This window comes from Nicotiana sylvestris, chromosome 11, assembly GCF_000393655.2.
Source record: "Nicotiana sylvestris chromosome 11, ASM39365v2, whole genome shotgun sequence".
Classification (NCBI taxonomy): Eukaryota; Viridiplantae; Streptophyta; class Magnoliopsida; order Solanales; family Solanaceae; genus Nicotiana; species Nicotiana sylvestris.
This window is the reverse complement of record NC_091067.1, coordinates 120,805,207-120,874,871: the sequence shown is the minus strand read 5'-3', so window position 1 is coordinate 120,874,871 and position 69,665 is coordinate 120,805,207. Positions and strand designations below refer to the sequence as shown.

General features: G+C 40.6%; 1 protein-coding gene and 1 long non-coding RNA gene across 4 annotated transcripts; one reads left to right on the top strand and one right to left on the bottom strand.

Annotated features, from left to right (window-relative positions):
* Positions 1 to 24,475: 24,475 nt before the first annotated feature.
* Positions 24,476 to 33,512, bottom strand: LOC104227069 (uncharacterized). Its single transcript, XR_011403981.1, has 3 exons — positions 33,251 to 33,512; positions 32,938 to 33,022; positions 24,476 to 24,679 (listed from the first exon to the last, which is right to left on the bottom strand). It is a non-coding gene; the product is annotated as an uncharacterized lncRNA (long non-coding RNA).
* Positions 33,513 to 37,280: 3,768 nt separating this feature from the next.
* On the top strand, positions 37,281 to 48,689 carry LOC104227070 (protein ROS1A-like). Of its 3 annotated transcripts, none has more exons than XM_070163107.1 (17): positions 37,281 to 37,394; positions 37,466 to 37,556; positions 37,632 to 38,927; positions 39,066 to 39,145; positions 39,243 to 39,327; positions 39,424 to 39,515; positions 39,590 to 39,658; positions 39,783 to 39,819; positions 39,920 to 40,002; positions 46,159 to 46,650; positions 46,959 to 46,995; positions 47,066 to 47,123; positions 47,231 to 47,307; positions 47,392 to 47,457; positions 47,565 to 47,678; positions 47,780 to 47,818; positions 48,329 to 48,689. In XM_070163107.1, exons 3-15 carry the CDS (start codon positions 38,574 to 38,576, stop codon positions 47,628 to 47,630), a joined length of 1,596 nt encoding a protein of 531 aa, XP_070019208.1. In that variant the 5' UTR covers positions 37,281 to 37,394; positions 37,466 to 37,556; positions 37,632 to 38,573; the 3' UTR covers positions 47,631 to 47,678; positions 47,780 to 47,818; positions 48,329 to 48,689. The 3 variants fall into 3 exon arrangements, with proteins under 3 accessions (XP_070019208.1, XP_070019207.1, XP_070019209.1); XM_070163106.1 differs by having other exon boundaries at positions 47,222 to 47,307; XM_070163108.1 differs by lacking the exons at positions 47,565 to 47,678; positions 47,780 to 47,818; positions 48,329 to 48,689 and having other exon boundaries at positions 47,224 to 47,307; positions 47,392 to 47,458.
* Positions 48,690 to 69,665: the final 20,976 nt, after the last annotated feature.

The window sequence follows — 69,665 nt, the reverse complement described above, 5'->3', positions numbered from 1 at the left end:
AAACCGCGGGGCACAACATTGCATTGCCTGGGGCCAGCCATTAGGACTGTTGGGGTTATCCTGCATTGGATGAATCCCTTTTCGGTCTCTGGTAGTAAGCTTTGAAAAATCCTTTTCAAGACAAATTTTAGGAAGAGAAATAAAAGGTAGAAAAAGGAGAAAATCTTTCTGAACCAATTATTTGGTGGGAGAAGAAATTCAGAAGAACTTATCTGGAGGACATGACTGGTCCCCGTGATCATGACGTGCACCATAGATTCCCGACCCAGTCTAGTTGTATCAATCGATTTGCCCGATGGTCTGACTTGCTGGGGATGATAAATGAGTGTCCATTTTGTTGCGAATGTGGTCGCTTTTTTGTTGATCTGTCTTGTCGCCTCATAGTGCCCTTCGAGGGTTTTCACTAATGAGACTCTCTCTTTTCTCTCAGCTCCCGGCGCCTTATGGTGCCTGTGAAGGTTTTCACCAATAAGACTCTCTCATTTTACATTTCTCATCTTACGTCGCCTTTCGGTGCCTGTGAAGGTTTTCACCGATAAGACTCTCTCATTTTACTCCTTCATCAAGGAATCGGGGTGTTGCCGATACGACCCTCTCTTCTGGAAGTTCTTTGACCATCAATTCATTCCCAGTCTTATGATCCTTTTCTTTACTAGGGATCGGTGTATTATTCTCGGCTTTATTTGCCTGACTTGGCATCTCTTGGATATTGATCGGGAGGTCTTTTGGACGTCGATGTTGGTTTTGGTGTGGGGCTAAAGAAAGGCTTATTAAAAAATGAAATAATTTCGACGGGTGATCTGCTACAACTTTTGGAATCAAACCTTTGTCGGAACTTAAAACATAACCTCTGCCCCAGTTTTCTTGCTTGGGGAATTTTATTTTTTACACTTATGTTGAGCTACGTGCGTTACGCACACTGTGCCTATTATGCACACTATGACCGAGCCGTGAGGCGCCTACGTATCCTCTTCGAGGAATCAGGTCAAACGTAGTTCCCACGGTTTTGTATTTCTTATGATTTTATCTTCTTTTTCTTTTCTTTCTCCTTCTTTTCATTTTTTCTTTTTCTTTTCTTTTCTTTTTTTTTCCTTTTTTTCATGTCTTTTCCATTAGTGATTCCAAAAGAGGGGTATGAAAGAATAACTTAAGGCTCAAAGGGGGAAGCAAGGGTTAAAGTGTTTGGATAGAAGAAAAGAATTGTCTCCGTCATCTCATTATCCAATAAATACCAGATACAAACAAACGAACCAAAAATTGCCATAATTAAAGAAATTACGCATAATATCTCTTGACTGCATCAGAATTGATAGCCATGTCGACACATCTCCCCTCGATATCTGTCAAACACAAAGCACCATTGGACAATACTCTGGTCACGATATAAGGCCCTTGCCAATTTGGGGCGAATTTGCCTTTTGCCTCGACCTGATGTGGGAGGATCTTCTTCAATACCTGCTGCCCTACTTCAAACTTCCTAGGGCGCACCTTCTTATTGTATGTTCTTGCCATTATCTTCTGGTACAGCTGACCATGACACACTGCTGCCAATCTTTTCTCGTCTATCAAGCAACTGTTCCAATCGAGCTTTGACCCATTCATCATCATCAATCTCGGCTTCAGCAACAATCCAGAGGGATGGAATTTCGACCTCCGCTGGTATTACGGCTTCAGTTCCGTACACCAACAAATAAGGAGTTGTACCTATAGAAGTCCAGACGGTAGTGCGGTAACCCAACAAAGCAAAGGGTAACCTCTCGTGCCATTGTCTGGACCCTTCCACCATCTTTCACAGTATCTTTTTGATGTTTTTATTGGCTACTTCGACCGCTCCATTCTCCTTGGGACGATATGGGGTGGAATTGCGGTGGGTAATCTTGAATTGTTGGCATACCTCTCTCATCAGGCTGCTATTAAGATTCGTACCGTTATCCGTGATGATTACTTTTGGGATCCCAAATCTGCAAATGATATGGGAGTGCACAAAATCCACCACTGCCTTTTTAGTTACTGACTTGAAGGTTTTAGCCTCAACCCATTTGGTGAAGTAATCAATGGTCACTAGAATGAATCTATGGCCGTTGGATGCTGCTGGTTCGATAGGTCCAATGACATCCATGCCCCATGCTACAAACGGCCAGGGTGCTGACATCGTATGTAACTCTGTTGGCGGAGAATGAATCAGATCTCCATGTATCTGGCACTGATGGCATTTCCTCACGAAAGTGATACAGTCGTGTTCCATGGTGAGCCAATAACACCCTGTTCGAAGGATCTTTCTTGCCAATACATATCCGCTCATGTGTGGCCCACAAACTCCAGCATGTACCTCTGCCATAACCGTCGTTGCTTGACTGGCATCTATGCATCTCAACAATCCCAAATCCGGGGTTCTTTTGTACAATACTCCTCCGCTGAGGAAGAAACCATTCGACAAACGCCGAAGGGCTCTTTTTTGGTCTCCAGAGGCATGTTCTGGATATATCCCCATTCTGAGGTATTCCTTGATATCATGAAACCAGGGTTCGCCATCTGCTTCTTCTTCTATGGCATTGCAGTAAGCGTGCTGATCACGGACCTGGATGTGCAGAGGATCAACATACATCTTGTCAGGGTGGTGCAGCATTGATGCTAAGGTGGCCAAGGCATCCGCAACCTCATTGTGAACTCTCGGGATATGTTTGAACTTCACCGATCGAAATCGCTTGCTCAGATCATGCAAGCATTGTCGATATGGTATGAGCTTTAGATCTCGCGTTTCCCATTCACCCTGAATCTGATGTACCAAGAGGTCCGAGTCTCCCAAGACCAAGACGTCTTGGACATCCATGTCCGCAGCTAAGCGCAGACCCAGAATGCAAGCTTCATACTCGGCCATATTGTTGGTGCAATAGAAGCGTAGTTGAGCCGTAACAGGATAATGGCGTCCTGTTTCAGAAATGAGTACTGCTCCTATTCCAACCCCTTTTGCGTTTGCAGCTCCATCGAAGAAAAGCTTCCAACCCGGTTCCTCAGTTAATTCCATCTCATTTGTATGCATTACCTCTTCGTCGGGAAAGTACGTTCTTAAGGGCTCGTACTTTTCATCAACGGGATTCTCTGCCAAATGGTCAGCCAGCGCCTGGGCTTTCATGGCTGTCCTCGTTACATAGACGATATCAAACTCTGTGAGCAGAATTTGCCATTTTGCCAACCTTCCCGTGGGCATAGGTTTCTGAAAGATATACTTCAATGGGTCCAAACGGGATATGAGATAAGTAGTATACGAAGACAGGTAGTGTTTCAACTTCTGAGCTACCCAAGTTAGGGCGCAACATGTTTTCTCGAGTTGAGTGTACTTGACCTCATGTACTGTGAATTTCTTGCTAAGATAGTAGATGGCTTGCTCCTTCCTTCCTGTGTCATCATGTTGCCCCAATACACAACCAAATGAATTTTCCAAGACCGTCAGGTAAAGAATTAGGGGCTTCCCGGGCTTAGGCGGGACCAATACGGGTGGATTAGACAGATACCCTTTGATTTGGTCGAAAGCCTCCTGACACTCTGCCGTCCAACCTACCGCAGCATCCTTTCTCAGCAGCCGAAATATGGGCTCACAAGTTGCTGTGAGTTGAGCGATGAACCTGCTGATGTAATTGAGTCTACCCAGCAAACTCATTACCTCTGTTTTGTTCCTTGGCGGTGGCAAATCTCGGATGGATTCAATTTTGGATGGGTCTAACTCAATCCCCCGTCGACTGACGATGAATCCTAGCAGCTTTCCTGATGGAACCCCGAATGCGCATTTGGCCGGGTTGAGCTTGATATCATACCTTCGGAGTCTTTGGAAAAATCTCCTTAGGTCTGATATATGGTCCTCCTGACTCCAAGACTTTATGATCACATCATCAACGTACACCTCGATTTCTTTGTGTATCATATCGTGAAACACAGCAGTCATTGCTCGCATGTACGTTGCCCCGACGTTCTTCAATCCGAACGGCATTACCCGATAGCGGTAAGTTCCCCATGGCGTAATAAATGCTGTCTTTTCCGCATCCTCCTCATCCATTAGGATCTGCTGATAACCCGCATAGCAATCCACAAAGGATCCGATCTCGCGCCCAGCACAATTATCGATCAAGATATGGATGTTGGGCAATGGAAAATTGTCCTTGGGACTTGCTTTGTTGAGGTTACGGTAGTCGACGCACACCCTGATTTTCCCATCCTTCTTTGGAACTGGTACCACATTGGCCAACCACTCGGGATATCGAGTGACCCGAATGACCTTCGCCTGCAACTGCTTGATCACTTCTTCTTTGATCTTTACACTCATTTCTGTTTTAAACTTCCTTAGCTTTTGCTTGACCGGAGGGTATGTCGGGTCAGTGGGTAATTTGTGAACCACTAAATTGGTGCTTAATCCAGGCATATCGTCATATGACCATGCAAAAATATCTTTGAATTCCATGAGGGTTTTGATCAATTCTTCCCTGACATTCGGCTCAATGTGGATGCTGATTTTGGTTTCTTGGACGTTATCAGCGTCTCCTAGATTTACAGCCTCAGTGTCATTTAGGTTAGGCTTGGGTTTTTCTTCAAATTGGCATAGTTCTCGATTTATCTCTTCGAAGGCCTTATCTTCGTCATATTCAAATTCATCGTCGCAAACGACCTCTTGCATCATTGAGTCGGATTCAGATTGATTTATTAGACTAGGTCGAAGATCCGCTGTGCATGCCATGTCATTAGAACCAGTAAAAAGAGAACTGTTTAGAAAGAAAAAGAACAAGACAAAATTAAAATGGGCAAAAGAAGAGAGCTTTATTAAACTTGCGGGATAAAAGGGTTCACACTTTTACAAAACAAAAGTAAAATTTGGATTACACCCTGGAATAATCCGAACAAACAAACAAACAAAACATAAATCAAAGCCTACTACCAAGACTCCCCTCGGACAGGAAGAGGAGTAACTGTCCAATTGTTGGTCTTGGCCTCAGGCCCCACAAACTGTATCTCTGTTCTGCTGGAACCTTCTCCAGCTTCTACCACACTGACATCAGCGAATAGCCTCTCAAAACTCTGATTCAGGTCCTCATTTATACCGATCAATGGTCCTAGAATCTTTGAGACCGGTGACCCCTTGGCACTTGCTTTGACAAAAGACCTTGAGAGACGTGGCACCGGCTTAGGCAGAAACCAGACCCTCTTCTTCATTTTTCGTGCTTGCTTCCTATCTGTTGCGGTTGGTTTGAACCCCAATCCGAAAGTTTCCAGATTTTTAGGCAAGGTGACAGGTTGGACAATCCCCTGAAGCTCGACTCCTAGGCTCTTTCCCGGCACAAATCCATTACCCAGCATTTCTGAGACCATCATGACTGTCGCGGCAGCTACCCTAGGGTGTGGGATGATCTCTCCTTCAGAGATTTTGTTGGCCGACCCTGTATCGAAAATCTGGTAGACCCAAGGACCTTTGTCGTCAGCCGTCTCTATGAAAGGTACAATGGCGCCACCCATGGTGCACGCCGGGTCCTCGCCGTGTAGCACGACCTCTTGTCTCTCCCACTCGAACTTCACCATCTGATGTAGGGTGGAGGGCACTGCTTTGGCTGCATGAATCCATGGTCATCCTAACAGCAGGTTATAAGACACTGTGGCATCTAACACCTGGAACTCCATGGTAAACAGGACTGGACCGATGGTCAATTCAAGTACAACATCCCCCACAGTGGCTGTTCCGTTTCAGTCGAACCCTCGGACACAGATGCTATTCTTGCGGATTCTTCCGCGGTCGATCTTTAACTGGTCCAGAGTGGATAATGGGCAAATATTGGCACTTGAACCGTTATCCACCAATACTCAAGTTACCACCGAGTCTTCACATTTGACAGCTAGGTATAGAGCTTTATTATGCTCCGTACCTTCCACCGGCAGATCATCATCTGAGAATGTCACCCTGTTCACCTCGAAAATCTTGTTGGCAATGGTCTCTAGGTGGTTTACAGAAATCTCATTGGGTACATAAGCTTCGTTTAATATCTTCATCAGGGCCCGCCGATGCTCCTCTGAATGGATCAGCAATGATAGCAGTGAGATCTGGGCCGGTGTTTTTCTCAGCTGTTCGACCACGGAGTAGTCCTGCACTTTCATCTTCCTCAGGAACTTCTCAGCCTCTTCTTCGGACACGGGTTTCTTGGTTGTAGCCGGGTTGGTTCTTCTTAGCTCCACTGGAGCAAAACAACAACCTGATCGAGTCAGCCCTTGCGCTTCACAACTAACTTCTTCCACCTGTTTTCCTTTGTACATCACCACCGCCTTTTCATATTTCCAAGGCACAACCTTGCTATCAATCATCGGCAGCTGGACCACAGGCTTTATGGTCACCCGTTCTCTACATACCCCTTTCAACACGACCGCCGGTGTGGGCGGGATCCCTGGTATTACCAACTTGCTTGGCTCGGGTTTGCTTGTTATGGCGGACGGGCTCTTTCCCAATATCACTACCGGCTTGACGCCTTCTCCCTGCGACTGTACACTCGTTCCTCCACTGGTTGAGACTTCTTTCGGGGCGGCTTGGATCATCATCACTGTTTGTGAGGGTTTTCTCAATTCTCCTCCCTCACACACCAACTCAATCATGTGAGTTTCGTGGTGCGCTGGCAGTGGGTTTTGGTTGATGTTAGGAGCTTCTGGTGTCTGGACCTCGATCTTATTGGTGTCGATAAGATCCTGTATGGCATGCCTTAACTTCCAACACTTCTCGGTGTCATGCCCGAGCATCCCTGAGCAGTATTCACAACTTATTGATCGATCCAAATTCTGAGGTGGGGGATTTGGTTCTCGAGTCTGGATAGGACTAACCAAACCCAATTGCCTCAGCTTGTGGAACAAAGCGGTGTAGGTTTCTCCCAACTCTGTGAAAGTTCTCTGTTTCCGCAACCTGTCATTCCTAGCATCTGGATTTCCCCGAAAGCCTGCCCCTGGAGGGTTTCTATACGCCCTCGGTGGAGGATAGGTGTTTTGGGGTGGTGCATATATGTTCTGGGGAGCCAGCGCGTGCTATTGCGGGCGAACCAGAGGCGGAGTGCATGCCTGGGCTTGGTGTACGGAACAATGTGGTTCTCGAGGTGGATAGAAATTTTGTGGTGGGTTGTATGGGTAGTTGGACCTGTGAGGTCTGGGTTGGTTGTAGTGTGGCTTGCCAGCCCTGGACCAACTTCTTGCCTCGATCGTGGCAACCTCTTCTTTCTTTTTTCTCAGCGCACCTCCCGTGCCGCTCTGAATAGCCTAGGTTGTGGCCTTGAATGCCGAGTAGTTCAAGATTTTGTCAGACCTCAGACCCTCTTCTATCATGACCCCTATCTTGACCACCTCGTTGAAAGATTTTCCAACCGTTGTCACCAAGTGACCAAAGTAGGTTGGATCCAATGTTTGCAAGAAATAGTCCACCATCTCTCCCTCTCTCATGGGAGGATCGACTCTAGCTGCTTGTTCTCTCCAGCGGAACCCGAACTCGCGAAAACTTTCCCCGGGTTTCTTCCCAGTTCTTAATAATGTGAGACGGTCAGGGACTATCTCGAGATTGTACTGGAAATGACCTGCAAAAGCCTGCGCCAGATCATCCCAAGTATACCACCTACTGGAATCCTGCCTGGTATACCATTCTAGTGCAGATCCGCTCAGACTTTGGCCGAAATAAGCTATCAGCAGCTCATCCTTGCCGCCTGCCCCTCTCATTTTGCTACAGAATCCCCGCAAATGTGCCATGGGATCACCGTGCCCTTCATATAAATCAAACTTAGGCATCTTGAACCCAGCCGGGAGTTGGACGTCTGGGAAAGGGCACAGATCTTTGTATGCTACGCTGACTTGATTGCCCAGCCCGTGCAAGTTCCTGAAGGACTGCTCCAGGCTTTTGAACTTTCTCAATACTTCATCCTGTTCAGGGGCCTTAGCCGGCTTCTCAATCTCTGCCGGCACTTCCAAATGTGGATTGTAAGCCTGTGGTTCGGGGGCATGAAACGTAGGCTCGGGGGGATAGTATTGTGTATCGTGAGCCTGAAACAATGGCTCACTGGTCGTTCTTTGCAAAGGGGCTGATGTGGGTCCCACAAAAGTGGGAATACTGGGCGTTGGGAGAGGTTGATGGGGTGGTGGAGCTTGGGAATCATGAGGGCTTCTTTCTTGATGATAACAGGGATTTGGGAGGCTTGTGGAAGGGCCAGAGTGAGGGTATTCCGGCATGTGCCCCAGTGTTTCAGGGCTCTTTTGTGCTTTGGCTAGGGCTAGCTGCATTGCATTCATCTCTAGTCCCATCCTTTCGATCTTTTCCATCGCTTCTTTTAACAACTGGCTCATCGGCCTTTCTTCCTCATTACTATTCTCTGAAGTAGTCATGCTTGTTGCTACCGGTCCTTTGGATCTGGTTTGGTAAGAGTGTGTTGCCAGAATTCTTTAACAACTAACTGTCTGGAATCAGACAACAACAAACTTTGTTAGCGTTAGAGTTTAACAGATTTGATCACAACACGTAAAGGATGCAATGCTCCTAGGCAGTTAACCGTTTCTACATGCTTTGCTTCAAACAACATGCGTCATCCCGGCTTGCTCATTTGTCCTTTTTATTTGTATTTCTTTTCTTTCTTTATTAAAAGCGGTCGAATCTTATGGGGATTGCCTACGTATCACGTCCCCGCGCGAATCAGACCAGGCGTAGTTCTGCCATAAAGTAAAGACACATAGAAATTCTTTTGGAGTTACTTAATTTCATTATCAAAATTTGCTATTACACATTACTTCAAACAATAATAGCAACAGTACAGACTCCACAATTTTTAACTTGGTTTGACTAATCGAAAACAACATATGGGAAAGCAACAATGCCAAATAAACAGGACTCGATCAAAGACTAAATTTCCAACTTAGGGGCCCACGAGGCATCTTTCGGCCCTTTCGCGGCCCTAGGTGTAAGGTCTCTTTGTAAGCTCTTCAACTCGTTCATAATCCGGTGGACGCAGCCCATGATGGAAACAAGGAGGGTCTTCCGAGGTGTTTGTTCACATGTCAGGCATTTCATGTAGATGTAATGCCCGATTTCGTCAATCCTTGCTCGAATGCTATCCCTTTCAATGAACAACTGCCTGATTTGTCGGTTCTTCAATCCCAGTGCCTGAGCATTGTCGGCAAGTCGATTCTGGAACAACTCCATTTGTCTTTCCATGCAGGCCATTGCATCGTAACACTGTCTTCTGTCGGCCTGGGCATCTCGTGCTTGTTTGATGATCCGCTCATGCAGAGTGGAGTTCGTCTCTCTTAATATCCCGATGCTCATTTCATAATCCCTTATGACCTGTTGCAGACGCTGCCTTCGGGCTATTGTACCTTTTTCCCATTTGACCCTCATCCTTGCGATGCAAGTTTCCGATTGTTCTAATTTTTCTTGGCTCTGGATGACCTGATTTCTCAAACTTGCTATCAATCTTTCGTCGGAGCGACGCCTCTGTCGGTCAATGTTATTCTTACTGGCTTGGCAAAGGCGGGCCTTCAAGGTCTGGTTCTCCTGGGCTAGCTTGTTTCTTTCCGCCTGTTCCGAAGCGACTTGCACATTATTTTCAAATACAAGTCTTTCAACCTGACGCTTTAGCTTCCCGATTTCAGCTCGGTAACCTTCCTCTTTTGCGAGCCAGCCCCATTGTTCTTGTGATGACTCAACAAAATCTTGGAGGTGAGGCCGTTTGGTGGGCCGCTCCGCAATGTTCTTCTTATTATGCCAAGCAAGATAAGCTGGTGAGACTTCACCTCTGGATACATCATCTACCCGAGTATTTACCGTCAGGTACTGGCATTCTCCCCATATGCAACGAACTGTCTTTTCAGGAAATTGGTCGTCACTGCTGACCTCGACTGCATAAGTGCTGAGATCTTCGTCCGGGTGTACTACTTGACACCTTCCTAACTGCCTCATCACCCTGTAAGGGGCATAAGGTTGAATACCTCTGAGTCCTATCAAGAGGAAGTGAGGACCAGTGGCGGGCATGTATACGATTTCTTCCACAGGTTATAACCTTCGATGCATTCTTCAACCCCTCCTGGTGATCGGAAACCTGAAACCCTCAGGTTATAACCCTCGATGCAGCCCCCATTTGTAGATATGTAGCACATATACTGAGTATGGTGACACAGGTGTTCGATCATCCACATCTGTAATAACAAGTTGCACCCCTCGAAGAAGTCTGTCCCGGCCTTACAAGCCGTGAGGGCTCGGTATATTTCTAACACTACCATAGGAGCAAGGATGCTTTTATCGTTGGTAATAAGGACCTTAACGATTCCAGCCACCTTCAGATCGATATTTCTATCTTTTCGGGGAAACACCACAAGGCCCAAAAATGCCACCATAAAAGCGAATCGCCTATGCTCATTCCACTTTACCAGATTTCCCCTACTGCAAACACCACTTTCTGGATCATTGAATCCTCCTATGTTCCCGTACCTCTGGTATATGAATTTTAGGGTAGAAAAACCTCTATCCAGTTCAGTGTATGGGACTCCCTTGCTTATCTTCAACAGATCCATGAATTTGTGTGAATTCACAACTCTTGGAGCGATCAGGTATTTGTGTCTCAAACCTTCAGTGACGTCCATGTAACCCGCCATTTCTTCTAAGGTTGGGGTGAGTTTGAAATCCGAGAAACGGAATACGTTGTGGGCCGGGTCCCAAAATGTAACCAAAACCTTTATGATGTCGCATCGGGGCCTGACGTTCAACAAATTAACCAGACCTCCCGGGTGCAGTTTGATCTTGTCTTGCTCTGACTTTTCCAGATCCTCCCACCATAATCGCACCTCCAGAGGGATCTTGCTCCTAACCGTTACTGGAAAACTTGGACTTATGCTCATTCTACATGTTTATTGGGGTGATTAAGCAAAGATCCAGACTCATTGGACTCAAATACCAAATTGACACACCCTTCTTCCTAAAACAACGAAATTTGTTTGTTTCTGAAAAGCGTGATGTCACCTTGACTATTTAAAACTTTTGTTCCTTTGGATTGTACCTATATTTTGATAAATAAGTTGAGCCCGATGGGGGTTGCCTACGTATCTCGTACCCCGCGAGAATCAAACTGACGTAGTTCGGGCATAATCCGAATTTTGGAGACACGCTATTTTTCCTCTTCTATTTGAAAATAAAACAAAGACTCTTATTTTTCTCTTACTTCCTAAAACAAATTAATAAGACACACATTTTCTCTTCTTTTTTTTTTTTCAAAATTCTGGCAGAATTTTAACTGTTTTCTAGGTATTGGGTTTTTCAAAAATAAATAATTAACTCCCTAACCGTTATTCTTTTTTTCACAACATTCCAATATTCAGAAGCCGGTCAGCATGCAAGCCTTGAAACAAGTAAATGCATAAAGCAAACAGGATGTAGCAGGATGGTCTTTATTCTCAGGTTACTTGTCCTAGACGGACCCAACCCTGTGTTGAGTCCCCTAAGTCAAATGCACATGATGCAAATAAGCGTTCCTACTAGGGATCCGGCATGAAGTCATGTTATACTAAGCTGTAAAACCTTAGGTGTTTGTTCTAGACCTGGCTTACTCGAGCGGACAACTCGATCCGAGTATGGGAGCTGTGTACCGGTAACCAAAAGGCCATCCGATTTTGCAACTCCTCCGAATCTTCGTTCTATTTTGGTATATGACACTAACAGAAAGAAGCCACGACCAGTGTGCACTCCTCAAGAGAGAGAAGAGATGGGTTTCGGCACAGTTTATATGTGCAGTTCAAATAATATCAAAGCAGTAAAAGCAGCATTTAGCACATTAGGCTCAAACACGTAAAAATCAGATAATAAATAAAGCCAAATAATAACAATTATTTCAAGCTCGAATTCTTAACCCTGAACCAGTGGTTCTGGGTTTGGAAGTCCCCAGCAGAGTCGCCAGAGCTGTCACACCTCCTTTTTCCGTACCCGAGGGGGTACAAGGGAGTTTTTTCCAATTAAAGGACAATCGGAATGAGATTGGTTTATTAATTTCAGAGTCGCCACTTGGGAGATTTAGGGTGTCCCAAGTCACCAATTTTAATCCCGAATCGAGGAAAAGAATGACTCTATATTACAGTCTACGTACCAGAAATCTGGATAAGGAATTCTGTTAACCCGGGAGAAGGTGTTAGGCATTCCCGAGTTTCGTGGTTCTAGCACGGTCGCTCAACTGTTATATTCGGCTTGATTATCTGATTTTTATACAAATTGAACACATGGCAAATTTTAACTTTTAACCGCTTTTGTCGTTTATTATTTTTACAAGAATTGCAACGTCGTGAAAACATATCTCGAACCGCGTTACATCAATGTACCCATGGTTATTGATATATCTCGACTCGGTTGAGATTTGGATTTGGGTCACATAAATGTGCACCCGAATTAAGGAAAATAAATTGTTAAAGGCGCGCCTAAAGCAACTAGCGTCTTGTTATTTTGGGGAAGGTCGTAAAAATTCGTTAAACGGCACATCCCGAATTCTAAATACTTTAATATATACATACATTTAGAGGGCCCCGCAGCTTTGTACATTTTTGTTTGTCGAGGCTCGTCTCATTCTTATTTTTTTATTTATTTTTTTTTAAAAGGAATTTGCGACGTCATGGACATGCATCTCGAACCATGTCACAATCAATGTACCCGTGATTAGAAACACATCTCGAATCCGTCGAGATTTGGATTTGGGTCACATAAATGTGCACCCGAATTTAAGAAGGTAAAATTATTAAACACGCACTTAAAGAGGCTATCGCGTTATTATTCCGGGAGGTTCGTGAAATTTGCTAAACGACCCACCTTGGAAACTAAATGCTTCGATATATTCATTTAACGAGGGCCCCGCAGCTTGTGCATTTTTCTTTATCTTGTCGAGGCTCATCTCGTCCTTATTTTTAAAGGATTTCCTATAGCAACTACGTTTCTTGTCGCGTTTGTCTCTACTAATTGAAAACAAAGATAGTCCTAGTTAATTACATGCTTGCAGGCTTATTTATAACAGGATTCAAAATGCTTTTACAGAATAAGAAAACGTGATTACGCATATGGACAGTTGATCGAACATTATGGCCCAAATCCAGCTCATGCGGGATGGGCCAGACCTGGGCCACTATTTTTCCGATGCGGGCCTGCTTGGTCTGTTTTGACCTGGGCTCGACCTTCATGAGGTTGAGACCCTGAACTGGTTCTTTGTTCTAAAATGAGTTTATCAGTTATATGAGACCATTTATCAGAAGGGAAGGAACTTAACTAGTAGTGGATAGTTTTCATGCTTGGCCTACATTAAAGAATATGCTACACAATTAAACTAAGTCTAAGATACAACCTATTGCATTGGGAATGTTTTCACCTAACAACATACATATATAAACTAACATTCAACTAATCTACATTGATATATACCAGGCATGCAGGCTACTTCTATTATCCAAACAGGAATGTAAACTATCATGTATTACATGAGGTTTAACATAACAGTCTATAAAAAAAATCTTCAGATCTTCTTTTTTGTATTCATGCTCAACCTTCAAGTTACATTGACAATGTTCTAATCGTGTACCTGGTATAGCCAAGCAAAAGAAGAAAGGAATGATCAGCTGAGTAGTATGCAACAAACACAGCAACAGCAGATACACAGCAACAACACAGCAACAACAACCAGCCAACAATGATGAAGCTCACGAGCAGTCGAGCCACAAACAAACAATCCCAGAAACAGAGTAATGAACCAACAGAAACAGCAGAGTATTCAATGCAACCACACCAGCAATTCAACAATCACAAGCAGCTCAACATGCAACCAACATTAATCGGCCAAAAAAACTAGACCAACATGAACTCTTATGTAATTTTCAGACAGTGTTTGGTTACGATATTCTGAGACTTTATGTTTCTTGTTTTTTCCTGAAGACTAAAAATGTCCAGCCTTTAAGAAAATCCTTTCCACAGGCTCCAAAAATCTCTCAAAAAAAATCCCCCCTTCTCAATGGAAGGTCTGCCTCTTTTATAGCCTGAATTCAGCACTTTACAGCCTGTGTGACAACTCAAAATTCCCCCTCCCTGCTGTTTTTTTCCACTCAGCTATTTTAAATAAACAGACTCCCATGACATCCCTGACAGCCCCCTTTTAACATTTATTAAACTAAAACAGGCCATGGGCAGCAAGAATATAATCTGACAGCATGTGCTGTCAGACTATTTAATCCGAAAGGGCTTTATGCACATGTTGTGCACAAGTGCACATGTTGTGCACAAGTGCACATGCCCTCCAATTCTAACTGCAACTAAACAAAATCAATCCCTTTATATTTCTGATTCAAATACATCAATTGTAAATAGCTATAGTCGATCTTCAATTTTGATTCAAGCAATGTTCAACGAGACAAATCAAGTTGTTACCATTCAAACAGCTAAAACTATTTAACGACATGTATCGAATCGACTATACTAATTACAACATACACAATCAGTCGCTCATATAAACAACACGTACAAGGTCCCGAATGACTTCAAATATCTTTTGTTCAATTACTGGGAACCTATATGAGTTAACTTATTTGACGATTAATCTAATTGAACATGTTTATCACAGGATACGTTCAAAGCATATACAGAAAACAATCGACCAAATAAAGGGTCTTTGACAGAGATGGAAGAAATCCGAATGAAAAATAACAAAAATAACAAACAAACACAACGAAACATGCTGACAACTTAATTAGCAGTTGAATAAAACAAAAAGGAAAAGAAAAACTTACCGAAAAATGTCCAAACAGAATTGACCCAAATCTGACTCAACTTTGACCCCTTGAGGCCGAACAAACTTTAATCAGGGTGTTCTCACACGAGAACACCTTGATTAAGGTCTATTAGACCTCAAACCCTGTTAAGACTGGCCGGTTTCCAAGGCTATTCATGTTCTAGGGTTTGGATCTTCAGATCTGGTTTTTTAGGAGTTGTGGGTGGATTCGGACCAAACCAAGCCTGGTTTGGTCACGATGGAGGTCAGGGGAGTGTCTGGTACGAAGATGGTGAGGTTTGGTATAAGTCAGAGTTCGACTCAAATCTTCAAATAAAGATTCGAGACGAAGGAAGGTGATTCGAGGCTAGGGGGTAACAGATCCATGTTCAGGAGAGTGAGGTGGTCCTAGGGTGTTCAGGAGGTGGTCATCGGCGTTCATGCCGCCGGGTTCTGGTGAAAGGGAAACTAGGGCGGCTGCTAGGGTTTCGGGGGTTCAGGGCTTGGTGAAGGAGATGAGTGAATGGGGGGTTCGGATAGGGGGCGTGGGGTGTGAGGGAAGGTTTATATACGAAGTAGAGGATTGGATCCGGGCCATTAGATCAGATGATCTCAACGGCTTGGATCTGTTGGTGAGGGGTGAGACGAGGTCGTTTGGCATTAAAACGGGGTCGTTTGGATTTAAGTGAGGGGTTGGGTTGGACCGGCTAAATAGGTTGGGTTACGGGTGCGGATGTGGATCGTTGGATGGGTGTGGTTGAACGGCTCAGATCAGACGCCTGATGCGGTATCGTTTCGGGAGGTGCCTGGGCAGCTCATGTTTGGACTGGACTTGTGTGACGGTTTGGGCCTATTTTTGTTTTATTTCTTGGGCCCAAACCGATTTTCATCACTTCTTTTCTTTTGTTTTCCCTAATTTTTTAAAAAATAAAATAAAAATGAAAAAATGAAATTAAAATAAACACAATGTAACACTTCAATACAATTATCACACCAAATTAAAATGTTTCAGTAAGTTAAATCACAACCTAGAACGAACGATGCATATATATTTTTTTTGAATTTTCTTTCAACGACCGAATTACGGTTTGATTACCATGACAGACATAAGTTCTATTTTGATTGATAAGATCAAATGCAACATGGACCGAACCACAAATGACTAACAACACATGCCACGAAAAATCGAAAAAAATTGTACAGCGGAATCATTTGTCACTATTTTTGTTTTCTTTTGGAGCGATTGTCCGTGAAGCAAAAATCACGTGCTTATAGTGTTTATTAGTTATATGCTAATACACTTAGCGTTACAATTTTATAATCAGTTCCACAAATAAGCCATGAACATTCATGTTACCTTCTCAGGAAAAAGAAAAACTATGAAGATTTTCCATGACTTCATGTTTCAAGTTAGTTCTTGTCAAAGTTTATTGAAAGATGGTAACATTGTAGCCTTCCAGTTAAATATATGCTAAAATTGTTGAGTGCCCAAAAGATTAAAGATGACCAAGTCTCTCTCTCTCTCTGTATGTGTGTATTTACCTAATTTCTCCATATGAGCTCTTTCCTACATGCTAACAATTAAACATCACAGTTTCTATCGCCGGATAGATTGTCAAATCTAATAGTGAATATAGCTTAGCTCAGAATTCACATTTTTTTTATCAAAAAAGACAATGAGCTCATATTCACATTTCTTGATAACAATAAAAAAAATACAATGATCACATAATGCCTCCAAACTATTAAAATCTCAGCTTTCTCACTAATCTTTTTATAAACTAAACAAAACTTCGCTTGTTAGAGAAATCTCAGAGGAAGCATATCAATACTCTTTCCTCTTATACATAAGAAAGACTTATTTTTTAGATTATCCATAAAAAAGGTTTACATATTAGTACATAAAAAATATCATTGAACATTGCTGGTTTAAACCCCTATGCGTGGTCCCAAATACCACCAAAATTTCAACTGATATTAAATTTTGAACCCATAATCTCAACTCAATGGACAACCAATTGTCACCCTCTGTATTTGTTAGTTTTCCTTATTGGGAAAATCCATATTGAATAGGAAGGTGCAGAGAACTTCAATTAATGGATGATCTCCAGAATAGCAGCAAAGTGGCTACCAAAGCAATAAAGAGCCTAAACGTTAGATAGTCGAAGGAAATCCCAATTTCTTTTCTAGGTATTTTTGAATTTCACAAAACTAACATAAAATTACAATTTAATTTCAAGCAACAAATCAGCAAGAACCCAAAAATAAAACAATCACAGTCACATGTAATGAAAAAAGATAGAACAATAAACTAACCTTTCAACCATATGATTATGTCAATTGAACAACTACTGAACTACAAAACCCCAAACAAAACCCTAATTTTCTGTTACAACGAAGAAGCAGAAGCCAAAGGAATTCTGAGCGAAGATCAGCGGTGACTGTGAACCATGTGATTATGTCAATTTAGCAACTAATGAACCACAAAAATCCAAGCCAAACACCAATTCTTTCTTACAGCGAAGAAGAAGGTTGTGGAATTCTCACCGAAGAGAGGAAAAAGCATAGCAAATTTAATTTTGTACTTTGAAATTAGATACAAATTAGATAGAGAAAAACAAAGAAGATGGTTAGATAGAGATAGAGAGTGACTTATCTGTCATACTGAAGTACCGCAGATAAATCAGTAATGTGCCAGCTGTCATATTGATCACACGCGTTAGCTTTCAGTCAAATTTAGGAGCAATATGAAATGACCACAATACCCTTTAGCAGCAAGCAGACATGACGACCTTCAGCTGCTTCTCTCGCTCTTCTATATATTATTAGTAAACTAGTGTAGAATGGCCCGTGCTAAGCCCGAGCCCAAACTTATGTTGTTTTATAAAAAGAGTGCATAAATTTTTATGATATGTATAAGTTTTTTGTTATTAGAGATATAGTTTGAGAAACTCAATTCGAGGGGGTCTTCTATATGGATTCAAACGCTATTATCCTGGAATTCTCTCTGCATAAATGAATTTTACTTAATTATAATAGTTCACTTGAGCCATTACATTTCAACTTCCAAAAGCAGATTTGTTAGCTTAAGTAACTTGTGGTGTATAAGTATATTTGGGAGCCAATTCATTTATCTGCTAATCTTTTATTAAAAAAAATTTCATTGACCTTCGACGATCTTTCTTAGGTTGTCTGGGTATAGAAAACTGAACTTTGAGCTTTTGCACTTGCCATTTATTAACTCCGTTCATTATCATTACTTTCAGAAAACAGAACTGTCAAGATAATTGGAAGTCCATTGTGCTTACACCAACAAAAAGTTGCTTCTGTACTGTGTGACTTCTCCCTGGCTTCCTTTGTTGGTAAACCTTATGAGCTCTTATATTTCCTGCAATCCCTGACCATAAAAATCCGAGGGAACATACTTGATGTTTTTGATTTACAATATCTTGAATTATTTCTGCCCAAGAGTGTCAAGAATTTAAAGTTATAGCCAACAACGGAACACTTCTCTATCCACTGGATAGATAAGCTCAGAGGTGTCCCTTGGTCCAAATTGCAAAGGTTATCTCTTGTCTTAGACGTTATGTCAGATAACCTTTTAATCACAGTTGTGAATTTCCTTCCACTTATGGTATAGCCGAATTGAAGAAGGACCTCCCACTGGTCAAGTTGGCCGAGTTTTGTTCTCTGCTTTGTACTTAGTTTGTCTAAAATACAACTTCACTGTGATGCACGTTATACTTATTTTAGCCTTATTTGCAGCCTGAATTGTAATGTTCCGATTATCTTGCTTTATCATTCTTTGTTGTATAAACCCTTTAAATTGCAATGGATATCATCCTGTTAAAAAGGATCTCTTCTCAACTTTCAAGAGAAATGCGTTAGCTTATTTGCAGTCTGTCATATTCAAACATTATCTTTGATCGCAATGGGTTCCTTTTGTCATCACCACAAAAGAATTGGATTGATTAACAAGATTAAAAGAGTGTTATTTTGCACTTCAAGTGAACTTGTAATATTTGAAGAACTCATACTCCATAAGATAGGGCAACTTTTTAATAACGTTTTGTATAAATCAAACTGAAATTCATTTCAACAGGAAACAAAATGCATATTTGAAAGTAATTTTGAGGGTAGGAAAGACTAACATTCACCAAGAAAGTAGGATGAAGATTAACTTGGTATTAAAAGGGTTGGGTTACGGGAAAGGAAGAACACATGCCCTATCTCAAATTAAATTAGTACTTGCAGAACACTACTACTACCGGACAACAATAGGCCCAAGCATACTGAGTAAAACTTCTGAAGCTAATATCCTCTTATCACTTTCACGCACCTATATAATGGTGCCACAAGAATCAAGGTTATATATATGGGCAACTACGACTACAGAGAGACAAAAGAAAAGCAAACTTCTCAGTACTTCGATTCCTATAGGATCCCTAAACTCAGCAAAACATGTAGCTACTGCTACAAAGGAGATTCAATAAGAGCAAAAAGGTAATCTTGGTAATATTTAAATTTTCAAATAAAAGCAGTTCGCCCACTCCTCTTGCTATGTCTGTCATATGCAGTGTTCATATGCAGTGTACACAATCACGATAATAGATTAAAAACATGCCTAAAAGTATTTCCTACTAATCTTCATTTTAAATCGATAAACTCTACGACTAGCTTGTTTACTACGAGAACCACTCGATGAGATAGGAAAATAATAAGGAATAACATGAGACAAACATTTGCAGCCACAAAACTAGGCAAGAATTATGCTGATGAGTAAACTGCCCAAGAAAAATATAATATCTGATATTAACCCATTTCAATTGCTTATATCCACGGGAAATATATAGAATAATGAATACTACTTTACTGGTGAAACGTACTAGTGTACAACAGAACAGTGACATTTGAAGCAACATATAAGAAGCTTGGCATCTAAGACAGTATGCATTCATAAAATTCATAATATTGTTAAGCTAAAGACTGTTGAACTAAATTTTGTTAAGAACTGTTGAACACTAAAATTCTAATACAAGACAACTGGCAACTAATATAAGGTATCTTACTAGACTATTTTATGAAATGTATCGATTTATTATACTCTTAAACTCAAGAGTCTACTTTCCAACTTTAAATTTCGGAAAAAAAAAACTCCAAGCCACACTAGAACTCCCATTGTAGCCATATCAAACTTTGATTTTATCAAAACACAAGGATGAAACTCATATTTCATTGGTAAACGTCAAAGCAAAGCAATATGTGTTAAATGAAGAAAAATACGTACATGAATTCAAGCTAAATACATGAGACCTATCACAATTCAATCACTGAATCCTTTTCAAATCAAACATCGTCATTACTAATTAGATAGACGCCATGTTTTAGGAATTAACTAAATCAAACTAAACATTCTGCTTATGTTTAAAACAAGATGGAAGCATATTGGTGAACCCCCTTGGCCGAAAAATTACACTGTATATATAAGGTAAAATCTGATTTTTACCTCTATATATTAAGTTTTGAACCCGCTTAACACAACCCAAAAGTGTATTAAAGATCAGAAAAACTGAGTTCTTTGGTAAGGAAATTACACTGACAGAGGCGGAAAATGGAAGATTTCAGAAGTGTTTCAGTCAGTGAGATGGGTATCTCAAAAAGAAAAAACCTAATGAGATGGAACCCAAAAAAGAAGAAGAAAGATAACTTTGAAAATAGAAATCCCTAATTTAAACACCTACCAATTTTAATCAAATACCAGTGAGTAAAGGAGAACGGCGGAGAAATTCTCGTGTTGTTATTGAGAAATCCAGCAAAGGCTCACAGAGAAAATTCCATAGAAGATACAGAGGAGGAGAGATGCTGGGAGTAAAATCCGATGAAATTTCGTAGAAAACATCGACAAGTATCTCGTAGCCGCTTACTCACCAAAATGCAGCACACGTGTAAGCGCTGGGAACACAGAAGGTATGTGAATATACTTAAATACCCCCGTGTCTAAGCAGGGATGTCCAATATCTGGAAAAACTTTTAGCACTTCTGATCCTATTTTAAAATATGTGTATTGTGGTTTATACATAATCTTTACATTTCTAAATTTTATGTTTAAGATAATTAATATGTGCATTTCCTTATTGAATATTTGGATTTAACAAATCCTCAAACAACCTTAACATTAGAGAAAAGCAAAAAGTTGCGAGCTTAGTAATTGAAATGGCAAGAACCGTGGTGCCCACGTGGTCAGGGAAGTGCTACGGTAATAGTTTTCAAAAGGCTGTGTGATTTAATGAATTTAAGTTTCATAGAAAATCAGTGATGTCAGGTTGTGTCGGTAGAAATCACCATATAATCCTATTCTGAGACGACGGCAATCTTAAGGATATAATAGACTATTCAAAAAATGATTTCGCATGAAATGACTAAATTGCCCTTGAAAAGCAAGCAGGCATGGCGACCCTCTCATGCTTCTCTCGGTCTTCTACATATTATATAGTACAACTAGTATTAGTACCCGCACGATGTGCGAATAATATTATGATCCTGCTATATTCTATAAATTAAAAAGAATAAATTATATGAATAACTATTGGGATAAACTTAAATATTATAACCTCATATATAATCGGTGATACAAACAAATAAAAATACAATATGATTCAAAAATAAATACTCCTTTCTTTTCAATTTACATAAAGTATATTTCTTATTAATCTGTTCCAAAAGAATGACACATTTTTATATTTGGAAATAATTTAACTTTAGATTTTTTATTTTACCCATAATGAGAAACTCTTACACTCATACAACTATCACGGCCCCACAAAGCTTTTAGGACCACAAGTTTTAAAAATTTTATTTTATCCATTTTACCCATGCACATATACTAAAAGAAGATGAGTTCTTACGGGTAATTCTTAATTAAATGAATTTTACCTTATGATTTTTGTGATTCACTTTATTTTGTATAAATAGTAATCCCAAATAGTGCAATTATAATCCTGTATATGTTTACCCTATCTAAATCTATTTCATTCTAATTGACACATATATACCGACCCCATCGGTTGCTCAATCAATTGGCTCATACACTTTAAGAGAATACAAATATCAACAACGGGCTAAAAGGTCATAGTCCATACCTGAGCCATTAGAGAAGAATTCATCCTCCCTTTTTAGTTTTATCTATTATAACGATTTTAAATACGTGTATCTTATTCATATAATATGACTTATCTCATTATTATTTTAGAAACATTCTATTCTCAAAGATCAAATAAATCTTATCATTTTATATACATCTACTACTGAGATTATTATTTATTTACATATTTTTCTTCTTTTTTGATTCCTTGTTCATGTTATTGTATTATCCATAACTTAAAGTTGTTCATATCTTGCCCACAACTCCCATTAGTAGGTGAATTTAATTTTCTTTTTCTTGTAATAAAAATTATATTCACTATTTCTTATTCTACTGCTCAAATTAATATTTAAATTTATCAATAATATTTTTAGCATCATTTATTTTATTATCTTTATTTTATATTTTAGCTGAAATGGAGTAGTGGTACTCGTAGTATGTGTTGATAATACCTCCAAATTTATCTTTATAATGACTTAAGATAAAAGCGTTGTTTTTATCTCTCAGCTCAATATTTTCTTGTGTTAAAAACTTATTAGTTAAGATAGGGTAGTTGGTTATATCGTTATAAGACTATTATTCTTTCTTCCCACTCAAATTCAAAAGAATCTTATTTACTACCTTTCCATTTAAATAAAAAAATTATTTTTAATTTTAAATATTATTATAAATATTATCCTAAATTGTCTTTGAGTTGAAATTTTTTGTTGTCAAAACTTTATTAGTTAAGATAGGGTAGTTGGTTATATTTATAATAATATTTAGCTTAGCCACAACTTCACATTATTCCTTATATATATATATGTATATATAGATTGATTTGAACATTGAGTTTACTGATTGACGAATAAGGTGCACTATCATCAAAGCAAATTTTCTTTTATTAATCACCATACAAGTTGATGCTTCAATTCATATTTTCACTCTTCTGTTATCACTATTAATATAATATAAATGTTAATTTCATATTTGTTATAGTTAAATTTATTGAATTAACGTCTTAGGGCACATGGAGAAGTGAACGTTATTGATCAACTAAGGTAGTTACGAAAGTTAAGTTTTGATCCAACAACTCAGTAATTGTGATTATGGGTTCAAACCTAGAATTTTTAATTTTTTTTCTAGCAACAAACACTTTTTACTTTTTTTTGTTGTTTTTGTTATGGAAATTTTCAAAAAACTTTTTCTTATTATTTAAAACAATTCGCCTCACTCATTGAGCCTCGCGTTTGAATTGGAACATTTATGTGTTGATTAGCTTTCCTAATTAATTAATCAATGGCCTGCATACAGACCTCCTCGGAAATAGAGGAAAAGGAAGGACATCTTTCTATGGCAGAGGGAATAATATTCTCGCTCAAATGGGTAACCAACAATTGATAGTTGCTAATATAGCAGGTATTCCATGTGGTAATACAGAACATCCTTTATATAAAGACTTTATGGATTTTATAAAATCCAGAAGGAAGAAGGTACATCAAATGTACTAACATATTCCTCAGTAATAACAGAGGAAAGTCATGAAAACCTTGAGGTTTATAACCAAAAGGAAAAGAAAGAATTAATAATTCTTTTAGAACAATTCGACCTTAAATGGAAGGATAATTCATGGCAGTTTATGGCTCGGTATTTAGATACAGTGTCATATGCCACTTGTCACACCTCCTTTTTGCGCGCCCGCCCCGAAGGGTTAAATGCGCGAGGGAGTTTTTCCAATTTAAGTGACAATATTCGAAATGAGATTATTTATTTAATTCAGAGTCGCCACTTGGGAAAGGTTTGGCTTTTGGTGTCCCAAGTCACCGGTTTATCTTGAATCCCAAATCGAGGAAATTTTCGACTTTTCCAAATGAAGTCTGCGAACCAGAAATTCTAAGTAAGGAATTCTGTTGACCCGAGGGAAGGTGTTAGGCACCCTCGAATCCCGTGGTTCTAGCACGGTCGCTTAAATTGTTATAATGGCTAAATATCTGATTTAAATACATGTTATGACTTACGTGCTTTTATTAAGTTTAAACCGCTTTTATCATTATCATTTATTTTTATAGAATTGCAACGTCGTGAAAATGCATCTCGAACCACGTCACAATCAATGCGCCCGTGATCGTCAACACATTTTGACTTCGTTGAGATTTGGATTTGGGTCACATCAATGTGCACCCGAATTTAAGAATATGATTTAATTAAGCCGCGCCTAAAGAGTCTAACGCGTTATTGTTATTTTGGGAAGGCCGTAAAATTCGCTAAACGGCATGTCCCGAATTCTAAGTATTTTAATATATACATTTAGAGGGCCCCGCAGCTTGTGCATTTTTGTTTGTCGAGGCTCGTCTCATTTTTATTTAAAAGGATAAACCTACAGTGACTATATTTTCTATTAAGTTCATCTCTAAAATAAAAGAAAATTTCTTAATTATTTACATGCTGAAAAACGTAACTTATTTATTAAGTTACGACTAATGTGAACGGAAAATTGCGATCGCGTTTGTACAAGGAAAAACTGCTTTAATTCTACATTCTATTATTTACTAATACTAGAGCATGAGATAGATACACAATAATATCAAAAACAGATTAATTCAACTAACATTATTAGATGAAGAAGTTATACATATGCAATCCATTACTTATTAATAAATCGACTACATTTTTATATAAAGAAAGGAAAATTATATTCAAACAACAAATCTAAACAGTTCGGATTCAACAGGAACAAAGCCTGATTAATATTTCATTTTTTGCTTCAAGCCGAGATTGTACAAATGTGTACCTGGAAACAGCAGTACAAGAACAAAAGAAGTAGGAGTCAGCGACAGTAATAACGCGGCAACAGCAAGGTTCAGCAACACCGCAAAACCAGTAAAAACCAGTAGAATAACCCAGTAACAGATTGAAAACTCAGCAGTGCAAAAGTACAATCGCAGTCAAAGCAGAAGAGAGAAAAGATACGAGATGCAGTAGTTTCTGACTTTTGAATAACACTCGAAGAAAAGCAAACAGAATTGTTCGAGTGAAAGTTCAAATTGTCTTTCTCTTTTACTATCACAAACTCTCTCCAAGTATAAAAGTATGTCGACTCTCAAGTGTAAAAAGAATCTGTCAACTCTCTCTAAAAATCCTCTCAATAATATTCAACTCTTTTTCTCTCCCCCCAAAAAATCTCTTTTTAATGTCAAGAATCACTCTATATATAGCAAGACAAGTCTTCAATTCCCAACCCCCAAATTATTCCCCCAATGGCATGCTTTGTCCCACTATCAAATGTCTTCTTTATTTTAAAACTTTGTCCCCCATGCCTACATTAAATAAATGCCACATTACCAACCCATTACAATATGTCCCCCATGCCTACATTAAACAAGTACAAGATTCCTCCCCATTATGTTTTGTCTTGTCCCCCATTATATTAAACAAGTACATCAAAAACCCCACCCCATTATATTTGTCCCCCATGCTTAACATAAAGAATCAAAATAATGTTCAATTACCAAACTACCCCTCCGACCTTATTGCAATTACAAATCTACCCCCGAATGCATTGCAATTTACCAAATTAACCCCCATCAGCTCTAAACACTCAATTAATCATAACTCAACCAAAACATAGTTAAGATGACCAATTTCTCAACAATCTTCAACAACAAATCATATGAACACGATGAACAACACAACTCCAAATTGATGGAAATAAATTAACCATATCGGGAACCAATCCTGGTTAATTTAGACCATCAATGGATGAACAAAGAGACAACAATACAAACAACAATATGCATGATTCAAATTAAATCAACAAATCACAAACAAACATAAACTCACATTAAATCACTGGATTTAAACATGAACTTCAAACCAAGACGAACATGAATTAAATCTATTTTTAAGCAACAAACATGACGGATTCACATGACTCAAACAACACTAATAATTTCTGGAAAATACATAACAACATGAAACAAATTGAAGAAATAATTAATTAAATTTCAATTTGAATCTAACAAACTTTAAACTAACAAATAATCAATTAAACAACAATACAAACACGAAATAACATGAAAAACAATTAATTAATCTTTCATTTGGAATCTAAAAAAAATTAATTTAACAAACAACACATGAACATGAACAAAAGATTAATTCAAACGATAAAAAAAACAAACATTTGCCAATTTTAGATCCGAAAATATCAAAACAAAATACGGACAAAATAAAACTCAAAAATCTACTAACCGGAGATGAGCAACGATGAATTCGATCGTATGGACTGTTTCGATGAACCTCAAACATGGGAATAAATCTGTCCGGACTCAACGGCGAACTCAACGACGAATTCACCTTTCTTATAAACTTGAACGAACTCAAAACGACGCTCGACGACCTCGACTAAAACTCGACCGAACGAAAAGGTGGCAGCAGCTCGTCTGAAGATACAGCAGCTGGAAGTGTGCTTGGTTTGTTCACGCGAAGAAGATGAGGGCAACAACAATAGCGTGAAGACAGCTTGGCCATGGTGATGCCCAAGCTCGAAGAGAACGAAACAGCAACGGAGGTCGTTTGGCCATGGAAACGAACGGTCGACGAGGTCTGTTTGGAGGTGAAGAAGCAGCAGCTGGGGGACTGGACGTCGAGCAGCAGCAGTCATGGTGAGCTGCTTTCGTCGTTCATGGTGAAGCAGCTTGGAGAAGATGAAGCTCGACCAAACGACGACGAACTCGACGGAGCGGAGCAGCAGCTCGGAGCAGATGAAGCTCGGAGAAGATGAAGCAACAGCTGGTTGACGAGAAGGAGGAAGGTGGTCGACGCAGCACGCAGAAAACTCGAGCTTGAAGCAGCGTCAATGGCGGGAAGGCAGCTCGGGTGGTGGTGTTTGGACGTGAGGGAGTCCGGACTGCGTCCATGGTGGTGGTGTTCGCGGTGGGAAGGTGATGGGTGGTGGACGCAGAAGAAGGGAGCTGGTTTGGGCAGCCATGGATGGGGTGTTCTTGGAGTTTGGAGAAGAAGAAGCCAAAATGGGGGCGGATGGTTTAGGTCCCTTTTTTAGGGTTTTTTGTTCTTTCTTTTTTTGTTCTTTTGTTTTTGTGTCTTTGAAATGCAAGATAGGGGTATTGGGTTATGGATTGGGTTAATGGGGCGGACCGGGTTGACCCATGTTGAGATGGACTGGGTCATGGAGAAGGTTGGACAAATGTTTGGGCCTGGGGTTGAATTTTGAAGAAGTGGCCCAATCCGATTTTTCTTTGTATTTTTGTTCTCTTTTCTTCTTTTATTTTCTAAAACTAAATTATAAAAATACTTAAATTATTATTAAGAACTAAATTAAATTATAAAAGCGCAAATTAACTCCCAATAACAATTAACGCACAATTAAGTAATAATTAAGCATAAAATTGTTCATTTGGACATTAAATGCTAAAAATGCAAAAGATGCCTATTTTTTGTAATTTTTAATTTTTGTAAAACTAATTTAATTACTAACAATTGTAGAATGAAATCCTACATGCAAAATGCGACATATTTTTATATTTTTTATTAATTTAACAAATAAGCAAACACAGACAAATACAAATAATCATCCAAAAATATCACAAAAATACTCAAAATTGCACACCAAGGAAAATCATTTTATTTTGCATTTTCTGGGAGTATTTCTCATATAGGGCAAAAATCACGTGTTTACACCACTCATGCTTATAAATAGAGGATGCACTATGAGATAATACTCTCAACCACAGGATCAGCTGAAATTCAGCACTTCTATCCTGCAAATACCAAAAACACTTATAGTTTTTCTAAAATTATTATTAAAAAGGTATTAGCCTCTGATGAATGGGGACTTAGTACTTTAAAGGATAGAGAATACACTCATCCTGATCAAAAAGTCGCAGTTAAATTTAACTACTGGGTCTATGTAGAAAGTTTTAATAAAACTTTTCTTTATGAAAATCCTAATAGGATTCTTTATGAAAAGTTTTAATAAAACTTTTGTTGGATTCTTTGGACTTCAGTTATAAGTTTGTCCAATTTTTCCTGTATTGTAATAACCTGTTCTCCCATAATACTAATATACATATTAGTATAATTATTCTAAGTGAGCATTGTATTCAGGTTTTTAGCTGTAATAGTAGCTACATCATTTTCAAGTAATTTTGAAAAAGCAGTAAAATAGACTATTTTATCCTTTTCTCCTATCTGAAAAGATTGTTGGGGAGGAAAAACTGATTTAGTAATTTTCCCACTAGTGAGCATATAATCTCGTTCCAATACCGAAATATAATTATAAACATGTTTAGACATGAACCATGGAACAAAAGCAATAATTTTATTTTTTTTACTTATGTCATTATAACAATCATGTTTGAAGAATTGTATTAATTCATCATTAAAGTTTTCAAAAAACCATTTTATGAAAATACTCCATCTGGGTTGTAAAAAATCTTCAAGAATCATTTTTCTTGCCGGTGAACCCGGGCTAAAATCTATTTGGTTTTCATCCATCATTTACACCATTTGAAAAATCCATTTCGGATGCAGTTGGTTCAAGGTCTGAATTGACCTTGACTATATTATCTCGACTAATTCTTATATTATCAATTCTATTATTTTCTCTAATTTGTGATATGGATGCTCTAGATGGAAAGTCTACCACATAATCAATTGGAGAGATATAAGAAGAGTTTGATCTAGTTAATCTAGATGCTAGACTGATATTATCATTTTGGACGGGTTCATTGAACCCGATTTTAATAGTCCCATCTAAGGTTTGTTGTATTTCTGTTACCTTAGTATTACCAGTGTTTTGAGGAGCCACCGCTTCCTCTATGACCCATTCTTTGGGGAAAATCTATTTCATCCTATTATATATATATATATATATATATATATATATATATATATATATAGAGAGAGAGAGAGAGAGAGAGAGAGAGAGATTGATTTGAACATTAAGTTTACTGATTGACGAATAAGGTGCGCTATCACCAAAAATAAATTTTCTTTTATTAATCACCATACAAGTTGATGCTTCAATTCATATTTTCACTCTTCTGTTATCACTACTAATATAATATAAATGTTAATTTCATATTTGTTATAGTTAAATTTATTGAATTAACGTATTATGGCACATGGAGAAGTGAACGTTATTGATCAACTAAGGTAGTTACGAAAGTTAAGTTTTGATCCAACAACTCAGTAATTGTAATTATGGGTTCAAACTTAGAATTTTTAATTTTATTTCTAGCAACAAACACTTTATTTTTTCTGTTGTTTTTGTTGTGGAAATTTTCAAAAAACTTTTTCTTATTATTTAAAACAATTCACCTCACTCATTGAGCCTCTCGTTTGAATTGGAACATTTATGTGTTGATTAGCTTTCCTAATTAATTAATCAATCAATTCAAATTTAACTTTCTTTCCATTTAGATTCAAAAGAATCTTATTACTATCTTTCTATTTAAATTAAAAAAATATCTTATATTTCAATTTAAATTAAATACAATAACAAATACAACAACAACAACAACGACCCAGTATAATCCCACAAGTGGGGTCTGGTGAGGGTAATATGTACGCAGACCTTACCCCTACCCCGAAGGGTAGAGAGGCTGTTTCCAGGAGACCCTCGGCTCAAAAAAGCAATAGGAGATGATATATTAGTACCATAAAAATGCGTAATAAAAATAACAACAATATATAAGAGATATGAAATATGAAATACATGATACGAAATACGAAATACGAAATAGATGGCTGGTATAGTACAACTAGAAGGTAAAGCCCTGCATCAATAGACGACCAATGACATTCCTAGTCTAACTCCTAACTAGATAGTCTCCCTCTATTGTGCTGTAGAAATATTCACACTCTCCCCTAACCTACAACCTTAATGCTCGACCTCCATAATTTCCTATCAAGGGCCATGTCCTCAGTAATCCTAAGTCGCGCCATGTCCTGTCTGATCACCTCTCCCCAATACTTCTTAGGTCTTCCTCTACCTCTCCGCGTGCCCACTACAGCCAGTCGCTCACACCTCCTCACCGGTGCATCAGTGCTCCTCCTCTGAATGTGCCCGAACCATCTGAGTCTTACTTCCCGCATCTTGTCCTCCATGGGGGCCACACCCACCTTCTCTCGAATATCTTCATTCCTAATCTTATCCATCCTTGTATGCCCGCACATCCACCTCAACATCCTCATCTCTGCTACTTTCATCTTCTGGGTGTGTGAGTTCTTTACCGGCCAACATTCAGTTCCATACAACATGGCATGCCTAACCACTGCTCTATAAAACTTACCTTTTAGTAACGGTGGCACTTTCTTGTCACACAAGACTCCCAACGCTAACCTCCACTTCATCCACCCCACCCCTATACGGTGTGTGACATCCTCGTCAATCTCCCCGATCCCCTGAATAACCGATCCAAGGTACTTGAAACTACCTTTCTTGGGAATGACTTGAGAGTCAAGCCTCACTTCAACTCCCGCTTCCGTCGGCTCAACTCCAAATTTGCACTCGAGGTATTCCGTCTTCGTCCTACTCAACTTGAAACCTTTAGACTCAAGAGCATGTCTCCAAATCTCTAGCCTCTCGTTGACGCCGCCTCTTGTCTCGTCAATTAGAATAATGTCATCAGCAAATAGCATGCACCATGGAACCTCCCCTTGAATATGATGAGTCAGTGCATCCATCACCAGGGCAAATAGGAATGGGCTGAGCGCAGACCCTTGGTGCAACCCCGTAATAACTGGAAAGTGTTCAGAGTCGCCTCCTACTGTCCTAACCCGAGTCTTAGCTCCATCATACATGTCTTTAATCACCCTAATATAGTTACTCGGGACCCCTTTATCCTCTAAGCAGCTCCATAAGACCTTCCTAGGAACCTTATCGTACGCTTTCTCCAGATCAATAAACACCATGTGGAGATCCTTCTTCTTATCTCTGTACTGTTCCACCATCCTCCTAATAAGGTGGATAGCTTCTGTGGTAGATCGTCCCGGCATGAACCCGAACTGGTTGTCTGAAATAGACACCGTCCTTCGCACTCTCATTTCTACCACTCTCTCCCAAACTTTCATGGTATGACTTAGTAATTTGATGCCCCTATAGTTGTTACAGCTCTGGACATCACCTTTGTTCTTATACAACGGGACCATTGTACTCCACCTCCACTCTTCAGGCATTCTATTAGTCTTGAATATAACACTAAACAATGCAGTAAGCCATTCCAAGCCTGCTTGACCCACACACCTCCACAGTTCAACCGGAATTTCGTCTGGCCCGGTAGCTCTGCCCCTTCTCATCTTACGCATTGCCTCCATGACTTCATCGATCTCAATGTCCCTACAATTACTTACTTCATGGTGACTGTCGGCATTCCTCGATTCCCCAAGTATAATATCCTGATCCCCTTCTTCACTTAGAAGTTTATGAAAGTAGGTCTGCCACCTCCTCTTAATCTGGTCATCTCCCATCAAAACTTTGCCGTCATCATCTTTTATGCACCTCACTTGGTCCAGATCCCGAGTTGTCCTCTCTCTCGCCTTAGCGAGTCGGAATAACTTCTTCTCCCCACCTTTGTTCCTTAGTTCCTCATACAGACGAGCAAAAGCTGTCGTCTTAGCCTCCGTCACTGCCATCTTCGCCTCCTTCCTAGCTACCTTATACCTTTGACTGTTCTCTCTCTTCTCCTCCTCGTCAGTGCTCCCTACTAACCTTAGGTAAGCCGCCTTCTTTGCTTCCACTTTACCTTGGACAACTGCATTCCACCACCAATCTCCTTTGTGTCCACCATAGTGGCCCGTAGATATCCCTAACACCTCTCTCGCCGCCTTTCTTATACAGTCCGCCGTCGTCGACCACATTGTGTTTGCGTCCCCACTACTTCTCCAAGCTCCCATTGCCGATAACCTTCCTTCCAACTCTTTAGCTTTATCCTTAGTTAAGGCGCCCCACCTAATCCTGGGGCGTCCTTGTACTGACCTCTTCTTCCTCCTTATCCTAATACAAATGTCCATCACCAAAAGCCTATGCTGCGTTGAGAGGGTCTCACCTGGGATAACCTTGCAGTCCTCGCACAACCTTCTGTCGCATCTCCTGAGGAGTAGATAGTCAATCTGAGTCTTCGCCACCGAACTTTGGTAAGTAACCAAATGTTCATCCCGCTTCGTAAAACTCGAGTTTGCAATGACTAGATCGAAAGCCTTGGCAAAGTCCAACAGCGCAATGCCCCCTCCGTTCCGCTCTCCGAAACCAAATCCGCCATGCACCTCAGTGTACCCACCTGCAGATAACCCAATATGACCATTGAAATCTCCTCCTATGAATAACCTCTCAGAAGGCGGTATACTACGAACAATCTCATCCAACCCCTCCCAAAATTGCCTTTTAATATCCTCATCCAAGCCTGCTTGTGGTGCGTACGCGCTAACGACATTTAAAGTACCCTCACCCACCACCAACTTAATAGTCATTAGCCTATCATTCACCCGCCTGACCTCTACCACGGACTCCCTAAGATGGCTATCTACCAGGATACCCACTCCATTCTTACCCCTCAGGACACCAGAGTACCACAACTTATACCCATCCACGTTTTTCGCCCTCGATCCGACCCACCTAGTCTCCTGGACACACGCTAAGTACAATAACAAATATTGTCCTAAATTGCCAAGTGGCTTTATATTAGCTTGCCACTTGGCTAAATGAGAAGGCAAATTTTCTTGCTTATATATATATAGATATAGATATAGATTTTTCTTAATTCAGCACTCGTTAAATGGTAAAAAAGTCTTGAGAGTTTTGGTAAGTCCTATAAAAGTCCATAGTTATTGCATTCTGCTTCTACTAGTGACTTTTAAATGACATTTAAAAAAATATCGAAAATTAACCGAACCGTACCGATACCGAAGAGAAACCGACATGATTGGTACGGTTTCTAAAAGTCTAAATTTGGTTATACATAATAGAATAACTGAAAAATTAATATGGTGCAAATTTTATAAAATAACCGGCCGAACCGTAACACGCACTTGTCGGGCGTTATTGGCGCCCACCAAACTGTTTTCTGCAACTGTTCCTGCGCTGCATTGCCCAGTTCCATCTCTACTTCTTCTCCTATTTCAATCACATGAAAAACACAAGAAAAATCATCAGGATTAAAAACCTAAAAACAGTAATTGAAATTAAACTAGTAATTGCATAAGAGATCGACACACACGCAAAAAAAAAGAAGGTTTAAGCTTCTACAACGAATCAATTTGCTTTGTGGGCTAGATGATCATCCCAAACATATATTTGTTCTTACTCAAAGAAAAAACTGTAGTTATAATTTTTTTAATTTACCTGTGAAAATTCCAGCAGGAAAGACTCTAGAAGGACGAGAAAAGCATTATGTATGTAAAAGTGGTGGTGTATGAGAGACGTGGAGGAATGCGGCAGTAAGAAGGTAAAGAGAGGTAGGGTTAAGAGCACAAATACTTATATGGGAGCTATGGTAGGGTTCCTTTTTTCCCCAATCATGTTCCTCTTTTTCACTTGAATTTACCAGAATAGCAACACCAGAATGTAACTCTAATAGTGCTGGTTTCAACAAATTTTCGTCCATAAGTAGTTCGTGTAAGTTATATACACGGACACTGTTCCTATTTTTATAGGATCAGTATAGCTTTACCTATTATAACAGTTAATTACCATTAAACTGACGTCGTTGTACAAATATTTTTTTTTACTGTCTGTGCGTAACTTAATTTCAGTATCACAGTTTCAGTAGGTCAGATTATTCAATAATTATTAAGAGATTGATCCTGTGTATTTTGTTTCTGCGTGATGATTGCTTTTCCCCCAAGTGTATGCAAGCTCCTTTTCTGCAAATATCCAACAGTTTTTGTTGAACCTTCTCAATGTATAAGTAACACTTAACTTTTCCATCCAATGTTAACATTTGAGGGTCTCTATGCCCCATCGGGATAGGACCCTCCCCAGACCCCACTTGTGGGATTTTACTAGGTCGTTGTTGTTGTTGTTGGGAAGAAAGAAGGTGCTTCTTGCCGCAACATAGACGAAGAAAGATTGATTTTTACCCTCAAGGGATGTATAGAAAGAAGGATACAACAGAACAAAATCTTAAAAGACCAACAAACCTCTTCGATCCCTTCATTTATGTGCCAGAGATTTGGTAGGAAAGTGGAAGAGACCTTTTTGTATATGATTATCAGAAGGAGTGGGAAAGCTGCAGTAATTCTTTGGAAAAGCCCGGTTCTCTTTGTCTTCGAGATTAACAAAAAATGTAGGACTAAAATATAAGGATGGAAGAACCTCATGCTACCATTCGTTATAATAACCCTGGAAGATTAGTGTTAGAATGGTAGAATACATGACACCACTGCAAGCGTTCATTACAATAACCACCATAACCACCGGAAGATTGGTATTAGAATGGTAGAATACACAATAATGCTGCGCTTAGTGGCTCAATTTTGATTCCTTGATGCTTAATTAAATTCTTCTTAGTTTTCCTTTTTTTTCCTTGTATTATTGTTGGAATTATAATGAGCTACCTGTTTCTGATGTACTTAAATGTAATTGATGTAATATTTCAAAAGAAAGGGCACCAACAAAATCACTGTCAACTAATCCATGTCCAAATTTCCAGTAAGTTCAAATGTTTGAGCGTCCAAATTTCTTTTTGCAGATAACAGCCTAAAAAAGGATGAGGAGGTTTCTGCTGTGATTGAAGGGAGGAGCAAAGTCCAAAGTGGAAAACTGGATTGTGATTCTAGATCAGCTTCCATGTTTCCTTCAACTCCTATCCAGAAGGGTTATCCCAGGAAGAAACAGGGTGGTAGCTTTGACCTGAACGACAGACCAAGGAAGAAACCTAGATTGAAAAAGCACACACCAAAGATCTTTGATGAAAGCAAGCCCAAAAAACTCCAAAGCCTAAGATAAAGCCTTCGACTCCCAAACCAGTTAACTTAAAGGCAAGTGCTAGGACAAAGAGTAAACTAAGAAAGGCTGCGACAAAGTCTCAGATGATTTATCAGGATATAGTGATATGCAAGCACCTAACAGAAAGACTCCAGGAGTATCTCTAGTCCTAAAGGTTTCAACTTCTCAGCAGGAAATGGAGCACAATATTCATGTAGATCTTGGGCATGATGTGAAGTCATGCAGACGAGCTCTAGATTTTAATTTGGAAATTGAGAATGATGTTATTTTCGAGAGAGCTGCAGAAGTGATCAGAGATCATGTAACACATAGTTGCAACAAATTCTTGACAAATAGACTGGACTGTGTTAATGAGCTAGCAGTTGAAACTGATATCACTGTGCTGCAAATGTAGACAAGGAGTCACTGATTCCGAACTTGATTGTTCTGGCAAAAGATGAAAGCAGCCATGTCACACGTGCTAGCCTGTTGAAAGCTAATTTACACGACGGTTATGATATTAGCACCACTGGCTTAGAACATAATTTAGAGGCAGAGTCAACTTCCCAGCCCAACCGAGGTAACCAAATTCCATTGTATGACTATTCTTTTGTTCTAAGTCTTTTGCTTACTTTTCGAAGAATTAACATTGGCACCACGTCTTTAGTAGAAAATGAAGCTAGTATCGGCCAAATTGACCAAAGAGCCTGTCAGCATCATATTCTGAACCTTTATAAAAGGAGGACCAAAAGTAAAACAGGTATTTTGCCAGGAAATGAAGCTGGTATCTACCAGAATGACCATGGAACAACGGACCAAATTGGTTGTCGGGATCGTTTTCTGAAAGTTTATGGAAGGAGGAGAAGAAGAAACATTGGTACCTTGTCTTTGGCGGGAAATGAAGCTGATATCTACCCGAATGACCATGAAGCCCCAGATCAAAGTGGTTCTCAGCATCATTTTCCAAAATTTTATAAAAGAAGGACAAGAGGTAACATTGGTACTATATCTTTTATAGGAGATGAAGCTGATCTCTACCGGAATGACCAAGGAGCTGCGGACCAGACTGGTTGGCATTTTCCAATAATATGCAAGAAAAGGAGGACAAAAAGGAGAAAAGCACTTGTATTTTTCAATTTTTTGAATGCTCATCATGCAGACAAAGGCCAGAATGCATTGAATACTGATATGTGGTGCAAAGTGCCTTCCAGTGCAAAGAGGATGTATGGAAGATTTGGTGCAAAGAGAGCTACAAAAAAGCGTTCTAAAATTGCCAAGAGAGCTAAAAAGAGTTGTTTTATAATTGCCAAGAGAGCTACAAGGAGAAGTCCTAGAACTGCCAGTGGTACTAAAAGGATATGGTTTTCAACTGTGAACTTGGAGCAGAATGTAAACTTAAAATCACATTTTGTTGCAGAGGTTCTACCTACTGAATATCAAATTAGAGCTGCAATGGCTGATCCAGAATCTTTTGATTGTGTGTTTGGCTTGTCCCCTATAGTGAAGTCTCGGAGGAAGAGATCTATCCATCCTAAGAGGACAAAGTCTGCTTATGGGGAAGAAAACAAAGATCTAGAACCTTTAAGTCTTGCCTTAACTTTGCCTCCACTAGTCATGTCCAAAAGGAAAAAATCTAAAAATAGTGAAAGATCAACTGCAATTCTAGATTCTCTCTGCCTTTCATCAGAAATAAGTGCAATTAACAGGATTGAACCTTTTATAGATAAATCAGCTTGCCCTGAAATTCAAGGATGCCTACAACATGAATATCTGTGGCCTAAAACAGATAAATCAGCTCACAATGAAATTCAGGAATGCCAACAACATGAAGATATATGGCCTAGAACAGATAATTCAGCTTGCAATGAAATCCAAGAATGCCCACCGCATGAAGATCTGTGGCGTAGAACAGATAAATCAGGTTGCAATGAAATTCGAGAATGCCCACAACATGAAGAGCTGTGGCCTAGAACAGATAAATCAGCTTGCAATGAAATTCGAGAATGCCCACAACATGAAGATCTGTGGCGTAGAACAGATAAATCAGCTTGCAATGAAATTCAAGAATGCCTGCGGCATGAAAATCTGTGGCCCAGATCACAGAGTAATCTACTTCTGACCTGCATTTATCCTTTTCTCACTTATTGTAATAGTTGTGATGTATATATTGATACAATTTTGCAGGCTCAACGGACTTGGAATCCTTGGTTGCATCACGTATTCAGAGGTTAGAGAATATAAGAATCTGCGATCAGAGAACCTATAGAAAAAGAATAGCTATCAGTAAGAAAAGAACCAGTAATAATGCTGGCCAGCTTGTCTTGTGGAATCCTTTTGCTCCAACAACTGTTCACAAGGGAAAGTCTAAACCCTTGAGACGAAAACTGCCCAAGGTTGATATTGAATACGGAGTCACTGCGAGTGTGGAGACTACTTATAGAAAATGAAGGTGAAATTGATGAAGACCTGGATAAAGAGAAGGAGATATGGTGGGAGGAGCAAAGAAAAATATTTCAAGGAAGGGCGGCATCATTCATTGCCCGCATGCGTCTTGTCTTAGGTACATCTTAAACTTTTCTGTCTTACAAGTAGTTTGATGCTTTAACTTTCATGCTAAAAGGAAACTTCCAGGTGATAGGCGCTTTTCCCAATGGAAAGGGTCCGTGGTAGACTCTGTGGTTGGCGTTTACCTAACACAAAATGTATCAGATAATCTTTCAAGGTAAACTTCATTGTATTACATACCCATTTTTCTCATTCCTGGAGTGTAAATAATCTTATTTCTCCCACTATGCAGCACTGCCTTCATGCTTCTTGCTTCAGCATTCCCACCGCAAAATAAGCAAGAAATGACTACCCCGCAAGGACAAGCTTTTATGATAGGAGAGGGAATGCGAGATTCATTTGAAAGAGAAGTCTGTGCCAATCAGAATGATCCTGGGTTTGCTGGTTCTTCTCGAAGTGCAATGTCCATATGTAGGTCAAGCTTAGATGAATTATCTTTTGTAGATGGTATACATACATCAGAATATTTGCCTACATCATATAGCCACTTACCTCACGTGGGGGACTGCATAAATGAGAGATTGGATGGAACTCAAGAGGAAAACAATATAGCTGAGGATACTTATGGAAGTCATGTTACAGTCACTTCTTGCAGCTCGGAAGTGAGAATCTCCACTGAGAGTGGTGACTGCATAAATAAGAGATTAGATGGAACTCGAGAGGATACTTGTGGAAGTCAGGTTACAGTCACTTCTTGCAGCTCAGAAGTGATAATCTCCACTAAGTGTGGTGACTGTATAAGTGAGAGATTGGATGGAACTCGAGAGGAAAAAATTAGAGCTGAGGATACTTGTGGAAGTCATGTTACAGTCGCTTTGTGCAGCTCAGAAGTGATAATCTCAGCTAACAGTGGTGACTGCATAAATGAGGATACTTGTGGAAGTCAGTTTATAGCCACTTCTTGCAGTTCAGAAGTGATAATCTCTGCTAACAGTGGTGACTGCATTAATGAGAGATTGGATGGAACTCGAGAGGATGCTTGTGGAAGTCAGGTTACAGTCACTTCATGCAGCTCAGAAGTGATAATCTCCACTAACAGTGGTGACTACATTAATGAGATCGGATGGAACTCGAGAGGAGAAAATTATAGCTGAGCATACTTGTGGAAGTCAGGTTACAGCCACTTCTTGCAGTTCAGAAGTGATAATCTCCACTAACAGTGGTGACTACATTAATGAGATCGGATGGAACTCGAGAGGAGAAAATTATAGCTGAGCATACTTGTGGAAGTCAGGTTACAGCCACTTCTTGCAGTTCAGAAGTGATAATCACCGCTAAGAGTGGTGATTTAGGAAATGAAGCGGTCAATTTGCCCAAGACAATATCGAGAAAGAAAGATGAATTCCCAAAAGGAGAAATTGATTGGGATGAATTGAGGAAAACCTATTCTACTGGTAGATCTGGTGTTCTTACCGAAAGAAATAGGGATTCTGTCAATTGGGAAGCCGTTAGACATGCAGATGTTGAAAAGATTTTTGAGCCAATCAAAGGTCGAGGACAGGGTAATGTTCTTGCTTCAAGGATCAAGGTACACTGTAGTGGTTTCATTTATCTCATTTTATTTATAATCTATGTGTACCACACTTAGAGTAGGGCATAGTTGATTGATTGATCTGCTTACATTGGTGTTCTCTTAATCAATCGGTTGGTGATATGAACTTTGCAGAATTTTCTTAATAGATTGGTTAAAAATCATGGAAGCATTGACCTCGAGTGGTTAAGGGATGTCCCACAAGATAAAGTGAAGTAAGAACGTAAATTATTTACTCAAAAATTATGGTCATCGTGATATTTATAGTTAAGATGTTGTCGAGCATTGTTTTATTACTCTGCTTCTGTTCAGAGAATACTTGTTGAGTATAGATGGGATTGGACCAAAGAGTGTGGATTGTGTTCGACTTTTGACACTTCGGAATCTTGCTTTTCCTGTAAGTTCTCAGCTGGGAGTTTTTGTCCACTTTTTTTTGGCCTTAGGAATCTCAACATTCTGGGTTTTTCTTATTTTCTCATTTTTTGCTCACAAGGTTGACGTAAATGTTGCTCGAATAGCAGTACGTCTAGGATGGGTCCCTTTGCAACCACTACCTGATGGCATCCAGATGCATCTTCTGGAGAGGTTTTAATTGAATAAATTCTATTTATTGTTGCTAAGGTTGAGCTAGTGTATATTAAGTGTTAATTTTCAATTAGGTACCCCCTGGAGAGTGACATACAAAAGTACCTTTGGCCACGTCTTTGCAACCTTGATCTGCTAACACTGTAATGCATTTCCACTTTCTTTAGAGTTTTCGTGTTAATGGATTTGCTTGTTACCTTTAATTCTAAGTAACCAAAAATTTGTTCCGGAAAATCTTCTGCTCATTAAGTTTGGTACGTGTGGCAGATATGAACTGCATTACCACATGATCACATTTGGGAAGGTCAGATTTACATTCAACCGTCAATGAGAGCAGAGTTTGATCAGCTATATTATTTCTTCAGAGAGCACTAACAGCAGGAGTTTTCTTCAATATCACACAGGTTTTCTGTACGAAGAGAAGTCCAAATTGTAATGCCTGCCCAATGAGAGCCGACTGCAGACACTTTGCAAGTGCATTTGCAAGGTTTGCATCGGATTACTGCTCAACTATAAAATAAACAATTTTTTTTATGCAATTGATATCTAGGCCTGTTTAGCATACACAAATATCTGAAGTATTATTTTTTGAGACTGGTACCAATATATTAAGAAAAAAAGGCACTAAGGCAGTGCAAAACCATATGTACAGGGGGGAAGATCAAAACTGATCCACCAGACTTACAAAAAACCTAACATGTCAACCAGGGACTCTGTATTCTCTACATGCCTTTCTTTACACCAAAAATAAAACAAAAGAATACAATTCATCTTAACATTCTGAAGAGTATTGTATCTGTCTTCAAAAACTCTTGAGTTCCTCTTTGTCCACACTGTCCACCATACACAAGCAGGTACCACTCTCCACCATGTCTTCTGACAGACTACACCTCCAATGTTATTCCAGGACTTTAGAAGCTCCAGAGTAGTTGCAGGCATTGTCCATCTGAGGCCCACAATGTTAAGGAACAATTGCCACAATTGACTAGTGATAGGACAATGCATGAACAGATGACTGTTGGTCTCTAGATCTGTGCCACATAACAAACATCTCGAGCATAACAGAAATCCCCTTCTTTGTAGGTTTTCTTGGGTTAAACAAGCTTCTCTTGCTACCAGCCATGAGAAACAAACCACCTTAAAGGGAGCTTTAGCTTTCCATATGTTCTTCCATGGCCATCCCACTGTATGCTGATCTGCATTTGTAAGCATGAAATAGGCAAATTTGACAGTGTATACCCCGTTCTTGCAACAGTGCCATAATAAGGTGTCATCATTTTCATTGAGCCCTTTGAACCCTTCCAAAACCTTAAAAAAACCAGCAATTCTCCCCATTTCCCATTCATTCAGACCTCTTCTGAAAGTGATATTCCAACTATGCTGGCCCCAAGCTGCTTCCATTTTAATATGAGGCATGTTTGCAATACTGAAAAATTCTGGAAACATCTTTTAAGTGGACCATGCCCAAGCCAATTATCATTCCAAAATAGTGTCTTCCTACCATTACCCACCCTTGTGCTAGTGTTAACCAACACAGAGCTCCATAATTGTCTGATAGATTTCCAAACACCTAACCCATAGGAACTGTTAACATAACAGGGCTAGTGCACCACTGCTCAGTTTGACCATATTTCTCCCTTATAGCCTTTCTCCACAAAGCATTAGTGTCTGAGTTGTATCTCCACATCCACTTCATAAGTAAACTTTGGTTGTGTGCCTTGAGGTTCCTGAGTCCCAGACCCCACCTGCCTTTTGCTAGTGATAAGTGAGCTCCACTTTACCATATGTATGGCTCTTTTATCTTTGTTGCCCTGCCAGATAAAATTCCCCCTAAGTACAACAATTCTTTTCCTCACCTTGGATGGTATCGGAAACAAGGACATGACATAGGTTGGGAGTGCTTCCAACACAGTGTTTACCAAGACTACTCTGCCTCCCAAAGAAAGATACTGACTCTTCCAAGTTGCTAGTCTTTTTTCACATCTTTCCAACACTCCGCTCCATATTTCTTGAGCTTTATTCTTGAAGCCTAGTGATAGCCTCACATAAGTAGTTGGCAAAGATCCCACCTGGCAGCCCAAAATTGCAGCTAATACCTGTGTATTATCAACCGAATTAACCGGAAACAAACTACTCTTACTCCAATTAACATGAAGCCCAGAAACAGCTTCAAATATTACAAGGATTAATCTTAGATGTTTCAGCTCCTCAGCATCAGCATCACAGAGAACTAAGGAGTCATCAGCATATAGTAAATGTGTGATCCTCAAACTGCTATCTTCCCTACTTGAGACTGAGAAGCCTCTTAGCCAAGCATTCCCCTGGGCAATCTGTATCATCTGACCCAGACCCTCCGTAGCAATAAGAAACAAAAAAGGGGACAAATGGTCACCTTGTCTGAGACCTCTTTGTGATGGGAAAAAACCTTCTGGAGAACCATTAACATAGAGAACATAACTCTTCTTATACAAAAAGAGATCCAATTAATCCACTTTGCACCAAAACCTATATCCTTTAGGACTTTCAGGAGAAAACTCCAGTTTACATGGTCATATGCTTTCTCAATATCTAGCTTACATAGGATCCCTGGAGTTTGCCTTCTAATTCTAGAGTCCACACATTCATTTGCTATCAATGCAGCATCCGTAATTTGTCTGCCTTTGATGAATGCCTTTTGGTGACTATTAACCAACTTGTCCACCACTCTTTTCAACCTCTCTCTCAATGTTTTAGAGATGATCTTATACACACTTCAAATTAGGCTAATAGGTCTAAAATCTCTCAGCTCCTTTGCACCACTCTTTTTAGGGATTAGTGCTATATAAGAGGCATTGAAACTCTTCTCAAAGTATTCATTGCAATGGAAATTCTTAATGGTCTTCATAAGATCCTCTTTAACTACCTCCCAACACTTACGAAAAAATCCCATAGTGAATCCATCTGGACCAGGGGCTTTATCTGACGCACACAGTTTTAAGCTTTCCAATACTTCTTCAAAGTCCCTTTGCATCCACACCCTTTCTTCCTCTGTAATGCTTGTCCCACCCATTATGTTGAAATCAGGCCTCCATGGTTCTGTTTCAGTATACAGATTCTGATAGTAGGCCTCCATGGTTCTGTTTCAGTATACAGATTCTGATAGTAGGCTACAATCTCCCTTTTAATATCATCTGGATTAGTAATGACTTCCCCTCGAACTTCTAATTTATCTATGTAGTTGAATCTTCTGTGAGAGTTTACCATTTTCTGAAAAAACTTGGTGTTTTTATCTCCCTCTTTAAGCCACAATGTATCTCTTCATGTTTTGCTACCTCCTCGAACTCCATGTGAAGACTTGCCTTTTGCAACAATTCATTCTCATTAAGAGGTCTCTGTTCCTCGAAGTTATCTAGAGCTGAGATCTGCTCCAGAATAGCACTCTTCTTTACCTTCAAACTCCCATAATTGTTGGCATTCCATTGCTTCAGCTTTGTTTTCAAACCTTTAAGTTTGTAGGCTAGAACATAATCTAGTCTTCCCTCTATCTGAAAAGAGTTCCACCAGCCTTCCACCCTCTCCGTAAAGCCTTCAACCTCCAGCCACCAGTTCTCAAACTTGAAATAAGACTTTGAGAATTCCCAATCCCCACATTTCAGAGAAATTGGGCAGTGATCGGAGCTAATTCTAGGAAGTAAGGACAGCTTAATGTTACTAAACACCTCATCCCACTCCACAGAGAATAGAAATCTATCTATTCTAGAAGAGCATTCTTGATTTTCCTTTTTCGCCCAGGTAAACATTCCCCCTAACAATGGAGGATCTACAAGTTCCAGCTCCCCGATGATCTCTGAAAAATCCCTCACTGCCCTGGTAAACCCACCATTGTGTCTTCTCTCATTTGCAAATCTAGTTGTATTGAAATCCCCACAAACCACCCAAGCCCCCTCGCATACCCCTCTAGAAACTGCCATTTCCCACCATAATTCCTCCCTTTCCCTTCTAGTTTGTGGACCATACACCCCAGTTAGACTCCAATCAAAATCATTATGCAGAGAGTTAATTCTGCAAGTGATGCTTTACAAACCAGAATTAACTAACTCCCCCCTCCATACTCTTTTATCCCACATAATTGAGATACCGCCACTCCTCCCATTAGCCCCTAATCCCACATAAATATGCCCATCTATTACAACACAAATGTTTGACTATTGTACCACATTCCTCTTCCAACTTTGTTTCATGAAAGCATATATGTCTGCTCTCCATTCTTGAATCAAAGGTTTGATAACCCTTTTTTTATCAACCCCGTTTAACCCCCTCACATTCGACGAGATAATGTGTACCTTCATTTATCACTATTACTTATGTTTCTCCCCCTGTTTCTCGATCCTCCTTCTTTGAATTTGATCCCAAACGAGGTCAGATTCTTGACCTCCTTAGATCCTTTTTGTTTTCGTGTAGTTGTGGTAGAACTGCTGGGAACACAAAGCTTCTCCTGCCTTTTCCTATCCAACTTCATGAAGAGCTAGAAAGCCTCCCATTCGCAACCCTGGAAATTGACTCCGAGCTGTTAGCTTAATTTCACCACGTTTCTGTGAACCCACAAAGAAGCTTCAAGTTCTGCTAACTGAATCTGCATCTCCAGAGGAAGAGGGTCCTCCATAGGAGGCCATTGGTGAGGTTGTTCTGCTGTCACCAATTGTAACTCATTCACCCCATAGCTACTGTTAGCCAAATCCCCAACTTTCTGACTTATACCTTCATCTGTATCTATGTTGCTCACATCTGAAAAGGCAAGGTATAGATCTCCTGAGCTTCTTTGTGATACTTCTTCTCTGTCTTCCTCTACTTCCACCATCACCAATTTTGTTTGATAGATGTTTGCTTCGATCTCATCTAACAAAGGGTCGTACCAACAGCTGCAAACTCCTTTTGTTCATTTATATTCAGTCTCTGGTCCAGGCCCATAACTTGGCCCAAAGCCCTTTTCCCTTTAAAACCCTCAGCTACCTCCCTAACGTGCTCCACACAGGAAATCTCACCCATCTGCGCCACACACTCCTTATTTTTTAAAATTTGCAGTTATCTCTTTACCACGTGCCCAGCCACTCTATATCCTATAGACTCAGACAAGCAATTGGACTCCCGCAATTTCAGGTCTCTAGGATCCCCGACGTACTTTCTACCAACTCTCACCGTCGACGGCCATTCACACCAAATCAGTAAGGTAAAATCAGACCATTTTTCTCCAGATCAATGAGGCGAGGAATATTTTCTGGTGGACCTCTAACTTTGATTCTTGCCCACTTCAGGTGATTTTTCAATGTTGTCTCCTCTTCTGTTTCAATCCACCCGCCACACTTATTGCCTATTTCCACCATCGCCTCCTTTGTCCAGGGGTGAAGAAGAAGCCCAATAATTCTGACCCACAGCCAGTCAATTACTTCATCGGACTTCGTGCATGCAAGTTCTGGCGACCACCATTTCAGTTTCAGAGGTTCGTGCCTCCACTTCCAGTCATATTCGAACAGATATTGCCTCTCGTTCAGAACATAAATAAGCACTCCATATGCTGACTTCCATTTATCAGCCACCCATCTGTGCAAATTGGCTCGAGTAGGAACCTCTGGCTTCCCTGAGAAACTGCCTATTAAGCACCTGCTTAACAGATCATTTTATATGTTGTCCTCGACTTCGGAGAAGCTGATACAGTCACTGTGGTGCTCAATCCTGTGACCACCTTCCTTTAAAGACCATTTGCTTTTGGCTAGAGCATCACCATAAGAGATTTTCATAATGGGAGGCAGCTTCTCAACTTCATTCACAACTCCTTTGTATGTAAACTTTGAGATTTTTTTTAGCTATATCTCCCCACCCCCTGTTAGGAGCCAGTTCAGGAACAATAATATCTGATCTCCTCTCCCCTTGTACTGCCACAATACTGATGAATCTGCCATAACTGTTGTACTTCTGAGAACAAAAGTAATTGTGTAAATGGTCTTTAAGTCTCCAGTTGTTATACTTAATTCCCCTGGTTCCTGTTGCCAAATGTAATAAATGGCAAATCTACAGCAGGGCCTTCTTGCTAACTGTCATTCTGTGCATTGAATTCCCTTTGCTTTCCACCCAATCATAGTATCATACCACATTTCAGACCTAGAACGGTATTCCGTTATATCGATAGATTTGCCTCCCGCATTAAGATAAATAGTATTGTCCATATTATGTTGCTCTCGAACCCATGTTTTTGGTCAATCAGCAAGATTGAAGAAAAACTCAGTCCCTCCGATGAGCGATCCTGCCTGAAACTGTTGGAAAATGACTTTAGTAACTTACCTCGTAACCCGTGCCGAGAGCATTAGCCTCCTATCATTTTTTTCTTGCTAGTTTTTAAGATGCCAATCAATAGATTATATCTGAAGTATTAACAATTCCCATAGGTAAAGAAAATAGGAGACAAGATTGGAAAAGAAAGAGAGAAAATTTTGTAAAGAAGTATCACTAGTAGGTTACTTCCCATTTGGTGTTGGTTTTAAAACCTATACACCTGAATAACTTCAGGTGCAAAAAAGCGATTTTCCAAACAATGAATATTTCATATTCCAGGAAACCTTGTCAAATTCATCCTCGTGCATCAGAATATTTATAAATTTGCACTATGCAGTTCTAGGCTTCGCCTCCCAGGACCACAGCAGAAAGGAGTGGCTACCGTTAAGCAGCCTGTTAGAGTTGATGAAGTCCCAAACATATGTCTGCCGTCACCAGCTTTGTCCCTTTCTAGCAGAAGCTTCTTGGAGTCCAGGTTCCAGACTCAAGATTGTGAGCCTATCATAGAAATGCCAGCATCTCCGGAGCACAAATCTCTAGAATCACTGGAACGAGACATTGAAGACTTTCCTTATGAGGTGGAGCATGAGCAGGAGATACCTACCATCCGACTCAACACCGAAGAGTTTCGAGAAAATGTCTTGAACTTTATCAACAAGTCCAACACTAAAGAGTTTCAAGAAAGTGTGTTGAACATTGTTGATGAGATCAGTACATTGAATCAAGATGAAGAAGTGTCAAAAGCCTTGGTTCTTTTGAATCCAGTGTCTGCTTCACATCCTGCTCGTAAACTGAAGTATGAGAGTCGACTAAGGACTGAGCAGTTAGTGTAAGTAATAATTCCATCTTTTTGCGTATAGCAAATATTTCAAGTTACAGAACCATATGCTTATAACATGAGCAAATAGTATGTTAAATTGAACACATGCAGTTGTTATTTGAACACATGCAATTGTTATTTGCTTAAGCTTTTGGCATACAACATTTGGCTGATTATAACTATGACAGAGTTTGATGTTTTTGACATCAAAATTTTCATCAGGCAGCATATTACTAAGTCTTGATACTTATATTTCTTATGTGAGAAAATATCTAGGAAAGTTCCATAAAAGCTAACAATTCCTCACTCGGTTGCAGGTATGAGCTTCCAGATTCACATCCTCTTTTGAGTGGGGTAATTTCTTATACATCTTAATATATCATTTTTTATGCAACCACATGCATTAATGTCTACTACTTTACAGTTTGAGGAACGGGAGCCTGATGACCCCTGCCCTTACCTTCTTGCCATCTGCCGAACAGGTAAAGAAGTATTGGTGGATGCTTACTACGAATGTCATCTCCTAATAATGCATCTCTCCTGACGTAGTTCAAACTAACTATTTTTTTTTAACTTTAAGAGGATCTAGAGCGACGTGATGCAGAGATATGCTCAGGCAGTCCAAGTTCCTCCCAATATGATCAGATAGTTTATGGAACTATTTTGGTAAGTTCATCATGAACATTCTTTCATATTGTTTCGTAAGAGATTCTTCATTTGGATATGAGACATATTACCATGATTTTACAGATACCATGTCGGACGGCGAACAGGGGAAGTTTTCCACTTAATGGAACGTACTTTCAAGTTAATGAGGTAATCAGATTGTGTGATTGTTTCTCCATGAACTCCTCTTTGTTGCTGCATGGTCACTACTTCATTGTGTTACTGTCAACCTCACAAACAATTTTCTTGTACACCAGGTTTTTGCTGATCATGAGTCAAGCAAAAACCCAATTCCTGTTCTGAGGACGTCAATATGGATTTGAGACGAAAAACTTTATTGTGCGGAACTTCAGTTACGACCATTTTTAAAGGTGGAAAATATTCTGTTGCTTGTAATATTTCACTTTGATCTGGTCATGTTTTATCAAGACTTGGCTTCATAAATACTGATATTACTCATAATTCAAACCAGGCATGTCAACAGAAGACATTCAGTATTGCTTTTGGAGAGGTATGGCACATCTCTTCTGTATATACAAAATTGAAAAAAGTGTTGCTATTTTGTGAGGTTCTATACCTTCATATCTCTTCTGAACTTGATATATTAAATAGAATTACTAAGAATGGTCAGAAGTCTAGTGAAAATTGAAAGGAAATCTTGGCTAAAATGGATTTCACAATATATAAGTTTCTATTATAGTGGAAATCTTGGAAATACATAATGAAATGACTAGGATATCTTGCCTACGAACTAGGTGATAGAGAAATGTTGGAACAAAATACAGTATCATGTCTTTAGTATACAATGTAGGGGCCAAATGTTATACTCCAATGACAGTGAAAGCATTTCCACAGGCATATTAGCCATGCTCATCTTTTATGTTTGATTTGATGATGGTAAGTTTCGTAACAAGGCAAGTAATATCATGACCGTAATTCACAATTACCTTACGTTTAGATGAATAAAAATTATAAGAAACAGTACTTTCTTGCTGAAGGAAAAAATTGTCTTATGTTTCAGATCTTGTGTCTTTTTGCGGGATATATGACTGTGAGAGGATATGACAGAGAGCAGAGGGCACCCAGACCCCTCCATGATCGGTTCCATTCAGGATCAAAAAGTAAAAGATAGTCAATTCTGATGATTTGCATTTAGAGGTGGCAGTTATTTGATAGGTGATAAAAGCGTAAACTATTTTTGAAAACCTGTACCCATTTATCATTCGTTTAACATAATTTTCGTGTGAGAATCATGATCGTCCTTTGATGGAAAAGGTCATCCTAGTCGCTCATATAGTTGCTAGAATTGTTTCATTCTTTTGCTATTTCTATTACTTGACAGGATTTTCTTGTTGTAGTTATTCCAATCGTTGCTTTGATCATTTGGTTAGTCTATTTTCCTGATTGAGAGCTATCCTGCCAAGTCACAAGGATATAACTTATGGTAGATCCTGTGAAACAAAGGAAGATATCTATTCTCATTTGGGATGCGCTCAAATGGTATATGACTTGAAAAATATCAAGGAAAAAGATGGTGTGTGACTTGAGCGCCTTTATTTAGGAGTAGTCAAACATACGTCAGGCAGCTCATTGTCATACAAAGTTTTTGATGTATTCTGGACAGTATAAATTTATGGTTGTTTATTCTTCTTTGTATGGTACTTGCTCATTCCCTCTTTATTTTTTTTTCCGTGAGAGCAACCTCTTGCAGAAATGGAGAGTAAGGCTGCGTACAATAGATCCTTGTCGTCCGGCCTTTCCCCGGACCCCTCGCATAGCGGGAGCTTTAGTGCACCGGATTGCTCTTTTTTTCTGATAGTTTTATATTAGCTAAATTCATTGTTAGCGGAAACGTAAAAGAAAGAACACAAGATTTAACGTGGTTCGGATCAAAATAATCCTACGTCCACCAGAGAACAATTGCCCTTTTTAATATTAACAAAGGAAGGGGAGATTTCCCAATTACACTTAAGAGAATTTCTCTCTTAACTCTCTACTCACTACAATGTATTGTATTATTTTGGGATGATTTCTACAAGTGAAGGAGTGCATCTATTTATAGAGGTAAAGACCTCCTCTTGATGTCATTGGTGACATCAAACTACCTCCTCTTGATGTCATGGGTGACATCAAAGGAGGAAGCTTCCTCCTAGCATCCACACCAACTCTTTCCACCAACTCTTCCAATTGGCATGCCATTGTTGACTAAACATAAACCAACATTTTCAGCATGCCATTGTTGACTAAACATAAACCAACATTTTCAATCTCCACCTTGGTTTGCGTTTCGAGCGTGTGAACAACTCTGGCCAAAACTTCTAAGCTTACTGGGCAACCCCGTTGTAAGAAACAAGAAGAATCAAACCATTGTTGAACATACCACCTCCACCTAGCAACTGTTCTCTTCGGAGTTGCATCAGTTGATGCACACCCCCGCCAAGTCCTTGCAGTGTGCAAACTTAGCGAGCGGGACTATCTTGGTCAACATGTCTGCAGCATTATCGTCTGTGATAACCTTCACGACCTTGATAGTTCCCTCATCAATAACATCTCGAATAAAATGAAATCTGACATCAATGTGTTTAGTGCGCTCATGAAATCTCTGATTTTTCATTAGATGAATAGCACTCTGACTATCACATCTAAGAGTTGATTCCAGCTGAACCAAACTCAATTCCGCTACTAAACTTTTCAACCAGATAGCTTCCTTTACCGCCTCCGCTGCTGCCATGTATTCTGCTTCTGTCGTAGACAAAGCGACAATCGACTGCAAAGTCGACTTCCAACTGACGGCACTGCCAACGAGGGTAAAGATGTATCCAGTTGTGGACCTTCTTCTGTCAAGATCTCCTGCATAGTCAGAATCCACATAACCGAGAATTGAAATACCTGTACCACTTTTTCGAAAGGTAAGACCAACACCAGAAGCTCCTTTGAGATATCTCAATATCCACTTGACAGCTTCCCAATGCCTCTTTCCTGGGTTGGACATGTATCTACTTACCACACTTACAGATTGAGCAATATCTGGACGTGTGCATACCATAGCATACATAATACTACCAACTGCACTGGCATAAGGAATCTTTGACATATGCTCCACCTCATCCTCAGACTGAGGCATTTGTGACTCTGAAAGTTTAAAATGAGGAGCTAATGGTGTACTTACAGGCTTGCACGTTTGCATATTGAATCTCTCGAGAACCCTTTCAATATACCTCTTCTGAGAAAGATGTACAACATCGTCTTCTCTTGAAATCTCCATACCAAGGATTTTCTTTGCAGCTCCTAAATCCTTCATGTCAAATTCCTTACTCAATAGTTTCTTCAAAGCATTTATCTCTGTAATGTTGTTAGCAGCAATAAGCATATCATCAACATACAACAGTAAATAAATCATTGAGTTACCAGACATCTTCTTGTGATACACACAACTATCAAATGCACTCCTTGAGAATTCATGTGTAGTCATGAATGCATCAAACCTCTTGTACCACTGTCTAGGGGATTGCTTCAAACCATACAAAGACTTCTTTAGTTGGCATACGTGATCTTCTTTTCCCTCAGCTAGGAAACCTTCAGGTTGATCCATATAGATTGTCTCTTCTAGATCACCGTGTAAGAAAGCAGTTTTGACATCAAGCTGTTGAAGCTCCAAGTCAAATTGTGCAACCAATGCTAGTAGCACGCGAATTGAGCTATGCTTCACGACCGGAGAGAAAATCTCATTGTAGTCAATTCCCTCCTTTTGGCTGAAACCTTTTGCAACCAATCTCGCCTTGAACCTAGCATCTTCCACTTCAGGAATTCCCTCTTTCTTTCGGTAGACCCACTTGCATCCAACTGTCCTCTTCCCCTTTTGTCTTTTCACTAAGACCCATGTCTGATTCTTGTGAAGAGACTCCATCTCTTCAGTCATGGCTAACCGCCATTGTGCGGCATCCTTGCAAGAAGTTGCTTCAATATACGAGGAGGGCTCCAGATCTTTAATCTCTTCTTGTGCAGCTACGAACGCATATGCAATCAAGTTTGCTTGATTTATAAGGCGTTCCGGTTCTCGTGTCTGCCTCTTCTCCCTCCCCTTCGCAATTGTGTATGGTTCATTGACAGCAAGTTCTTCAACGCCTACATCTTCTGACTCATCTTTAACCTGAGTCTCTTGATCCTTTTCCTTGGCAAGCTCCACCGGAAGCTCCACCTGCTCGTTGTTCTTGTTTCCTGAAAACTCCACGGAAACTTTACGGGGATCAAGTATAGAGGATTCATCGAAGGTGACATCTCTACTAACTATAAATTTGAGTAAAGACAAACACCAAAGTTTGTACCCTTTTACTCCATCCACATACCCTACGAATATGGCCTTCTTAGCCCTTGGTTCAAGCTTTCCTTCATTAACGTGATAATAAGCTGGACACCCAAATACTCGTAAGTATGAATAGTTAGAGGGTTCACCTGACCATACCTCATTCGGAGTCTTAAAGTCAATTGCCGATGCTGGAGATCGATTGACAATATGAGCAGCAGTGTGAACTGCTTCAGCCCAAAATACTTTGGACATTTTGGCTTGTAGGAGCATACAACGAGCCTTTTCAAGAAGAGTTCTGTTCATTCTCTCGGCAACTCCATTCTGCTGTGGGGTATGCCTGACAGTCCTATGTCTTGAGATCCCATGAACCTTGCAGAATTCATTAAACTCTTCATTGCAAAACTCCAAGCCATTGTCTGTGCGAAGATACTTGATTTTCCGCTCCATTTGATTTTCAATCAAAATCTTCCACTCTTTAAATGCTTCAAAAGCATCACTTTTTGCCTTCAAAAAATACACCCAAACCTTTCGTGAGAAATCATCAATAAAAATGAGAAGATACCTCTTTCCGCCCTTCGATGGAAGTTTAGAAGGACCCCATAAATCTGAATGGATGTAGTCTAGCACTCCTCTTGTCTTGTGTTTGCCAGTGCTGAAGCTGACCTTCTTCTGCTTCCCTAGAACGCAGTGCTCACAGAAGTCAAGCGTGCTGATCTTCTCACCTTCCAAAAGTTTACGATTGCTCAACATCTCCAGTCCACGTGCGCTCATATGACCTAGTCTCATGTGCCATAGTCTTGCCTTGTCATCATTAGATAACTGCACTGTAGATGCATTTGCAGAGCCAACAATGGTGCTTCCGGCCAATGTGTAAAGGCCGTTCTCCAGCTTGCCTTTCAGCATGACTAAAGAACCTTTAGTCACCTTCATAGTTCCTGCTTCGCTCATGTACCTGTAGCCTTGTTCATCCAGAGTACCCAAGGAGATCAAATTCTTCTTCAGATCAGGAACATGACGGACTTGTGTAATAGTCCTCACGATTCCATCATGGCAGCGAACCCGAACTGAGCCAATGCCAACTATTGCACAAGTTGCATTATTGCCCATTACTACGGTTCCTCCACTTTTCTCGTAGCTGCTAAACCAGTCTTTTCGGAACGTCATATGCAGAGTACAAGCAGAGTCTAACACCCATTTGTTTTCATAACTACTATTATTATTACACGATGTTGTTAGTACATAATCATTATCAAAATTATGTACCTGTTCAACTGTAGATGCACTCGCCTTTTCCTTGGACTTTGACATTGGGCAATCTCGTTCAAAGTGCCCCTTCTTGCCACAACCCCAACACTCTGTATTCTTCTTGTTCACACGAGACTTTGATCTGTGCTTTGATTTGGTCTTTCCCTGTTGGCTAGTCCGGCCTCTTACAAAGAGGCCACTTGCCTGGTCATCTCTATCTCCTTCAATGTGCCTCCGCACATCACTAGAGTTAAGTGCCTGCCGCACTTGCTCAAGCTTGATAGGCTCCTTGCTATACATCATTGAATTCTCAATATCACGATATCCTGAAGTCAATGAAAATAGCAAAGCACATGCAAGCGTCTCCTCCTCCCTTTTAATTCCTGCAATCTGTAAGTCCATGACAAGTTTATTAAACGCATCTAAATGATCTTGTAACGAAGTACCTGACCCCATCTTAAATGTGTGAAGACGCCGTTGTAACAACATTCTTGTTGTCACTGATCGGTCTTGGTATAGCCCTTCTAGCTTTTCCCACAACTGTTTGGCCGTCTCTTCGGTACCCGTACTCACTTCACAAAGCACGTTAGGTGCAAGGGATAGTTGGATTGCACTCAATGCATCCCCTTCAATCTTCTCCTTGTCGGGAGCTGATATATCCGTAGGATACTTTCCGTCAATAGCATGGATTGAACCTTCCCTCCGCAGTAACGCCATCATCTGGATCTTCCAGATATTGAAGTTGTTGCGTCCATTGAATCTATCAATTTCAAACTTCATGGAACTCATATTTGCTTGTTCTTTCTCCTTGGATCGTTAAAGAATCCTGTCGCTCTGATACCAATTGTTAGCGGAAACGTAAAAGAAAGAACACAAGATTTAACGTGGTTCGGATCAAAATAATCCTACGTCCACCAGAGAACAATTGCCCTTTTAATATTAACAAAGGAAGGGGAGATTTCCCAATTACACTTAAGAGAATTTCTCTCTTAACTCTCTACTCACTACAATGTATTGTATTATTTTGGGATGATTTCTACAAGTGAAGGAGTGCATCTATTTATAGAGGTAAAGACCTCCTCTTGATGTCATTGGTGACATCAAACTACCTTCTCTTGATGTCATGGGTGACATCAAAGGAGGAAGCTTCCTCCTAGCATCCACACCAACTCTTTCCACCAAACTCTTCCAATTGGCATGACATTGTTGACTAAACATAAACCAACATTTTCAGCATGCCATTGTTGACTAAACATAAACCAACATTTTCATTCATCCTTAAATTGCTTCATATGGTAGAGTCGTATGTTGATTGTTTGTTTAAGCAGATCATAGGTGCCTAAAATTGAGGGATTGTAGCTGCGTGCAGTTATGTCAAAGCAGATTGTTGATATATTGTATTTCTATTCTCTCTTACACAGCATAACTTTTGGTTTGACGGTAAACTTTGGTTTGACGGTAAGTTGTTGGTTAACTATGCATGCTCCATGCCATGGTTCATAACGCCTTTAACAGGTAAACATATAACTTTATATCACTCCTTATCATCCAAGTACAATTTAAGTTGTTCTATAATAGATCTCGTAGACTATGATTAACATTACTAATCCTGAACGTAGAACTGCTATACCGTTATCATGTGAAGTATACATGGATGCTTTCCATAGTAGTATCGGAAGTTCAGAGAATTCCTTCTGCTCCCACCATTGTAACCCACTGATTTTTGTATGGTTAGCATACTTCTGATTGTTTTGTAATGTAGAGGGCCTCAGAAAACAACTGAAATTTCTTTAGTTAAATTTTACGTGTACTCTGAACACTTGAAGGATGTTATGCTCTTCAACTTGGCAACCGCTGAGAGGATTTCATTTAGAATGCATTTCCATCCATACCTTTACATTGGGTTTGTACATAATGTTTGCGTCTTGTAAGAAATGAAACTTAGTTAAAACTTGAGAGGATGATTCAGTGAAGCACCATATCTATTGATGTTGAACTCTAACAGAAATGTTGTCTAAGAATTTCAGGTTCTAACTTCTATACTTGGAGCCAGTGGCGGAGCCAAAAATTTCGTTAAGGGGTGTCAAAATATATAAAAGTAAACATATCAGGAAATTAAGTGGAGTTAATACATAGTGTGTGTATATATATACATATAATTATTTTTTTACCTACTCAGTGTATTTCATCTGACACTCCATCCTATAAGGTCTTGGAGCCTGGTTCTACAGCAATTTTTTTTAGTATAGGTCTTAGAGCTTTTATAATCCATGTAAGAATTAGTGTATGTTATTTATGTATGACGCGACTGGCTATTTATATAAAGATCCCTCTAAAGTGGGTGGCCCAATTCGATTGAAGTAAATGTAAAGTTGCGGTGGTTAGGTCCATTGCCTGCAGCGGTGTTGTTTTCACAGAAATTCTACTGGAGAGAGTGGAGATCATACATAACTAGCCTTTATGTGCGTGTTTACGTTATGCAAAAATGACTTCTTTGGTTGATGATTTAGTTATACAAAAATTATTATAAAGTAAACAATAATACAACTGCAAAAATCCTTGTCGTAGTATATTGATAAAAGGGGTAGTACCTGGAGGAGTTAATGAGATTGTTAAGTTGGAGGGTATCACCAAGAGTCGGTAAGTACACTCCATTCTCAAGTTTAAGCCTTCAAAATGGAGTCACTTTTAGTAGAATACGCTTTGCTCCTAAAGTGAGACTTTAATCGCTCTAAAGTGAATATTCAAGTCGAGTGGGAAAAAAATGGAGGGTAGAGAGTGGAAATGCGGGGGTTGCTTAGATGGTCAGCACTCCCCAAATACAATCCCAAAGTTGTGGGTTCGAGTCATCAAAAGAGCAATAGCTCAAACAAAAGAGGGATAAAAAAGGAATCAAAGGGAGGGAAAGCAAAAAAAAAAAGTCCAGGAATACAGTGCATTTGGGCAGAAACAAACAAGAATGGTGTGTTGTAAGGCGTTTCTCTCTCAAATGTCCACACCTGACGAACTGCTGGTCTGCGCCTTCAGCACTGCCAAAACTGATAAACGAAATGAAATGAAAAGAAACGAAAGGGGAGGAACGAAAATGGAGGCTCTTTTATAATACGGTAAAAATATTAGATTCTCATATACTCCTCCTTAGTTAGCCCGTTTGGCCAAGCTTCTAAAATTAGTTGGTGAGAACTAGTTTGTGTTTGACTAATTAATTAGAAAAGCACTTTTGAGCAGTAATTAGTGTTTGGCCAAACTTTTGAAAACTACTTCTAAGTGTATTTTTCTCAAAAGTGCTTATCAGAAAAGTGCTTTTGGAGAAAAGCTACTTTTTTCTGCTTCTCCAAAACTGTTTTTGCTTCTTCCCAGAATCACTTTTTTTTCCTTCCAAAACCTTGGCCAAACACTTCAATTTTTGGCCAAAAGTGCTATTGGCCAAAAAAGCATTTTTGGCCCCAAAAAAAAAAGCTTGGCCAAATAGGCTATGTATTTGTTATGAATATCCAAACCCCATTAATCCATCGGTACACTGAAGAATTTGGAAGTAGTGAGAAAAAGTCTTTGTACGGGAAACACTACTAAAAGTTGTAACTTTTCAACTGTACATTTCACGAAAACAGAAAATAGAAAAAGCTTTTAAAGGTGTATTTTCTAAAATTGCAAGAATTTAATGGATAGTAAAGCATTTAGCTTTTTCAAGTTATTTCGGGGGAGGGGGTCGAGAGGGGGAGGGTTGGACCAAACCTGCCCCCTCTGCATTTTCACATGACTGCCATGACTTATTACTGTATATGATTTGAAAAAATAGCACTATACAATTTTATGCCAAAGTCAGCCGTTCTTGTGGGTCGGAAGAATTACTTACCACTCCTATTATGTATTTAATTGTTTATACCGGAAACTTTTTATTCAATCAGTTTAACCATCTAAACATAAACTAAAACAAAAAGAGGGGCGGTGATAACGATAATTAATAAGGTTAAATAACACAATAATAATTGTTTACCGTGAAAATGGTAATAACAATTAAATTTGATTATGAGGTTCTAAAAATACGTGATCTATTTTTATGCTTGTTGTAGAGCAGTGGATGCTAAGTAAAAGGTTATAAATCAAGATTATAGCTCAGAGATAGTCTGATAATCGAACCAAACGGCTGGAGATCGGGGGTCTCGAGCTGTCGTTTACAAGGCCTCGTGGTCGAGCTGGATGGCCGATTTAGAGCCGTCGAGGGGGAGATAATAGTTATGAGAGCTACAATGATGACCCTTTATGAACAATGATAAGCAATAAATGAAGACTAATAAATAGAACACAATGAATATAAGCAATAAATGAAGTAATGAAATCAAAAGAAAATGTTAGAGAGCAAAGAGAATGTTCTTGTGTATTTAGTATTGAGCATCAGATCCTTACAAAATGACAAGGATCTCCTTAATATATGAGGGGGAATCCCAACATATTTCAAATGCATCAATTACAAAGATATGGGCTGGTACAACCATTTAATGTCCTGATTCGTTTTTGGACTAGTCCACTAGGCTTTGTCAGCTACATGTACGCGCCTTGGGAGCTTCACCTTGATCCGCCAAGACCACTAATTTACATTGCCTCGAGGCCGGTTGTTACTAACATTACCTCGAAGTCGATCACCGAGAATCCTCGGAGTTGATCACTAGAAATCCTCGAGATGCCTTGATGATTAGAAATCCTCGAGGGGACGGGCCTCTGAGTCGGAAATATCGTCCGAGCCTGCTGCACCTAAAGTCCCTAGTTCCAGAAGGATGGCTCCTTCGAGTGATCGTGCTTCGACTGGGGTCGATTCTTCCAAGTCTGAGGGGACTGGGCCAACAGATGTGTGCTCGACCTTCGAGGAAATCCGCTAGCTTCACTTTACGGTGAGCTTCACCATAGGCCTTTCGAATCCCGTATCTTCCCTTTCTTATCGAGTTTTTCATTTGCAGGCTTTCGACAGGCTTAGGTCTGAGCTGCTCCGTTATGGATCTAGGCTCTAGAAAGCTTTGGATGAGGGCAGATCCCTTAGGCTCTTTTGCGAGGAGAAGGAAGTTGGGTTGGCACACTAGCGATATGAGGCGTACTGGAGCTCAAATTACGAGAGGTATTTGATGGAGCAGGTAACTTTTTATATCAGGTGGGTATGCATTTTGCTTTTTAACCTCTCAGGTTAACTCTTCACTCATCCCAGCTGCAAAAAAGACGAAGGCCCTGGAACGCCTCAAGGGTGAAGCCGAGCGAATCAAGAATGACTGCGTCGAGCTAATAGCTCAGGCGCAGGTTCAAGCTTTAGAGGAGAAGGGTGCCTTGCTAAAGTTCCTGCCTTCGAGGCCCAACTCCGCTTAGCTCGTGACAACGCTTCAGTTCAAGCGGATATGATCACCAAGTTTGAGTCCGAACTTTCGAAGGTTAGTGCTGAGATCGTTGATGCTCGGGCTAAATACACATAGCTGGACTAAGGCTGATCAGGAGATTGTGATTCATTTGAAGGATGCTACCGATGCCCAAGCCGAGTTGAAGAGGGTCCTCGATCGTGGAGAGAGGATCGAAGAATATGCTCATTGCAGATCCCGAAGAAGGGTTCTTAAGGAGATTGGTGCCAAGGGTTTTGTTCTCCCGGAAGAGTTGGTGCAAGCGAGGGCGGACAAGCGTGGTGCTCGGTTGCTTCAGTCCGACGTCGAGGAGAGTGAAGATGAGGCCGATAGGCCGTAGCCCTCAGGAGCGGGGCGTAGATTTTGCCATTTTGTGTGCAATATCTTCAGAGCGTTTTTGTGGATAGAGAATGCATGTTTTTCACGCATAAAAGAAAACCTGAGGCATTATTTCTTCTGTACCCTTTTCTGCTTTGCTTCTGACCAGGTGGACTGGTTTTGGAGTTGGTGAGAATCCCTAGATTCGTGATATGGCTCTGGGGCTCATTAGGGTGGCCTGGGGCTCTTACGCGCTTGATCGATGCGACCTTTAGTGTAAACAGGCATTAGGGCTCTTATGATTTTGCTCAACTGTTTTGGGTTTAGTCTCCGAGTTAGGCTTCGACTCGAGCTCATTCGACCCTCAAGCTTTTGTGTTTTTACGGGCGGGCGAGAATGGCTCTTACTCATTGCCCTTAGGCACGTGTAGCTAACTATTTCGGGTTTAGTCTCCGGGTCAGGTTTCGACTCGAGCTTAAACAACCCTCAAGTTTTGTATTTGTGTGGGCTGGCGACAATGGCTCTTATGCCTTGGGTCAAAATGACCGTTTATATGCATGGCCCTGAGGCTCATTAAGCTGACGACAATGGCTCTTTCGCCTTGCCCTTAGGCATATGTAGTTAACTATTTTGGGTCCAGTATCCGAATCAGGTTACGACTCTAGCTCATTTTGACCCTCAAGCTTTCAAATTTTAAGCTGGTGACAGTGGCTCTTATGCTTTTGTGTGTGGCCCTAAGACTCGTTAGGCTAGTGACAATGGCTCTTACGCTTTGCCCTTAGGCATATGTAGGCTTTGTTTTCCTCTCGTTAAGGACTTTTGTAATGATTTTTCCTAACCAATCGTCGGTTCTCGAAGAACCTTGATTTCAAGTCGTTACGGCGGTATTCGATCACCTCGAAAGGTTTAGCTTATAGGCTGAGTAGCTCGAAGCCTTGTGATTTGGAGCTGACATGGTCGAAGCTCTTTTGGCTGTCGAGGGTAGCATCTTTAACCGGTTCTTTTAGAAGTAGATTCGAAGTAATGGCCTATTATTGTGTAGCGATGGTCGGGCGTCCCCGAGTCGCGTTAATTTGGATGGTACAACCGTATGACCGTAGTCATTTGTATTTGGCCGTAGCTGTTTTTGATCCCGAATGTAGTAGTTTAGGCGTCTACATCGAGGGTATGCCCTTTCGGGTGTCTTACAAATGCGACGTATAGCCTAAACTTCGGGATCGAGTTTTATGCCTGTAGTAAGGTCTTACAAAAATTTTCATGCCTGTTGAGGTCGTACAGGTTATTCATGCCTATTGAGGTCTTATAGTTTTTCATGCCTGTTGAGGTTTTACAATTGTTTCATGCTTGTTGAGGTCTTACAGTTTTTTCATACTTGGTATAAGTATTTTGAGACTGAGTATGCCCGCTTGGGGTCTTACGGCCTCGGGTTTTTTAAATGGATGGTGATTGGCGACAGTCTCCGAGTCATCGAGTTTACTTAGGCTCAGGGGTCGTTACTCATGAGCATGGAATTGCCTTATTGAAGGCTTTTATGACTTTGGAGATTCCGACCCTGGGTCATGCGTTTCCTGAGTCTGTGATGCCAGTCTCCGAGTGTTCGAGACAAGTTCCCTTTTTAGAGATATTTCATAATTTCCGTGTTGCCTCGTTGATGGATTACGAGTTTGGAGTACTGACCCCGAGGCCATGCGGTCATCGAATTATTGACTCTAGTCTTCGAGTATTTCGGGGAGTTCTCGGTAGGGGGATCTTTGCTGTGAGAATGCTGAAATTTATTTTGGAGTACGAGATGCTTTAGCGAAAGATATTCTTTGATTGCTTGGCATAAGTACATGTTGTTTTGTTGCCGTGAGCCCGGCTTAGGCAGACACGGTTCACTTGACCGTTTGGCCCGGTACATCATTTTCCTAATTGAACCCTGTTCGGCGCTCCTTGGTTATTCTGAGTGGCTGACCATTTGAAGGATGCTCTCCAGTGTTCGGGGTTGATTACAAAGGAAGCCTTGTACGGTTGTCGGATTCTCCTTAGGTAGCGCGTTGCTCTGTTAAGAACCTTGCCGGCGAAACCCTCTTCGGGACAAAATCTCGGCCGAAGGGAAAGAGTCCAACAGATGCCATTAAGGCCTTGAGATCTTTGGGTTTGGTTAATACTTTTGACCGCCCCGACCGGGTGTCTGCATATGGGTTAGTGTAAAATAATGAAAGAGGGAGGCGGTCTTACCTTATCGCGGGGTATGCAGGCGATGTTCCGAGGTCTGATGTGTCCCTGTTATTTGGAGCGAGGACTCGGTACGGTCCTCTACTGTGTTTAATCAAGATTAGCCGAAGACGTGGTTTGATTACGCTTTGACTTTTTTGAGAGTGGAGATATTGGTGCCGGCGCTACGTTCCGTAACGCGACCACTTCCCTTGCCGTGTGTTGTTCCCCGTAGACAACTTTAATTCCATCCTTCACTAGGGTTTTCATCATTTGGCAAAGAGGGGATGGTACCGTTTTCATGCGGTGTGTCCACGACCGTTCGAATAAGGCGTTTATACCTCTCCTCTCCTTTGGCGTTTCGGTGTGTGCCGGCCATGCTGACTAAGAGAATGATCTCCCCTTTCGTTGTTTCGATCTCCATGTTGAATCCGTCAAGGATTAGAGAGGCGGGCATGATTTGGCATGGCCGTCCGAGCTGCTCTATCACCCTAGACCCGATAATGTTGGTCGAGCCACCTGAATTTACGTGCACATATTTTATTTGAAATAAACGAATGAGAAAGAAGGTTACCAATGCGTTATTATGAGGTTGGGGCGAGGTTTCAGAGTCTTCCTCGCCGAACGCAAGGGAATTTCAGGTATGTATCCCAGAGTCCGTTTTTCTCTAGTGATGGATATTTTCCCCCTCCTCTTCACAAGTTCCTGGAGAGTGTCGACGCCTCTCCAATATCATGGTAACATGTTGTGGCCCATTTGATTCGTTCTTCTTGGCCGCCTTTCTTTCTCAGAACTGAACTTAAGCTCGATTGCTCAAATATTCTCGGCAGTTAGTTTTATTGGGTAGCTTGGTTGTTTCCTTTTGGAGTTGGTGGCAATCTTTGGTCCTATGGCCGTGCGTATTATGGAGTTCACATACCAAGCTATGATTCCTCAGGGAAGGATCCGACTGAACAGGCATGGGCCATTTGGTGTCCCTGGTTTTGCTGATCGTGAACACGATGTTTGATACAACGATGTTGAAGTTGTACTCTGATAGGCGAGGTGCCCCTGTTGGCCTCGCGTCTCCTTCGAACCTGGCTCCGTTGATGATCCCTCGAGGATATTGTCCTTGATCCTTTCTCCGACCGTTACGAGGCAGTTTGCGCTTCTTATCTTCGGTGTACGATTGGTATCTTTCTTTGTTTGGTTTTAGTTCTTTTGCCAGGAGCCTGCTTGGGTATACTGAGCCTGAGGGGGCTCCCAACTGATCATCCTCGACCTTGATTTTCGACCGGTACCGGTTGTGGACCAGGTCGTAGCTGGATACTCGATCAATGTTTCAACTGTTCTGAAGCCACCGAGCTTTGTTCATTCAGGACTTGAGTGAAGGCCTGCACCACCCAGTTGTCGGAGATCGGGGGTAGTTCCATTTGTTCCGTTTGGAAACGAGGTACGAATTCTCGCAGTATTTCATTTTCCCTTTGCTTAAACTTGAATACGTCGGACTTCCTTGTTGCTACTTTGATGACACCGATGTGTGCCTTTATAAAGGAATCTGCTAGCATGAAAAATGAATCTATGGAGTTGGGAGCTAGGTTGTGATGCCGCATCAGGGCCCCCTTCAAGAGTGTTTCTCCGAACTTCTTCAGTAAGACAGACTCGATCTCGTGGTCTTTTATATCATTGCCCTTTACCGCGCACGTATAGGCAGTGATATGTTCGTTGGAATCTGAGGTCCCGTTGTATTTTGGGACTTCTAGCATTCTGAACTTCTTTGGAATGGGGTTTGGAGCCGCTTTCTCTGGGAACGGCCGTTGTACAAACTTCTTCGAATCTACACCCTTTAGGACTAGGGGTGCGCCCGGGATTTGGTCGACTCTGAAGTTATAGGTTTCGACCTTCTTGTCATTGACTGCTATCATTTTCTCGCTCGACTCGACCCTTTTGGTGAGGTCCTCCAGCATTTTTACGATGGCAGGATTGGCTAACGATCCGTTGTTGCTCAATCTCTCTGGTATCTGTTCAGCAGGGGGAGTAGTTTCCGATTCTATTATGCTGGGAGTCTTTGGGTGGCTTTGCAACTGAGCGATAGGCAACTGTTGTGCCTGTAACATTTCAAAGATAACATGAAGACTAACTTCCTGTTCTTCCCGGGATAGGGTTTTTTGGGCTTCTTGTTGGTCGCCATGTTGTATGCTCCTATCGGTACGTGAGGTTTCGTCGACCTGCTGCACGTCCTACGAATCCGTGTCCGCTAGAATTGGTCCTGGTGCGTTCTCAGGGTTCTGTGGTGGTGCGCCAACAACTGGAACAACCACCCCGTTTTCCTTGTGGTTTTCGAGGTTGTTGTTCTCAACTATGTTCACTGAGCCAGGCATTTTTACCCGAAATCAAAGATCTTGGACAAGAAAAAGTGTGAAAGATAACTTGTGTTGCGTAACAAAACAAGCAAGAAAATAATCATTATTATTTTTAGCCCCACGGTGGGTGCCAAACTGTTTGCTGTGAAAATGGTAATAACAATTAAATTTGTTAATGGGACTCTAAAAATACGTGATCTATTTTTATGCTAGTTGTTAGAGCATTTGGTGCTAGATATGTGAAGATAAAAAGGGAAATACGAGCTAAAACAATGATACAATCAAACCGGGGGTTAGCTGTCCGGGCCTCGGGCTAATCGGTGAGGGACCTCGAGATCTATGCCTGGGCTCGGGCTTGAGCTATCGGGGATAACCGAGAAGGGACTAACAGTTAAAATATACTTAAAGGAGGCTCTTTATGATCAATGATAAGCAATACATGCGGAACAAATATGAAGATAATAAAATAGAGCAACAATCTCAAGCGAGTAGTTTAAAGAGTAAAGAGAGAGAGTTATTATTTCGTGTAGAATAGTTGAAGCCACAGCCGCCCCTTACAAAGTGATGAGGATCCCTTTTATATAGGATGGGAAATCCAACATAGTACAAAATGTATTAATTGTAAAGGCATAGTGATGGGACGACTAGACGTGACACCTTGATACAGGTTCCGGACAAGCCAGCTTTGCCAGGCTTAACCGCGTGCCTTGGGAGTTCCCCATTTTGCTCTAGCCTCGATCAGTATCCTCTTTAGGTTGAACCTCGACGAGCTCCGAGGGAGGAAACTCGGTCACAACTTCGTGTCCTCGGGGTCTCGAGGTGTTCTTCTAAAGTGACTTGATAGAAAGAAATTGGACGCTCTAATTTTGCCACATACAATGATAAAATCCTTCTTGCCGCCTATACCATATTTTTACATTTCTTCCCCATACCCTTTATGCTGACAAATTTTGATCACTATGTTTGTAGGCCTTGGCGATGGAGTGTAGATGATACCGCCTCCTGATGGCGGGGAGGAGGCTTCGAAGCCTGACAAGGGCAAGAAGAGGAAGAAAGGGGCAGCCGTTGAGTCCCCTGTGGCAAAGAAAGCCAGGAGCATGCGGAGCATTTGAGAGTTGTGTTGCAGACATTGAGGGAGGAGAAACTTTATGCAAAGTTCTCCAAGTGTGAGTTTTGGCTCAGTTTAGTGGCATTCTTGGGGCACGTGGTGTCCAGTGAGGGAATTCAGGTGGATCTGAAGAAGATAGAGGCGGTTCAGAGTTGGCCCTGACTGTCCTCAGCCACAGAGATTCGCAATTTTCTTGGATTGGCGGGTTATTACCGTCGGTTCGTTCAAGGATTTTCATCTATTGCATCACCCTTGACCAAATTAACTCAAAAGGGTGCTCCATTCCAGTGGTCGGATGAGTGCGAGGCGAGCTTTCAGAAGCTCAAGACTGCCTTGACCACAGCTCTGGTGTTGGTTTTGCCATCAGCTTCAGGCTCTTATACAATGTATTGTGATGCTTCGAGAGTTGGTATCGGGTGTGTGTTGATGCAGAAGGGTAGAGTGATCGCTTATGCTTCTCGCCGGTTGAAGCCTGATCGAGGTCTACCCTGCACTACTATTGAGTAGCGAGAGAGGATTGAAGTAGCTTTTACCCGATTAAGGTCGGGATTGATTTCCACAGAGAGCTAGAAGTTGGAATCGAGTATCTATCTAATTTAGAGTTGTGTAATTCTTCTTAATTGCACTTCTAAATATTTTTGGGTTTTTTGTTTTACTTCTAATTTTATCAACTACAATGCTAATTTAAACTAGAATAAGCTAAGAGTATGATATTACAGGTTGTTCAAATGGTTAAAAAGTACTAGGGTAGTGACTTTCGCCTAGGTGGTCAATTAACGGATACTTGAGTTTAAGATACGATTGACATAATTGGGGAGTATGATATAACTGTTGCACGATTTTACTCACTCTATACTTCTCGGTAGTTCGAGTGATTTTGCCCGAATTGACTTTCTCAAGACCAATTGGGTATGCAAATTTGCACAAGCAAACAGGGTTCAAGTTGAGTATTACTATCTCTAGGTTTAACCCTTTAAATGGGGCTATCAATCTCTTGAGTACGCCCAAATTCCTTGTTGGATTTCAGAGACTTAGGTTCTCTTTCTCAAGAAGAGCCAAAATCAACTAAACACAAACTAGTGTTTGCAACCACTAATTCAGCAATTAAACATGAAATTAGTCCAAATATCAAACACCCATAGTCAATCTATCCCTAAAACACAAGACCCATTAATTACCCGTACTAGGGTTGAGCCACAACCCTAGCTTATGGGTCTAGCTACTCATCTTTGAAGAAGAAAACAAAGAAATAGATGAAGAACAACTCATATTAATTAATTGCTAAGATAAACTAGAAGATTCAATGTTGAAATGAAGAAAAAATTGCCCAAAACAGCTAAAATATTCGACCCCACGAGCGTAGCTTACAGCTAAAACTACCTGCTTGACATAAAAATGAAAAAGAAGCTATTTATACTAAGCTGACAAATCTGGACAAAAATACCCTAAACTGCTCTATGAACTTGGGCAATGCGGACCGCACAGAATGGACTGCAGTCGCAATGGCTTCTAGTGCGGTCCTCATGAAATGGAGCGCGGACCACATTGGCTTCAATCTCCGAAAATAACAACTCTCTGATCCTTGGTTGTGCGGACCGCACTAAATCGAGTGCAGCCGCAGTAACTTCAGTGCGGACCGCAGTAAATCCCATGCGGCTGCATTGCCTGATTTGCCTGAGTCGCATACTCTCTGAACCTCACTCCTGAGCTTTGTCTTGCCTTGATACTTGTGCAGGTTTCACTCCTTTTGAGCTGATCTTTGACATCTTGTCACCTTGTTGATCAAACCTGCAATCAAACACAACTTGTGAGCCTTTTGGGACTATTTTGTACAAATTTATAATCAAAACTTAAGCTTTTTCTTGTCCTCAAGCAAACAAAATAAGACCCACCCCTTAAGGGAAAATCCAAGAAAATTTAGCTGTCCTAAAATAACCTCATCTAGCCTCAATTGGGACTAACAATTGTCCTCAATACAAATGAATCATTAACAACATTTACTCTTTAAAACACCATGGATTAAGTGCGACACCAGAGCATCAAGAGTTGACTCAACACATCAAAGAACTCTTTCTACTACTTTAATCATTGTGGAACCCAAACTCACACATCCTCAGCTTTTCCTAAGCAAACCTCACATTTAGAATAGTGACACTCATAACGAGGTTAATGGGAATTCACTTATCTCTCAAAAAGAAAAGTCACAAGACCGGCTCTAAGTACCATATGCTTGCCCCTTATGTGAGTCACCACTAATGTAAGCTTCATTCAACTAGAGATCATATAGGGCTTTTGTGGAGACATAGTGAAGGCTTTTGGTTTCGGGTAGGCAATGTTTGGTCTAAGTAGGTTCCATCTTCCCTTAAGCACTTCTTTTGTTTCATTTTGGCACAAATTCACTTAACTCTTTTCACTTCTTTCAAGGGGTTAGAGAGACACACTGTCACTCTTTCTTATACATTTCAAATCTTTTTTCCTTTCTCGATTTTTCACATCTTTTATTCTTTGCTTTTATTGAATCCCTTTTATTCATTTCCACATTGCGTATTCTTTTTGTCTTTTTTCTTTTCTTTTATTTTCATTGCCCTTTTCTTTTTCTTCATTTTTGTAACTTTTTACCACTTTGTTGCAATCCTTGTCTCTCCCCTCAAACTTATACTTTTGCCATGTGCTAAGGAAAGATTGGATGCCAAGAGAGGGTATCTTTTAGAACGCGTAAAGGCTTGTATCATGGTTCTTGAAGGAAAAAGGTTTAAGGCTCAAAAGGGTTGACTAGGGATTTTTATCATTGGTAGGCTATGGATGTGTTCAAGCTATCATTTAGACCAAGGAGAGCCTATAGTCATGTCTCAAGTCAAAATTCACTTAGGATTTCGCCTCAACAAACATTCAGGGCAAGTTCTAGACCAATGGCTAGGGACTTGGACTTGCAATGCAATTTCTCACCACACACGCTATGGGATCACTAAAGACATAGAGTCGGGGGCCCATAACAACCTTAGATAAGATTTGAGCACACAATGGTCCAGAAAAACCACTTGATGATTATCGGTCAACATAAGAGTCTCAAGGTCACGACTTTCACCATCCTAAACACAACAAATTATTTTTGACCATAAGATCAAAGGCAAATGTGCTAGGCCCAAGTGAAGCTTTGCTTGAGGCACCCTTAACCACTAACTACTAAAAACAAAAAGAAAAACAGACTCAAACCCTTAAGAATGTTGTCACGCCATCCATCATTGGGAAGAGCCACCCGGTTCACACAAACTCCACCTTTGGAAAGAACCGTGGCATTTAGTAAACCAAAGGCTTATTGCAAACTTTCAAAATAAGAAGTTACGAACATAATTAAGAAGCTAAGAACAAAAAATTTACGGAAAGTAAAATGAATATATACAAGAGGGGATTTGTCGAATATACAATAGATGGGATGAATATATACAATGTAACATAACTTTATATACAGACCCAAAGTAAAATAAAAGTACAAGAAATGTAACGAAATGTTAAAATTATATACAAACCAAAGATGAAAAATAAGGAAAGCATAAAAACTGTCAAATATATACAATCATCTAATGAATCCATAAAGGTAGGGCCTACCCCCTCAAATGAAAGCTGACATTGTCCCCAATGTCAACTAAACTAAGTAAGCACCAAAAAGAGAATGGAAAAGGATATAGAGACTCTCTATGGCCTGTTTGTCTGCATGGGCTCCTGAGTGGTCCCTGGGTCCTTACTATGCTCGGGAACCTCAGACTAGTTCCCTGTGGCCTGCTGCTCTGCTGCTGGGACCTGGGCCTGGACTTGGACAGGCTCCTGAGGTGTATCCTGTGGCTGACTGGAGGAGGCCTCCGGTGGATCTGCCAACTGGATGACTGCATCGTCCGCTCGGGGAATCCTCCTCCTCCTCCTGGGAGGCCTCTGAGACTGCTCTGGCTGGGGATGAGTTGCTGGTGCAGGGTCCTGAAGTAGTAAATCTAAAGGCAGCTGGTCTGCCTTCAACCTATCGACATCAATCCTCAGCTCCTTCACGGACTCCTTGGAGGCCCGTGTCTTTCTCAACTTTTTGTGCTCCTTAGCAAGCTCCTTGAGAGCCTTGCTATGTGAATCAACAACAACACTGAGCACCTTCTAGTTTTCAAGGATTTTATTTTGGTTGGCTAGAATCTCTTTGAGAGCATCCTCTATGGACTGTGGGACCTACGGAGGTGGAGGAGCCGACTGAGCCTCTACTGTGGTAGTGAGGATAGACAACTTGGATGACGCTGTCTGCATCCAGTTGTTGATACTGAGAAGAGCCTGGCTTAGTCGGTGGGCAGTTATTAGGTAAGCTCGGGAAGAGGGAATCTCCAGATCTACTGAAGTGGATGGGCCAGGAGGGATGTCTGTGGAAGTGGATGCAGGCTGAGTAGGAGCCACTACGACAACTGGCTCTTAAGACTGGCTAGTTGAAGCAGTAGCTATTCCCTTAAAGTTCTTGCTCTTTGGGTTGTCATCCCCTGCATGTTGTACCAAGAGAATGAGGCCTTCGCTTTGACCTTTATGTCAAATGACCTCTTTTCAACTTTGAGGTCCCTGAAGTACATAGTCAGAAAGCTGGGGAAAGGGTAGTTTCTGTCATTCTCACTGCCCACAATTGTGATTATCCTAGACATTACATTTCCTATATTGATCGGGTACCCCGCCATGATCGAAGCCACCAACACTACCTGGTGAAGAGGGATGGAGTTGTCATGAGTAGTCGGGTCCAGTCTACTGCACACAAAAGTTTCCCACCCCTTTGCCTCGAAGTTCAAACTACGTCTCAGAATTTTGATGCCCGCATTCAACCAATCGGGGGTGGTACCTAGGATTGCCAGATACTGTGACAACCAGGGACGAACCTCCTCGCCCAATTCCATCTTTTCCATATAAAGTGTCTCATCCTCCCCATCAAAGCCTAGATAATAATTTATTGTCTTCCCGTCAAACAACACTTTCAGGTTTCATACCTTGGTCACCTTGGTGCCCTTTTTGATGTGGGCAACGTTGGTGTAGAATTCCTTGACCAAGTGCTCATTGGCATCTACACATTCAGCCAAAAAGTGCTCCCAGCCAACTCTCTCCCTAAACTGCCTCCTCACATTGGGGTTGTGAGGTAGCAAATCTCTATCAGCAAAACTCCTTTATCGGATTAACTTCCTCACCGACCACCATTCCATAAATTTGTGATAAGCTACTTCACTGACAAATCGGTCCTGCTACACCTTCGGTTTTCTAGTTCTAGCAACGCCGCCAACCTGAGGTTCACCCCCTTCTCCTATTCCTCCTACTTCCTCTTCGTCTCCTACTACACCCTCTCCAGATAGTGAAGCTATGGGAGAGGTGGAGTATTCCCCACTACCTTGAGCTGAGCCTTTAGACGACCCAGAAGAAACATTCACTAATGCTTGGGCAGTGAGGGATGCTGGAGGTGTGTC

Excerpts from the sequence above, each read along its gene's own strand:
- LOC104227070 (XM_070163106.1), top strand. The coding sequence starts at position 38,574 with ATGAGATCGGATGGAACTCGAGAGGAGAAAATTATAGCTGAGCATACT. Across the intron at positions 39,659-39,782 it reads AACCTTGATCTGCTAACACT|ATATGAACTGCATTACCACA; the intron begins GTAATGCATTTC and ends TACGTGTGGCAG. Across the intron at positions 47,458-47,564 it reads CGTACTTTCAAGTTAATGAG|GTTTTTGCTGATCATGAGTC; the intron begins GTAATCAGATTG and ends CTTGTACACCAG.